A 72,089-nucleotide genomic window follows, 5' to 3' on the forward strand; every position below is an offset into this window, starting at 1 on the left:
AGCTATTCCGTTCCAGGGTTCGGCAGGTGGAAACAGCATTTCCTCGGATATCTTGCCTAATCTTTTCCCCCTAGACGCGAGGTTGCTGCAGCCCTGTATCCGCCACTGCATTAGGGTAAGTATCATTTTAAACTATTGCTGTTGTTTTCTTTACATGGTATTTTTGTTTGTGCTTGTATTCAGGCGTGCTTGGTAAGGCAATCTAATTATCATCGTTGATGGCAATGACGTCGCATTCTGTGCTCGTTGACCAATAGGAATGCAAGTAGCTACTTTAGCCATGGGTGATGGCAGGTGCTGCTCTTTATCAGGTTATAAAAGTAAATGTACTTCTGGGGGTGGGATGGTGAACACATCTCTCCTCTAAACGGTCCAAATAAGATTTGCATTATTTTCACTTCCTTATAATGTTACAAACTTTGGGTAGCACAGTGTCAACTTTTACCGACCTTTCAATTTACAGTGAAAATTTCAGTTGTTAATGAGAAAAACGGGGAGTGAATTTGCTTAATTTAACATTGTTGGTGTAGGGCCTACCATCTTATCTTAAATTCAGTTACTGTAACTCTTACCCCGCATGCCATTTCCAAAATCTTTATTCTAATACGGTATCTTAGTGACTTATTGGATATCCACCATTTTGTTTGTCCTGCATGAATTGCAGGAAAAAGCCTATAAGAGTCATTACATTTTCCTAACTTTGCTCCTCTTAATAGTTTTCTTGATGTGTTGGCATCGTCATACCCAGGAACAACTTTAGGGAGGGTTTGCAAGAACGTATGTATTGCGATGGTAAAATCCAGCCACGGTATCATATGCCTGTCGTACGAGGCGACTAAACCAGGGACCGAATCTGGCATGGCTTCTACTTACTTGTGTAAGTCTCCTCACTTTTATCGTTTCTATCTGACCACACTTGGTTGGCACTTGTTCTCTTCTGACCCTGACTTCATTAGATTTCCAAGGCTCAGGGAGTCTTTAATTTTTATTCCTCCATGTCCTCTCCCTTTCTTATGCCGAAGCCTTTGTTCTTCGAAGGTCGGGTATCTTCCACATTGCCTCTGATTAGCCTAGTGTTAATGGAGGCTGGTTGCCCAATTAAAAAAATAAGAAACCTCTTGTCCTCATCCCGAGGTGGTGCAACTCTTTTCAGGCACACTCCTGATGGAGGTGAGCTGTATGTACCATTTTTAACCACACACCAGCCCTCCCGCCATTCTTAAATTTCTGGCAGTACTGGGAATCGAACCTGCCCCCCCTCCCCCTCCGAGGACGGCAGCTAATATTACTAACCGTTACGCTACGGAGGCGGAAAATAATAATATGAAATAGATTTAAAAACTGCTAGCCCGCCTGGTGGCCATGATCGTTAAGGCGTTGAAGTGTAAACAGTCTGACACCGTGGTTGGCCGGTTTGAGTCCCGTTGGTCGAAAAAAATTTCACCATCAGGATGTTGGTCGGCAGGGTAGGAGAGGTGGTGTTATACAATTTCTGATCACTAGATTGCGTGCCAAAAGCCTGGATTAAATTCCAAACCTCTCCGCAGTGCTCATATGGAGTGAGGGCATATGACGCTGTTGATGGTGATTCGTCCATCGGATGGAGACGTTAAGCCTTGAGCAGACCACTTTTTGCTGTTCGACAGGAGTAGGCTAACAAATTATTAAATTATTATTAAGAAATTATTATTAAGTGGACAGCTTGCAATAGGAGTAGGCTATGCGCTGGCACCGGGTTTCACCCTCTTAACTTCCTACTATCATATATCACGTCATTCATTTCATCTCCTTAACTCTTCTAATGAGGTTGACGTCAGGAAGGGTATCCAATTCCTTAACCTTGTGATCACATCCATCAGTCCAGCTCCGTCTCCCAGTCAGACAGACTGTTCAAGTTGAGTTTGTTTCGAGTCATTTCTAGTCATTTCTTTTCATTCTTTCCTTTTGCCTAATTCGGCTTTTAATTTCTTCTTCAGCTTCCAAACCACATATTGAAGTGGGAATCATTTTTTGGTTCAAACTAAGATCATCACATGACCGTTTATTTTTCGGAACCACCTAAAGCACAGTTAAAACAAGTGTTAACCTCTTATGACAATATAAAATTCTGCAGCTTATATTCAACAGAACTAAAGACAAACACCAGCTGGACTATCCACTATGTGTAACATCAAAGTCATCATCATTTTAAAAAGGATTTTGTATTAGAGTGCAACATCATCTTGTATCATAATTTTATTTAATATTCTTTTATGCAGGTGTTATAATGTGTTTTTAAATTGTTTTAAGATTGTTTGTGATCACCTAATTTGACTCTATGGCTGATGATGGCACGGCGTAAGTGCCGAAACTAGTACCTTATGTAAACGACATGTGATCAATCACACTAATAAATGTGGAATAGGTGGACCTTTAATAATTTCAATTTATTGTACCAGGAAGTAGCCAGGGCATTTCAACCTTCAGCCCAGCCATTTTTAAAAGTCCTTGCCTGCCAGTCCTGCCTTCTGCACTGTGGAACAAAAATATTTACTACTCCTATATTATACTTTGAAATACTGTGAAAATAAGAACATACCTGGGGAAGGAATTCTAGTATGATTTTAAGGTGTGATATCTGGTGTCACATGCTCCAGGGTGCAGAGCGACGCTACACTTCCTGCAGTACCACCTTGTGTCACATATGTTTTTCTTCTTGAGACAAACTCTACATCCTTTTGTTGGGTAAGGGTCAGTTTTCAGTGATGGAAACTTGAGCAGAACATTTTCATTCACTTCTCCATCCAGACATGATGGGGGATCTTTATCTGGTGCTCTTTATGGTGGGGGCTTGGTGAATGGAATGTAGTGGGGTGGATGCTAGTGATGACATGTCGGAGAGAGCTGGAGAGGCTGTTCTGACTTGGGTCAGGGCTGAGACTGGGACAGTGGCAGGAGGATTATGACCATCAAGACAGTATCTGGAAACTGTCTGTATGACCTGTAGATTAGGTAATTTTTGTCTGAGTATTGGACTTCTGGAAGAGACAGAAAGAATTGCAGAGTGTGCACTGTAGAAAATAGAAGAAAACCTTTTTTGGCCATTTACAAGGTTTTCAAATGAAGGGATATAGAGCAAGGTATTGGTCATCTGTGTCTGATCAATGCATATGCTGATCGTAATCTGCAATGGATACTGGCTTCATTTGTTTTTATGCCAAACTTTGAAGTGACTTCAACCATGTCAGCAGAATGCATGGATGAAATCTGTTACAGTCGTGAAGATGGGTATTTGGAATCTCCTTTATAAATAAAGAAACACGTACGTCTTCGTTTTCGGAAAATCCACTTGGGGATGGGGATGGGAAGGGTGAAAGAAAGTGGAAACATTATTTATGAATTATTTTTTATGAGGATACTTATGTGTCAAAAATGGAAGGTTACAGACGTGAAAATCAATATTTTTGAATCTCCTTTAAACATAAAGAAACACATATTCTTTTGTTTTCAGAACATCCAAATAAGGAGGTGGGTAAAATGAAGTGACAAATGAGTTGAATTCTTTTCATGATGAGAGGCCTACTTAAATCTCTAAAAATGAAGATGTTACAGAGGTGAAAATTCATATTTGGAGTCTTCTTAGAAATATAGAAAAACGTATTTCTTTGTTTTTGGAAAATCCATTTCAGGGGGTTGAAAGGATGGAAAAATTAGTTGAATTTTTTGTATGTGGATACTTATATCTCAAAAACTAATGATGTTGCAGATGTGAAAACTGATATATGGAACCTCCTTTTTGTAAAGAAACACGCATTTTGGGGGGAAAGTCAACTTGGGGGTGGGGGTGAAAAAAGGAGTTTAATTCTTTTTATGAGGACACATATGTGTCAAAAACTGAAGATGTTACGGTCATGATAATTGGTATTTGGAAGCTGCTTTATAAATACAGAAACACACATTTGGGGAGGGGGAGGAGTTCAACTTAACGGGCTGTGAAAAAGGAGTTTAATTCCTTTGATGAGTATACTTAGATCTCAAAAGATGAAGATGTTACAGACATAAACATTTGTATTTGGAATCTTCTTTCAAAGTAAAGAAACACGTACATACATATATTATCATTATAGACTGTTATGCCTTTCAGCGTTCAGTCTGCAAGCCTCTGTGAATTTACTAAACGTCGCCACAATTCTTGATCTGCAACTAGTGTTATGGCCTCATTTAGTTCTATACCTCTTATCTTTAAATCATTAGAAACCGAGTCTGACAATCGTCGTCTTGGTCTACCTCTACTTCTCTTACCTTCTATAGCAGAGTCCATTATTCTCCTAGGTAACCTATCCTCCTCCATTCGCCTCACATGACCCCACCACCGAAGCCAGTTTATGCATACAGCTTCATCCATCAAGTTCATTCCTAAATTCTCCTTTATCTCCTCATTCCGAGTACCCTCCTGCCATTGTTGCCACCTGTTTGTACCAGCAATCATTCTTGCTACTTTCATGTCTGTTACTTCTAACTTATGAATAAGATATCCTGAGTCCACCCAGCTTTCACTCCCATAAAGCAAAGTTGGTCTGAAACAGACCGATGTAAAGATAGTTTCGTCTGGGAACTGAATTCCTTCTTACAGAATACTGCTGATCGCAACTGCGAGCTCACTGCATTAGATTTACTACACCTTGATTCAATCTCACTTACTATATTACCATCCTGGGAGAACACACAACCTAAATACTTGAAATTATCGACCTGTTCTAGCTTTGTATCAACAATCTGACATTCAATTCTGTTGAATTTCTTACCTACTGACATCAATTTAGTCTTCGAGAGGCTAATTTTCATACCATACTCATTGTACCTATTTTCAAGTCCCAAGATATTACACTGCAGGCTTTCAGCACAATCTGCCATTAAGACTAAGTCGTCAGCATAGGCTAGACTCCTTACTACATTTCCACCTAACTGAATCCCTCCCTGCCATTTTATATCTTTCAGCAGATGATTCATGTAAACTACGAACAGCAAAGGTAAAAGATTACAGCCTTGTCTAACCCCTGTAAGTACCCTGAACCAAGAACTCATTCTACCATCAATTCTCACTGAAGCCCAATTGTCAACATAAAGGCCTTTGATTGATTTTAATAATCTACCTTTAATTCCATAATCCCCCAGTATGGCGAACATCTTTTCCCTCAGTACCCTGTCATATGCTTTCTCTAGATCTACAAAACATAAACACAACTGCTTATTCCTCACGTAGCATTGTTCAATTACCTGGCGCATACTGAAAATATGATCCTGACAGCCTCTTTGTGGTCTGAAACCACACGGGTTTTCATCCAACTTCCTCTCAACGACTGATCGCACCCTCCCTTCCAAGATGCCAGTGAATACTTTGCCTGGTATACTAATCAATGAGATGCCTCGATAGTTGTTGCAATCCTTCCTGTTCCCTTGCTTATAGATAGGTGCAATTACTGCTTTTGTCCAATCTGAAGGTACCTTACCAACACGCCATGCTAATCTTACTACTCTCTGAAGCCATTTCATCCCTGCCTTCCCACTATACTTCACCATTCCAGGTCTAATTTCATCTATTCCTGGTGCCTTATGACAATGGAGTTGATTTACCATCCTTTCCACTTCCTCAAGCATAATTTCACTAACATCATTTTCCTAATCCCCATGAGCTTGGCTGTTTGCAACACCACCAGGATGATTTCCTTTTACATTGAGGAGATGTTCAAAATATTCCCTCCACCTCTCCAGTGATTCCCTGGGATCTATTATGAGTTCACCTGAATTACTCAAAACACTGTTCATTTCCCTTTTCCCTCCCTTCCTAAGATTCTTTATTACTGCCCAGAAAGGTTTCCCTGCTGCTTGACCTAGCCTTTCCAGATTGTTACCAAAAACTTCCTATGACTTCTTTTTGGATTCAACAACTACTGTATTTGTTTCGCTCTGTTTCTTTCATCTACGTACAAATCCCTGTCTGCCTCTGTCCTTGTTTGGAGCCATTTCTGATAAAGCTTCTTTTTATGTTTACAAGCTGCTCTCACTTCATCATTCCACCAAGATGTTCACCTTTTGCCATCTTTATACACAGTTGTTCCTAGGCATTCCCTTGCTGTTTCTACTACAGCATCCCTGTATGCCACCCATTCACTTTCTATATCCTGAACCTGCTTACAGTCTACTGTTCGAAACTTCTCATTAATCATATCCATGTACTTCTGTCTAATTTCCTCGTCCTGGAGATTTTCTACCCTTATTCATTTGCAGACAGATTTCACTTTCTCTACCCGAGGCCTAGAGATACTTAGTTCACTACAGATCAGATAGTGGTCTGTATCATCGAAAAATCTGTGGAAAATTCTTACATTCCTAACAGATTTCCTGAATTTGAAGTCTCTTAAGGTATAGTCTATTATGGATCTGGTACCCTTAGCCTCCCATGTGTAGCGGTGAATAGCCTTATGCTTGAAGAATGTATTCATAACAGCTAAACCCATACTAGCACAGAAGTCCAGCAAAATGCTTCCCATTCCCATTAGCTTCCATATCTTCCCCACATTTACCAATCACCCTTTCGTATCCTTCAGTTCTATTCCCAACTCTCGCATTGAAATCGCCCATTAGCACTATTCTGTCCTTGCTGTTGACCCTGGCCACGATGTCACTCAATGCTTCATAAAACTTGTCAACTTCATCCTCATCTGCATCCTCACATGGTAAATACACGGACACCATGCTAGTCCTAATTCCTCCAATTGACATATCTACCCACATCATTCGCTCATTTACGTGCCTAACGGAAACTATGTTGCGTGCAATGGTATTCCTGATAAAGAGCCCTACCCCAGACTCTGCCCTTCCCTTTCTAATACCCGTCAAGTACACTTTATAATCTCCTATCTCTTCCTTGTTATCTCCCCTTACCCGAATATCACTTACTCCTAGCACATCCAGATGCATCCTCTTTGCTGACTCAGCCAGTTCTACTTTCTTTCTTCCATATGCCCCATTAATATTGATAGCTCCCCATCGAATTCCATTTGGGACTCCGTTACTCCCATAGGTCCGAGGCTTGCTTAAAATGTTCTGAGCTCGGTAAATTCATGAAGCAGGATGCTACCCTACTTGCACATAGTCCAAGTGAGGATCTCTCCTCTAACGGGTTATGGACCACTGGTCAATTGTATAGTCCTAGCCGCCTGAGCACAAGGAGGGCCATGACTCAGAATATGTCCGAGATGCCCACTCCCATTCCATTGCAACTGGTATCCCGACTCTCCGGTCTACTTACTAGGCCACTCAGCCGTAGGCCATGGTTCATGAACTAGGACGTGACTACAGTAACCCACAAACATGAGCAATAAGAAACACGTATTCTTTTTTTTTTTTTTAACCCACTGAATGGGATGAATGAATTGAAAAATTTCTTGAATTCATTGTATGAGGATACTTTTATCTAAAAAGCTAAAGATGTTATAGATGTGAAAATTGGTATTTGGAATCTCATTTAAAATTAAAGGAACATATATTTTTTGTTTTTCTAAAATCGACTTAGGTGGAGGGTGAAAATAAATAAAGAAAGAGTTGAATTCTGTTTTTGAGGATACTTATATCTCAGAAACTGAAGATGTTACAGACGTGAAAATTGGTATTTTGAATCTCCTATAAAAATAAAGAAACACTTATTTTTTTCTGGAAACTCCATTTAAGAGGGGAGAGGTGTGTAAAGAAGTGAAGAAATAGTTGAATTCTGTTTTTGGGGATACTTACATTTCAAAAACTGAAGATGTTACAGACGTGAAAACTGGTTTTGGGGATCTCCTTTAAAAATAAAGGAAGTGTATTTTTGTTTATTTTCAAGAACTTAAAAAGCTGGTGAATTTTTAAAATGAGTACCAGTATATGCACAGTATGTCAAAAAGCTAACATCTTAGTGACGAGAAACTTGCTATGTGTACGAAGGCTGATCAACGAAGACTGAGATTGATTTTTTTCACAGATGTTGATTACTCCATTTCAGTGCTTACATGATATTTTTCAAAGTAGTCCCCTCCTACTTAAATGCACTTTTTATAATGTCTCTGCCAGTCCTTGAACACATGCTGTAGATCATTCTTTGTCAGGTCCTTGAGAATTGCCTCACTTTTCTTGAGCACTGCTTCAGAGTGCTCAAATCAAATGCCCCTAAGCTTTGCCTTTAGTGATGGGAATGTAAAAATCACAGGGTGCAAGATCAGGGATTCGTCGCCATAAGACCTATCTGTGTCGGTGCGACGTAAAGCCCCTAGCAAAAAAAAAAAAAAAAAAAGATCAGGGCTATAGGCTGGATGTGGTACACAGGTAATGTTAAATGCAGCCAGAAACTGCATGACTTGATTTGCGACATGAGGCCGTGCATTGTCATGATGAAGTGGCCACCCAATTTGAGAAAGCTCTGGTCAATTCTTTGCAGTGTACTTCCTCAGTGTAGCCAATACTGATGTGTAGTAACAGTAGTCTGAAGAGGAACTGCATGCTGGTAAATCATTCCATTACGGTCAAAAAATGTGATCACCATCACTTTCCCTGCAGATGGGACAACTTTTGCCCGTGTTGGCGATTTCCACACTGTGCTGGCTTGTTTTCCTTCAGGATCATAATGATGCTTCAGCTTTTCGTTTCAGTGGCTGTGTGGTTTAAACGAAAACAGAATTTGATTGCGCTGTACTGCTCCTCTCGTATCACCTCCATTGTCTGGTATGCGAAATGCACATAGCGTCTACAAAATAGAGCATTACTACTAATCTACCAACACGAGAGTGGCCTATGGGCATTATACATAAAGACCCGCTATTTTCAAATATATATGTTACAGATAGGAAACTATCATGGAAGCTACAGGAAGAAATCAGTCTCAGTCTTTGTTGATTAGCCCTCGTAAAGTCCTTTAAAAATACAGGAACATGTTTTATTTTTGTTTTTCAGAAAAGGCACTTAATGGGAGTGAAAAGAAGTGAAAGAAGAGTTGAATTTTTTTGTGAGGGTACTTATATCTCAAAAACTGAAGATGTTACAGACGTGAAGATCGGTATTTTGAATCTCCTTTAAAAATAAACTAGTATTTTTTATTTTTGCAAAAATCCACTTAGGTTGGGGTGGGGGAAGGACTGCAAATTGGGTTGAATTCTTTTTATGGGGATACTTATATCTCAAAAACTGAAGATGTTACAGACACGGAAATAGGTATTTGGAATCTCTTTTAAAAATAAAGAAACATAGATCATTTGTTTGCGGAAAATCAACCTAAGTGGAACTGAAAAAGGGGGTGAATTTTTAAAAATGAGCCTATCTACAGTATATCTCAAATACAGATGTGAAAACTGGTATTTTAAATCTCTTTTAAAAGTAAGAAAGCATGCATTTTTTATATTCGGAAAAACCACTTGAGGTAGGGTTTAAAAGGACTGAAGAGGGGCTTGAATTCTTTTTATTAGGATACTGATATCTCAAAAACCGACGATATTACAGATGTGAAAAATTGGTATTTTTAGTCTCCTTTAAAAATAAAGAAATTCTTATTTTTTTGTTTTTTTGAAAATCCACTTATGGGGGAGGGTGAAAGAATGGAAAAACTAGTTGAATTCTTTGTATGAGAATACTTAAATATCAAAAAACTAAACGTGAAAACGTGAAAATTGGTACTTGGAATCTCTTTTAAAAATAAAGGAACACATATTCTTTTGTTTCCGGGTAATCCACTTAAGGGGGGTGAAATATTTGAAAAATTAGTTGATTTATTTGTATGAGCATATTTATATAAAAAACTAAAGATGTTGCAGACAAGAAACTTGGTATTTGGAAAGTCCTTTAAAAATACAGGAACATGTTTTTTATCAGAAAAGACACTTATCGGGAGTGAAAAGAAGTGAAAATGTGTTGAATTATTTTTTATGAGGATACTGTACTTATATCCCCAAAACTGAAGATGTTACAGACGTGAAGATTGGTATTTGAAATCTCCTTTAAAAATAAAGAAACAAATATTCTTTTGATTTTGGAAAATCCACTTAGGTTGGGGTGGGAGAAAGATTGATAAAGGGGTTGAATTCTTTTTGTTCGTTAAATGTCTCAGTACAGTACCAAGGAATAATTACTTTTATCAAATTATGAAATCCACGTGAGCGGAGCCGCGGGTAACTGCTAGTGTTTACATTATATAAGTTACATGGAGTGAAATAAATACTTTAGTAACCAAAATTTTCTTTCTCTCTCTCTCTCTCTCTATATATATATATTGTAACTGTTCCCTCTCTCAAAACACTTAGGGAGATGAAAGTTATTATCTTGGGACACATGAATATTAAATAAACTATTTGTGGCTTGCCCGCAAATTGCCACGCAAATAGAAACAATTAACATTCCATGGTTCCCCATTTCTCTATGTAATCTTTGGGCGCCATGGTTACAGTTTTTAATAAAACTGTAAACCAAAATTTATATTTACTAGCATAGAGACTTATACTTAAATCACAGGGGTAGGATTTTAAATAATTAACCATTAAGTATCGCTTAAGAAAGAAAATTAATGCAATATAAAATACAAATGAATTTAATATACAAAAAAAATGAGATGAATCGGAAAAGTTTCCTTAAAGCGTGGAGGAATTTATAATTTAATTTACTGAATTTACTTTTGCTTGCTTTATCTAATTGAAGCTCACCAATTGCAGCTTCCGTTGAAGTCATCTGGTTTCCGTGGTTACTCGTTCTCTTCTTCTCGATGTAGACTTTGCTCCATGGACATCCTTCCTTCCTTCTCTGATATGGTACGGGTTATCTAGACTAGCACTCCCTGTTTGCCTAGTCTTTAAAATAGACATTGGCCCTATACTTGTAAAAACTGATCAGAGTTGATCGTATGAGGAGAAAATTCAGAGATATGAATTTTTCCATATTAGTAGAAATCTCAATCCAACTGAGCTATACTATTTATACGGTACAGACTTGTACCAAAATTCCGTAGACTTGAACTAAACATAGTTCTTCGTCCACAATATTTACTGAATATAACACAAGCCGTAAGCTTGTTTCGTGTCACGCAGATCCGATAACATTACCGCACGTAAGTACTGTATCGAAGCGATAACACATTGTACAAAAATACTTATGTCGCGGAGCGACCACATACCGTTTCAAAATCAAATCGGTAGAATAGTGCTAATGGGCGATTTCAATGCGAGAGTTGGGAATAGAACTGAAGGATACGAAAGGGTGATTGGTAAATGTGGGGAAGATATGGAAGCTAATGGGAATGGGAAGCGTTTGCTGGATTTCTGTGCTAGTATGGGTTTAGCTGCTACGAATACATTCTTCAAGCATAAGGCTATTCACCGCTACACATGGGAGGCTAGGGGTACCAGATCCATAATAGACTATATCTTAACAGACTTTGAATTCAGAAAATATTTTAGGAATGTACGAGTTTTTCGGGGATTTTTCGATGATACAGACCATTATCTGATCTGTAGTGAACTAAGTATCTCTAGGCCTAGGGTAGAGAAAGTGAAATCTGTCTGCAAACGAATAAGGGTAGAAAATCTCCAGGACGAGGAAATTAGACAGAAGTACATGGATACGATTAGTGAGAAGTTTCGAACAGTAGACAGTAAGCAGGTTCAGGATATAGAAAGGGAATGGGTGGCATACATGGATGCTGTAGTAGAAACAGCAAGGGAATGTCTAGGAACAACTGTGTGTAAAGATGGGAAAAGGCGAACATCATGGTGGAATGATGAAGTGAGAGCAGCCTGTAAACGTAAAAAGAAGGCTTATCAGAAATGGCTCCAAACAAGGGCCGAGGCAGACAGGGATTTGTACGTAGATGAAAGAAACAGAGCGAAACAAATAGTTGTTGAATCCAAAAAGAAGTCGTGGGAAGATTTTGGTAATAACCTGGAAAGGCTAGGTCAAGCAGCAGGGAAACCTTTCTGGACAGTAATAAAGAATCTTAGGAAGGGAGGGAAAAAGGAATTGAACAGTGTTTTGAGTAATTCAGGTGAACTCATAATAGATCCCAGGGAATCACTGGAGAGGTGGAGGGAATATTTTGAACATCTTCTCAATGTAAAAGGAAATCATCATGGTGGTGTTGCAAACAGCCAAGCTCATGGGGAGGAGGAAAATGCTGGTGAAATTATGATTGAGGAAGTGGAAAGGATAGTAAATAAACTCCATTGTCATAAGGCAGCAGGAATAGATGAAATTAGACCTGAAATGGTGAAGTATAGTGGGAAGGCAGGGATGAAATGGCTTCATAGAGTAGTAAAATTAGCGTCGAGTGTTGGTAAGGTACCTTCAGATTGGACAAAAGCAGTAATTGCACCTATCTATAAGCAAGGGAACAGGAAGGATTGCAATAACTATCGAGGTATCTCATTGATTAGTATACCAGGCAAAGTATTCACTGGCATCTTGGAAGGGAGGGTGCGATCAGTCGTTGAGAGGAAGTTGGATGAAAACCAGTGTGGTTTCAGACCACAGAGAGGCTGTCAGGATCAGATTTTCAGTATGCGCCAGGTAATTGAAAAATGCTACGAGAGGAATAGGCAGTTGTGTTTATGTTTCGTAGATCTAGAGAAAGCATATGACAGGGTACCGAGGGAAAAGATGTTCGCTATACTGTAGGACTATGGAATTAAAGGTAGATTATTAAAATCAATCAAAGGCATTTATGTTGACAATTGGGCTTCAGTGAGAATTGATGGTAGAATGAGTTCTTGGTTCAGGGTACTTACAGGAGTTAGACAAGGCTGTAATCTTTCACCTTTGCTGTTTGTAGTTTACATGGATCATCTGGTGAAAGGTATAAAATGGCAGGGAGGGATTCAGTTAGGTGGAAATGTAGTAAATAGTTTGGCCTATGCTGACGACTTGATCTTAATGGCAGACTGTGCCGAAAGCCTGCAGTTTAACATCTTAGATCTTGAAAATAGGTGCAATGAGTATGGTATGAAAATTAGCCTCTCGAAGACTAAATTGATGTCAGTAGGTAAGAAATTCAACAGAATTGAATGTCAGATTGGTGATACAAAGCTAGGAACATGTCGATAATTTCAAGTATTTAGGTTGTGTTTTTTCCCAGGATGGTAATATAGTACGCGAGATTGAATCAAGGTGTAGTAAAGCGAATGCAGTGAGCTCGCAGTTGCGATCAACAGTATTCTGTAAGAAGGAAGTCAGCTCCCAGACGAAACTATCTTTACATCGGTCTGTTTTCAGACCAACTTTGCTTTACGGGAGCGAAAGCTGGGTGAACTCAGGATATCTTATTCATAAGTTAGAAGTAACAGACATGAAAGTAGCAAGAATGATTGCTGGTGCAAACAGGTGGGAACAATGGCAGGAGGGTACTCGGAATGAGGAGATAAAGGCTAATTTAGGAATGAACTCGATGGATGAAGCTGTACGCATAAACCGGCTTCGGTGGTGGGGTCATGTGAGGCGAATGGAGGGGGATAGGTTACCTAGGAGAATAATGGACTCTGTTATGGAGGGTAAGAGAAGTAGAGGGAGACCAAGACGACGATGGTTAGACTCTGTCTCTAACGATTTAAAGATAAGAGGTATAGAACTAAATGAGGCTACAACACTAGTTGCAAATCGAGGATTGTGGCGACGTTTAGTAAATTCTCAGAGGCTTGCAGACTGAACGCTGAAAGTCATAACAGTCTATAATGATAATGTATGTATGTATGTATGTATGTAGTAGGGCTGGAGAAGCCTGGACGGTTACATATGCCCTCCTGTTATTTACAGATATAACATATTTGAAAATAACACACTACACCAAAACGGTTGATATATACACCATTACATCTGACAAACACTTAATAAAAATCATACATAATCAAATCTTGTATCTCACTGTAGAGTGTCTGTTTCATCGATACCAGATAACATTAGTAATAATTCCTGCCAATTTTCTTGCGAAAGTTCGTCAGCAACACTCATAATATTTACAACAACAACAGGTAAATAACACTATCTTTGCACTTCACCATCAAAGTGTTCGGCAGTTCCAAGTTATAATAATATATACTCCACACACACACACGTAATCACACGTGGCTTACCTCTCATAGATGGCCGCAAGCAATTTCTTGTTTTCATTGCAAAAAATATATATACTTAGAAAATTATTGCATTAATTTCCTTCTGCAGTTTCCAAAAAAAAAATCCCAAGTTACTCATGGCTTCTACAATGGTGTCAGGTCTAGGTTCACAACCTATACATGAATTCACGTTTTCCAACTCATGTACATTTAATGTTATCAAAACAACACCTGGGAGACATTACACTTAATTCGCAGAAATATATCTTCTGAGAGAGCGAATATTAGAAGTGCCCAACATGACACGATTACCATCTTTCAATCTGGATGCACAAGGACCAACCCGACAATGAATCTGGAATGGACCCTGATACAACAAAAATTATTTCTTCGTCACCTTCTCTTCACTGAACGAGAGCATGGGAACACGTAACAGAACAGAATCTCCTACCTGAAATTCGTCTAACACCTGACGTTTCTGCTGTCTGCTATGCTTCTCAGCCGCTTTAATCAAATTCACTCTCGCTAATCTGACATATATCGTAGAATCCCGCTGAGGTTCCTGTGTAATACCTAGTACTTTTGCCAGCTCATTCCTTGGATTGCTGCCAAAATGAACCTCTAATGGGGTGAATTTCATACTATCATGCTGAACCATATTAATCCATTTCTCAATCAACGCTAGAGAACCTACCCACGCAGTGTGCTTGTCATGAACTAAAGATCGAAACATCCTACCTAATTCCTTCATCGTGCGTTCACACATATTCCCTTGTGGGTTCCTAATTGAGGAAAAAACATGTGTGATACCTAACTCTGTCATCACAGCCTTCCACTTCTTCGATGTGAATTGAGATCCGCTATCAGATAATAACCTACTAGGCGTACCTAATTCCTGAACATGCATGTCACTAATAATCTTACTACAACTAAGACCTGTCGCTTTACTCATTAAAAGATTGACTCACTGACTATTCGAAACTTCAATAACACCATCCTCTAACATAGTTTCAATTTGATTATCTACCGCTTTAGCATATTTATGTGGTATCGGATATCTCAGTCCAGCGAATATACTTTTATCCAGCACTGAAAATGAGTGTTCATACACATGTGTTTTGCCAGGTTTCGATGAAAATACTTCCTTGTGTTCTCTCAACACATACAACAATCGGTCCCTCTGACCTTCTTCCAAATTGCTACTATCTACCGCTTCTCTCAAAGCATCATCGTGGTTCTCCTCTAACCACACTTCACATAACTTAAAATCCTCTCTCTCTTCTTCATCTTTTGAAACCTCATTAACACACCACATGTTACAAACCTCCACTTTCGTCTGAACTTCGGCATCCCACGTGACTTTAACATCCTCATTATCCCACCTTAAATATACTATCGCCTCATTGTAATCTATTAAAAATAGGAGAGGATTTCCACCAATCAATACTTATTTATTGTATATATTAAACTACAGGACCGGTTTCGACCTCATATTCAAGGTCATCTTCAGCTGAACCATACATGCATATTTATATAATGAAGCTTTGATTAATATTGTGGTGTTAAAGGAATGCCATATGATGATGATGTCACATACAAATGGGGCACGTCTTAGCGTGAACTGGCGTGTATGTCATTCTGTACAATATTGCAACTGTATGTCTAAAATGTTGAAGGTCTTAAAACTAGTGTATAAAACACGCCTTTACCTAAACTAACTTATATATATGTACAAGATAAAAACAATATATAAAAACACTTCATACATATGAACATTCGTTCTTGCTTGGTGGTCAATACATCAACTAACTTCGACTAACGGACGCAAAAAGACAACATGAATTGGTTCTAATAAAAGGGCAACAAACAGCAGAGCTGAACATATTTTAGTTGAATTTCATCCATACATTTGGCACGTTTTTAAAATTGAAAGTGTTTTATCTCACATACGCACAGGAAGACAAAAACTTTTATCCATGCAATTTTACAAACTCCAAGAATAGCAGCTGAAGTGTACAACTGTGAATAAGACTTAAATACGGAAGTTAGTCGATGTATTGACCACCAAGCAAGAACGAATGTTCATATGCATGAAGTGTTTTTATATATTGTTTTTATCTTGTACATATAATAGAAGTTAGTTTAGGTAAAGACGTGTTTTATACACTAGTTTTAAGACCTTCAACATTTTAGACATACAGTTGCAATATTAAGAAACCTGGACTGGGACACAGTGTTGGAGGGGGAGTGGTGGAAAGACCGAAGAAAGTGGAGAGGAACCATATTTGCCCCTACCCGGCTACAGCTGGATAAAGGGAAATGATGATGATGATGAGTTGCAATATTGTACAGAATGACATACACGCCAGTTCACGCTAAGACGTGCCCCATTTGTATGTGACATCATCATCATATGGCATTCCTTTAACACCACAATCTTAATCAAAGCTTCATTATATAAATATGCATGTATGGTTCAGCTGAAGATGACCTTGAATATGAGGTCGAAACCGGTCCTATAGTTTAATATATACAATAAATAAGTATTGATTGGTGGAAATCCTCTCCTATTTTTAATTGTGCAATTGTCAATACGGAAATGCAGATTATAAATTACGATATCATTGTAATCTAGCCGAGCTGAGTATAAACTTAGCCAGTTAGATCCCAAGATAACATCAAATATAAGATTCGGAATAATAAGACAGATCTGAATTTTCGACTTCCCGTTAATACAAATAGGTATGGCAACTTGTTTACATATTTGCTTGGATCGTTTACCTACAGCAGTGATGATATATGTGGATTTCACAGGCATTTCTTCAATCTCAATATTCTCCTTCTTTCTGTCCTCATACCACTTCAAACTTACACATGATCTTTGACTGCCTGAATCCAATAAAGGCTGATACTGCGCCCTCCATACAACGATCGTAACAATGGGGTTCTCACTTTTACTACCAACTTCGACTTGATTCACTTCCACCTCCCGTAATAACTCATCTCTAACATCGAGATCATAATTCATGTGCGTCATTACACAATTTCTCGCAACATGTTCTGAAGACTGATAATCTGATCTCTCATTACCGTCTACTATCAGTTTAAATTACTTTGTCTCCTTGTATCCTGATTTCGGCTTGTACCTTCCTCTACATTGCGTTCCCTCTGAACATTCCTATTTTGCTGGTGTGACTGATTACCTACAGGTTGTTGTCTCAGTTGAAACTGACCACGGTGATTGTGTTCTTGTCTTCTGGGTGGTGGTTGATAGTTTGTGTGCTCTCGTGTACTATTACTATTTAAAGCATCCATCTTAGTATTAACTTCTCTGCTAATTTCGGTTTTAGTCTGTTCTATCTCCTTTCTATTTTCTTTAATCCCTTTCGTTTCCTTCCTAATTTCATCTATCACTTTCCTAATTTCATTTAACCCTTTTGTTTCCTTCCTAATTTCATCTATCCCTTTCGTTTGCTCTAATATCCCTTGCATCATCACAAACAGTTGTTGAATATTCTTATCACTATTCGTATTATCTTTCTCGCCCTCCATCCTAGCTACATCAGATTCTGTACTATTTTCCATGTTCCCACCACTCTCTACCATTTTATCTACTTCAATACTTTCATCTACAACATTCCTAGAATTCAGTGTCTCGCCTCCCTTTACTAAGTTTCCACTACGTAATTTCATGTCCTTTTCACCTTGTGCAGCCATGATTCCCCCAAAATCACACATACAAATTATATGGACACTCACTTAACCCCCACAAACACAGACTCTACTTTACTGCTTTCTTTCCACGAATACTTAATGGTTTTTGAGCTCCACGTTGGTGCGACAAATGTAACTGTTCCCTCTCTCAAAACACTTAGGGAGATGAAAGTTATTATCTTGGGACACATGAATATTAAATAAACTATTTGTGGCTTGCCCGCAAATTGCCACGCAAATAGAAACAATTAACATTCCATGGTTCCCCATTTCTCTATGTAATGTTTGGGCGCCATGGTTACAGTTTTAAATAAAACTGTAAACCAAAATTTATATTTACTAGCATAGAGACTTATACTTAAATCACAGGGGTAGGATTTTAAATAATTAACCATTAAGTATCGCTTAAGAAAGAAAATTAACGCAATATAAAATACAAATGAATTTATTATACAAAAAAAAAAAAGAGATGAATCGGAAAAGTTTCCTTAAAGCGTGGAAGAATTTATAATTTAATTTACTGAATTTACTATTGCTTGCTTTATCTAATTGAAGCTCACCAATTGCAGCTTCCGTTGAAGTCATCTGGTTTCCGTGGTTACTCGTTCTCTTCTTCTCGATGTAGACTTTGCTCCATGGACATCCTTCCTTCCTTCTCTGATATGGTACGGGTTATCTAGACTAGCACTCCCTGTTTGCCTAGTCTTTAAAATAGACATTGGCCCTATACTTGTAAAAACTGATCAGAGTTGATCGTATGAGGAGAAAATTCAGAGATATGAATTTTTCCATATTAGTAGAAATCTCAATCCAACTGAGCTATACTATTTATACGGTACAGACTTGTACCAAAATTCCGTAGACTTGAACTAAACATAGTTCTTCGTCCACAATATTTACTGAATATAACACAAGCCGTAAGCTTGTTTCGTGTCACGCAGATCCGATAACATTACCGCACGTAAGTACTGTATCGAAGCGATAACACATTGTACAAAAATACTTATGTCGCGGAGCGACCACATACCGTTTCAAAATCAAATCACGTCGTTCAAAGTAGATGTTCACAGTAGAAGTACTAGTGATGGAGTATCCGTAGTTAGGTTGTAAGGTCGTAAGGTTGTTAGGTCCCGTTCTCGTGTTGAGAATCAGTATATATCCGGGCTCTCCCCCACTCTTGGTAACAGTTCAATCTCAAAACTCATATACAACGAAGTATCTGATTCGATAGATCGAAGCATCAACTCCCTTTCCCTTCTTCCTCGACAAGTCCAGAAGGCGTGGCGATGATATAGCTGACCAGCTTGCAAGCCTCGCGCACGGGTCGCTGTTTACTAGCCTTGGTCATAAAATAAACCCATGACTCACGCAAAATCCCAAGCTTCAAGAATAACCCTCCATATACACAAACATGAGATGAAATGAAAACAACTATGTCTCAACATATTGACCGTATTTACAACATAATGAATTCTTATCCTACATAATATAATAATTTAAATAATAAAACGATGTTATCATATATACAATATGATTCCAAAATGCCTTGATTTCAAATTATTGACGTTGAATAAATATGTTATTACAAATAATTGCCGATGGCGGATAAACTTGATATCAAATGATATCGCGTAAAATGATATTATATTAAATTAGTAGGGCTGGAGAAGCCTGGACGGTTACAATATATGTACATACCCTATGTATATAAGAAACAGTGCCTCGCTATGATAATGAAATGTTCAAGGAGCATTAGCAAGCAGAGGAGAACAAGAACTGTTTATTTATCCTCAAACATGCTGATCACAAATCTCCCGCGTAATCGTCAACGCATGCGCATTGTAGTTTTTCTTGACAATTCATGAACCATCCCAACAGACTGCTGTTTAGCGATGGTTCCCAATGAGTACATAGCTTGCACATGCGCTTACGTCCATCCATGAATTGGTACGAATCCATACGCAAACTGCTTGTTGGAACAAACCTATTAAATTCACATAGTGGTGACATCATTTTAAAATTTAAGAACAGGTTCACTTAATTGCTTCTGCATAGCCCTTAATTTTGCAGTTGCCTGTGGCCTTAGGTTAAAAGTTCTACCACATTTTTTACCTTTACAGTCAAGTCGTTGATGGGATCAGTTACAGAGTCCATAATTAAATTTAGGTTGTGAGCAACGACACGTACCTCCAACCAGTTAGATGTCCCTTGGCCACGTGGTTCGCTGCATTCTCGCTAACTACCCCAACTTTTTCTTTGCAGTTCCCCATTCTCTAGTTGCTTGTTTTAATTCTTGGCAGAGATTTTTTGGCATCATGTCTTTTATCATACTTGAAACACTCCACAAGAAGTACTGAGCTCAGAGTCGTCTCCAAGTCATTGTAATGATCTGAATTCTTTAATTGTTCCCTGATGCCCAGCCATCCGTTGTAATGGTAACAGCTTCTGCGTCAGTTATCTTTTGCCTAATCTGTCCTGTAACAGTGTTACATAATTGCTGTAACTTAATAATTCCCGACATTTTTGTTCTTGGAAGGCATGTGTCATATTTAGTAACCTGGAAAACTTTTGAAAGGTGGGACTTTGAACTCTTTGGAAGGGTATATTATTTTTCACAATTGCTTCCTAAAGAGCAAAATGTATTTCTTCAATTTTTCTACTATGTATGTATGTAGCTTGAAACTGATGGTAGAGACTGGCACATTCTAGATGTCAGTGTCAGGGTTGCTGCAAAGGGAGGTGGTGCAGTTGATGATGTAACAGATGCTGTAAGTGGAACTGATTGAGCTGTAACAAGAGCTGAAGTTTCTAATTGTTTATCAAGACCTGGGCTGAGTGGCTCAGACAGTTGAGGTGCTGGCCTTCTGACCCTAACTTGGCAGATTCGATCCTGGCTCAGTCCAGTGTATTTGAAGATGCTCAAATACGTCAGCCTCATGTGGGAAGATTCACTGGCACGTAAAAGAACTCCTGCGAGACTAAATTCTTGCACCTCAGCATCTCTGAAAACCGTAAAAGTAGTTTGTAGGGCATAATACCAATAACATTCTTATTCTTATTATTATTGATCAAGCTCATCTCAAATGTCTTCATTTTCAGGTGTTAACCGATAACTTGGTAGAACTATTGCTGGTTGTGCGCCATGTATATACCGCGTCAAATGGAATGCACTCCCACCTCCATACAAAATTTGCTTCAAGCAAAAATTATATTTGCCCTTGTCATCTCCTAAATCTGTGAAATAGTCCCAAACCTGACTTGATTTCTTACTTCTAGCAGCCATTCCTGCCAAATGAAATTTTCCAGAAAGGAAGAAAATATTGAAACTACTTAACTTATTGAATGTGAAAATTTATCGCTAGAGCAATGAACAAAGTGACACCAATTGACAGATGACCTCAATGTTCTTTCCTTTAATCTCCAACAGCACAACTAAAACGAAACAAGGTTGAAATTAAATTCCAGTCGTCCGGTAACCAGCGACACAAATACACCACGACAGACTAGAAAGCACTAATCTGGGTCGGAGGGTAGCATTAATGTGCTTTAGGTGGGCTTGCAAATTCTCAAACACGTATCAAATGTTGACAAATATTTGAGTAAAAATGACAACATTATACATAACATCCAGTTTTAATAGTTCATAGGGTGAATTACTATAGTTTTGAATTGAAATGAAGGAAAATCAACTGCAGAATCATCATAGCAAGGATACGGTTTGAGACAGGAACACAAAATCTTTTCCAGGTATATGTTCCACAAGCTGGAAATAAAGAATAGGATATACAACAATTCCTTGAAGGAATGGAGAAATACATTGAAGACAAGGAAGTCATTATAATGGGATATCTGAACACTCAAGTGGGAAGAGATTCTGGGGCCATATTTATATGATAACAATAATCAAAAGGGGATATGTTAGTGGACTTTTACGAGAGGAACCAACTAATAATAGGAAAAACATGGTTTAGGAAAAAAATAGCCAGAGGATTGCCAGGTATTGATGGATGAGACAAAAGAATAAAAACGTTGATTTATTACATATTAGAAAAAGGATAAAAAAAAGATCTTACAGATGTTACAGCTGTTCCTGAGGAAGCCCGTGGTGGGTGACCATAGATCAGTGAGAGCAAAGTGAAAAGGGTCAGATATTAGTCATGTTGAATGAGAATGGAATAATTTAAAGAGTGCATTTGTAAGGTGTACAGTGGCAGAATGAGGAAAGGTAAGAGAGAAAGAGACAAAATGGTGGAATAATAGATTGAATGATAAGGGAAAGGAAAACTTGGAAGGGATGAAAAACACAGAAGACTGAAGAGAGTAGCTAAAGATACATAGAAGCAAGAGAGAGTTTGCAAACAAGCTGTAGCCAAAGAAAAGTTGGGAAACATTCACCCAGGAAGTAAAGGAAAATTTGAACTATGGGAATTATTTGAATTATATGAAACTGTAAGAATGAAACTGTGAACACAGGGTTTGTGAAGAATAAAGGAGGAGTAATAGCGACAAAACTAGAAGAGATCATGAACAGATGAAAATAACATTTCAGTGAACTGCTGAACATGAGAAACTAGGCGTGTGGATAATGTGTCCAGGCAGCAGGAATAGAAGTAACAGAGAAGGAATCAGACATTTCGATGACAAAAGTAGAATGGGCAGTTAAAAATATGAAGGTCGGAAAAGCTGTGGGAATAGATGACGTAGCCATAGAAATTATCAAGTTTTCAAGACAAGAGGGACTCCAGTGTACTAATAAATCACTCAAGTGTGTATGGAGAGAGAAAAATGTGTGCGAGGATTGGGAAAAGGGGTTTATAATACAAATAATCAAGTAACAAGAGGAACAATTTGAACAGTAGAACCTATTTTCATTCTGAGACAAATCATGGAAAGGAGGTGGGAATAGTGGAAGGATACAGAAATGACTTTTATTAGAAAAAGCATACAACAGCATCCCCAGAACAAAAGCTGGGGAAAGCCCCCAACACACATGGGCATTGACAAAGAGCTAATAACGATGATAAAAGCAATATGATAACTAGAGCCTGGATTTCCATGCAAATGCATGTTTTTAAATAAGCTAGTTACACTTCTCAAACTTTACAGATATTCGTTTTATGGCTTAAGGATTCCAAATAACCGTTCTTTTCCCATGTATGTTTGCATGTTTTGGCCTTTCTAAGAGAAAATGAATGAATAATGCATATTTTGAAGATTTTGGATTTAATAGCGAATATATCTACGTTTATATTGCATAACATGAATTTTCTTCTGACTTTGGCGCATATATAATGTTAACTTGCATGATAATGACTTTTATGAATGTTGGTGTGTAGAATTTGGGACTGTTTTTTCACGTTATACAGTATGTCTATTACTGAGAGACGGAGAGAATGTATTCCTGGCATCCTATGTGACAAAGTTACTACATAAGGCTGAGGTCCTATAATCCAGTTAACCAACCACTTTCTTATCTGTTGCTTGAGTAAACATTGACGTAAGCCGAAGTCCCCACGTCGATCTTTGTAATTCTTAGGAAAAAAGGTGTCCCAGTTATATGAAAATGAAAATCCACAGCCTGTTTCCAGTCATTCGACCGGGTCACGAATGGAATGAATGAAACTCCCGTCTAGCGGCAAGGATAGGAATTGTGCTCGCTGCCGAAGCCTGTCGCACTCCTCTGGGGCAATGATTAATGAATGCCAGATGAAATTAAATGATACTGGAGAGAGTTGTAGGAATGAAAGATGACAGGGAAAACTGGAGTACCTGGAGAAAAACCTGTCCTGCCTCCACTTTGTCCAGCACAAATCTCACATGGAGTGACCGGGATTTGAACCACGGAACCCAGCGGTGAGAAGCCGGTGCGCTGCCACCTGAGCCACGGAGGCCCACGCCAATAAGGAAGACTGCTAGGCAATATCAAACTTAGGTGAGTGACATTTAGCGCGCAGTTCGCTGGTAAATGTTTTCAAGTTGAAGGTAAGGCACTGACCCTTTAGCTTCCGTCCCAGGATATAGCAGTATACAGTGAGGGTTAGGGGAGAGAGATGTAAGGGGGTGGATGGTTTCGGGACGAAGGGTGCGGGAAGAGGCTTTAAGCTCGGCAGAGTCCGCAGGTGTAAAGGCATCTTCACAAACCTCTCTACAAACATGCGCCAGACATGGCTGCATATAGTGACATTAGATAATAATTTATGACCTTGTTTGCCCTATTTGTTATTCGATTTGAAGACGAAAATAATCTTAAATGGTAATAAAATTTAACATTTGAGACCAGGAATGTTAATTCAAATTGCAAAGCTGAAGAAGTAACACAGGCCTCTGGCTTGCATCCCGCGTTTCATGAGGGTTGGCAGCAATGAGCGAGTTCGTTTTTGCGCAGAAGGCTTGAATGAATGCAGTGATACTGGTCTGTAGCTGTATTCTTTGTTTGTAATCCTCCTTTATGTTCGTGCTTCGTGGTGATTATTCTGTACGCTATTAAGCTTTGAAAATAGTGTGATAATTTACTGGTGCGATTGTGATTTGGAAACACTTGTGGTGATAGTGATATCCTCGCGATTTCTTTATCTGTGTTTATTGATGATGACGATAATACTACTAATAATAACATACATATATTCCATACATTATCATTATAGACTGTTATGCCTTTCAGCGTTCAGTCTGCAAGCCTCTGTGAATTTACTAAACGTCGCCACAATCCTCGATTTGCAACTAGTGTTGTGGCCTCATCTAGTTCTATACCTCTTATCTTTAAATCGTTAGAAACCGAGTCTAACCATCGTCGTCTTGGACTACCTCTACTTCTCTTACCCTCCATAGCAGAGCCCATTATTCTCCTAGGTAACCTATCCTCCATTCGCCTCACATGACCCCACCACCGAAACCGGTTTATGCGTACAGCTTCATCCATTGAGTTCATTCCTAAATTAGCCTTTATCTCCTCATTCCGAGTACTTTCTGGCTAAAGTTTAAGGACTGTAATTTGGAAAGAAGCAACCTAGGATCGACAGTATCAAATGCGCTACTGAAATCTAAAAGAGTAAGTACTGTCACTTGTTTGTTGTCCATTGCATATCTAATGTCATCTGTCACTTTCAGCAGAGCTGTCATGGTACTATGTTTTTTCTTAAAGCCTGATTGGTAAGAGTCGAGTAAAGCATATTTATGTAAGTACGTAAGGATTTGTTCATGTACCAGGCGTTCCAGCACTTTGGACAAGGGTGGTAGGATAGAAACTGGTCGGTAATCTGAAGGAATACTGGGTCCATCCTTTTTTGGGATTGGGATGACGAGGGCAACTTTCCACGCTGTAGGGAAAATTCCTTGGGTTAAACAGTAGTTAATAATGTGTGTTACGATCGGCAGAATGGCGCCAATGATGTATTTGTAGAAAGACAGAGGTATGCCATCGTGTCCAGCAGCATTTGATCTGAGAGAATACATAACTCGTTTTACGTCATTTATACCAACCTCGTTAAACACAAATGTATCTTGAATTGGCATAAAATGAATATTATTATTATTATTATTATTATTGTTGTTATAAAAATTATTATTATTATTACAGTTATGAAAATTATTATTATTATTATTATTATTATTATTATTATTATTATTATTATTATTATTATTATTATTATTTGCTCTTACAGTGGATTCGGCCGACGTGAAGTGTAAATTTAAGTCATCAAGGGATACATTCGGCGCCTGCTTTAGTAACTTTCGACCTATACCCATCGTTCGTAATTGTTTCCATATTTCTGTCGAGTTCTTGCATTTCGATACTTGACATATGTGTTTATATTTACTGTTTCTGATTAACTGTTTAACCCTGTTGCGGAGAACGCGGTAATTTTCAAAGTCATTAGCATTACCCGTTCGTTTAAACCTTCTGTACCATGAGTCACGCTTTGCCATTTCGGATTTAATCTCACTAGTCAGCCACGGAGAAGGTGGTCGAGTCACCCGGATCTCTTTCTTGGGAGCAAATCTGTCATACAGTTCTAACACCAGAGCAGATAGTTTATTTATTTTTACGTCAATATCATCCATGTGTAAAATATCGTTCCACGGCAGATAATATGCTTCGTGTCGTATTCTTTCCTTGTCCAGATTTTTTATATCCCTGCGTGTTATATATTTAGTTTCATATTTTGGCATCTTTAATGAATAGCAGACATATATTAGATCATGGGTAGAAATACCTGGCACTGCAAGCTGTCCGTGATTTAAAACTTTCTGAGTATTGTTAGTTATGATCAAGTCAATCAAAGTATGAGTCGTCCGGTTTACTGTATGTAGATGGTTAGTAGCATTTAGAGGTAGGATGTTCAGGTCTAAGCTAAAGAACATATTTTGTAAATGCAATGAGTCGTTTGTCTCAGTCAGCAGATTTGTATTAAAATCTCCAAGTATAATTATATTTTCGTACAGTGGAATTAACTTGGCTAAGCAAATTTCAAGGTCCGATATATGTCTTACGTCTGGGGGTTTATAAACTACTCCGATCAGTACTTTTTGATTGTTAGCCAAAACTTCTATAAACATAAACTCAGGTCGACTGGGAATTGTCTGGTCTGAAGTAGCCACTATTTTACTTTTGAGGTCATTACGACAGTATATAGCACACCCTCCCCCTATACGTTTTCTTCGGTCTAGACGGTGTAAAGTCATGTTATTTAATTCAACCAGGCCTGAGTTTAGTGAGGGTTGTAACCAAGTCTCAGTTACACATATGCAGTGCAAGGTATTACTATCATGAAAGAGGGACTGTATTTCGTCAATGTGAGCCATTAACGATTGCGCGTTAATATGACAACACTGTAGGGCTCGCCGATATCTTGAAAGACTTTGCCTGAGAATGTTTCCCACTGACGTTGTTGAAGGGTAGGGTGAAGGGGGCGACTGGGGAGGGGGTGGGAGCGGGTCACTGACATCAAGGTCACCACAATCGGTAGAAATAGCACTTGTATTGTGACTAGCCATTATCTAGAAAATATTTCTGCTTACTCACCTTGTTCTCACCGCAAGTACTTCCAGGGGCACAATCACATTCACTCACACACATACACGCACATTTACTTAAAACTACAACATTATCCATTATTGCCATCTCAATAATGTGTCCGTATCAATGCTCACTCGTGTTTTACATTAAACTAACAAGTTGTACCATTGTAGTAATTAACACCTTCGTCCATTGTCACATAGCACAACAATGCGACCGTCCTGGCTCCAGACACGATTTAAGCCAAAGTGATCTCGTGCACGATTTAAAATGTTTTTCCTGGTACCCGTGAGCGATTCCGTCAGGAGAAGGTGCGTGCTTTTTAGCCGACGTTTAGCCCTCCAAATGCGGTCACGATCCTGGTACCGCAGGAACTTAATAACGAAAGGGCGTTTACCCGTGGCAACCACATCAGCCGTTGTTCGCTTCGGAACACCTAGGCGATGGCAACGGTCAATGTCTGACATATTAAGCTCGATATCCAGTTTTTCTTTAATAGTTGATAATACTTTAGCGTACACGTTTTCACCTGGTGCTTCCGGGACATCATGCAGAATTAGACAGTTTCGGCGGCTGTATTGTTCCGCTTCGTCCATCCGTTCTCTTTGCTTGTCCAGCTTTCCCTCTATTTTTAAAATATTGTTTTTTATGTTTTTCAGTTCACCAGACACTTTCTCTTGAAACGCACAGAACTCCTCCTCCAGCCGCTGTAGTTTCTCCTCCCGGTTGGCGCTGCTGGTCGCCTCCTTGAGTTGGGCGCGAAAATGCTGCATCGCATCTTCAATTGCCGATACCTTTTGAACTACATCCCGCAGCGTCATGATTTTTGTCAGTATTGGACGGCGATTATTAAAACTATGGAGATTAGGTCGCGAATGGCACTTAGTTGCTGTTTATCTTGCAGATTTACGAGTTAGCCTTGACACACACTTTACACTATGACTGAGCTCTCCGCCATAATGATATATTATTGCACAATAAATTAAATATTGGTTTAATATGATTATGGAATAATAACAATATGTGTGTGGTTAAGTGTAAGAAAGGGCCAAGAGCCCTAACTTTGCCACAGAAAATAAAGGCTTGATCTATCTATCTATCCTGCCATTGTTCCCACCTGTTTGTACCAGCAATCATTCTTGCTACCTTCATGTCTGTTACTTCTAACTTATGAATAAGATATCCTGAGTCCACCCAGCTTTCGCTCCCGTAAAGCAAAGTTGGTCTGAAAACAGACCGATGTAAAGATAGTTTCGTCTGGGAGCTTACTTCCTTCTTACAGAATACTGTTGATCGCAACTGCGAGCTCACTGCATTAGCTTTACGACACCTTGATTCAATCTCACTTACCATATCACCATCCTGGGAGAACACACAACCTAACTAATTGAAATTATCGACCTGTTCTAGCTTTGAATTATCAATCTGACTTTCAATTCTGTTGAATTTCTTACCTACTGACATCAGTTTAGTCTTCGAGAGGCTAATTTTTATACCATACTCATTGCACCTATTTTCAAGTTCCAAGATATCACACTGCAGGCTTTCGGCACAATCTCCCATTAAGACCAAGTCGTCAGCATAGGCCAGACTGCTTACTACATTTCCACCTAACTGAATCCCTCCCTGCCATTTTATACCTTTCAGCAGATGATCCATGTAAACTACGAACAGCAAAGGTGAAAGATTACAGCCTTGTCTAACCCCTGTAAGTACCCTGAACCATAGACTCATTCTACCATCAATTCTCACTGAAGCCCAATTGTCAACATAAATGCCTTTGATTGATTTTAATAATCTACCTTTAATTCCATAGTCCCCCAGTATGACGAACATCTTTTCCCTCGGCACCCTGTCATATGCTTTCTCCAGATCTACGAAACATAAACACAACTGCCTATTCCGCTCGTAGCATTTTTCAATTACCTGGCGCATACTGAAAATCTGATCCTGACAGCCTCTCTGTGGTCTGAAACCACACGGGTTTTCATCCAATTTCCTCTCAACAACTGATCGCACCCTCCCTTCCAAGATGCCAGTGACTACTTTGCCTGGTATACTAATCAACAAGATACCTCGATAGTTGTTGCAATCCTTCCTGTTCCCTTGCTTATAGATAGGTGCAATTACTGCTTTTGTCCAATCTGAAGGTACCTTACCAACACTCCATGCTAATATACTACTCTATGAAGCCATTTCATCCCTGCCTTCCCACTATACTTCACCATTTCAGGTCTAATTTCATCTATTCCTGCTGCCTTAAGACAATGGAGTTTATTTGCCATCCTTTCCACTTCCTCAAACATAATTTCACCAACATCATTTTCCTCCTCGCCATGAGCTTGGCTGTTCGCAACACCACCAGGATGATTTCCTTTTACATTGAATGATGTTCAAAATATGCCCTCCACCTCTCCAGTGATTCCCTGGGATCTATTAGGAGTTCACCTGAATTACTCAAAACACTGTTCATTTCCTTTTTCCCTCCCTTCCTAAGATTCTTTATTACTGTCCAGAAAGGTTTCCCTGCCGCTTGACCTAGCCTTTCCAGGTTGTTACCAAAATCTTCCCATGACTTCTTTTTGGATTCAACAACTATTTGTTTCGCTCTGTTTCTTTCACCTACGTACAAATCCCTGTCTGCGTCTGTCCTTGTTTGGAGCCATTTCTGATAAGGCTTCTTTTTATGTTTACAAGCTGCTCTCACTTCATTATTCCACCATGATGTTCACCTTTTGCCATCTTTATACACAGTTGTTCCTAGGCATTCCCTTGCTGTTTCTACTACAGCATCCCTGTATGCCACCCATTCACTTTCTATATCCTGAACCTGCTTACAGTCTGCTGTTCGAAACTTCTCACTAATCATATCCATGTACTTCTGTCTAATTTCCTCGTGCTGGAGATTTTCTACCCTTATTTATTTGCAGACAGATTTCACTTTCTCTACCCTAGGCCTAGAGATACTTAGTTCACTACAGATCAGATAGTGGTCTGTATAATCGAAAAATCTGTGGAAAATTCTTACATTCCTAACAGATTTCCTGAATTCGAAGTCTCTTAAGGTATAGTCTATTATGGATCTGGTACCCTTAGCCTCCCATGTGTAGCGGTGAATAGCCTTATGCTTGAAGAATGTATTCATAACAGCTAAACCCATAGTAGCACAGAAGTCCAGCAAATGCTTCCCATTCCCATTAGCTTCCATATCTTCCCCACATTTACCAATCACCCTTTCGTATCCTTCAGTTCTATTCCCAACTCTCGCTTTGAAATCACCCATTAGCACTATTCTATCCTTGCTGTTGACCCTGACCACGATGTCACTCAATGCTTCATAAAACTTATCAACTTCATCCTCATCTGCACCCTCACATGGTGAATACATGGACACCGTGCTAGTCCTAATTCCTCCAACTGACAAATCTACCCACATCATTCGCTCATTTACGTGCCTAACGGAAACTATGTTGCGTGCAATGGTATTCCTGATAAACAGCCCTACCCCAGACTCTGCCCTTCCCTTTCTAACACCCGCAAGTACACTTTATAATCTCCTATCTCTTCCTCGTTATCTCCCCTTACCCGAATATCACTTACTCCTTGCACATCCAGATGCATCCTCTTTGCTGACTCAGCCAGTTCTACTTTCTTTCTTCCATAAGCCCCATTAATATTGATAGCTCCCCATCGAATTCCATTTTGTTCGCCAAGTTGTTTCCAAGGAGTCCCTCGCCTGTCAAATGGGAGTGGGACTCTGTTACTCCCATAGGTCCGAGGCTTGCTGAAAATGTTCTGAGCTCGGTAAATTCATGAAGCAGGATGCTACGCTACTTACACATAGTCCAAGTGAGGATCTCTCCTCTAACGGGTTATGGACCACCGGTGAATTACATAGTCCTAGCAGCCTGAGCACAAGGAGGGCCATAACTCAGAATATGTCCGAGATGCCCACTCCCATTCCATAGCAACTGGTATCCCGACTCTCAGGACCACTTACTAGGCCACTCGGCCATTGCCCATGGTTCACAAACTAGGACGTGACTACTGTAACCCACAAACATGAACCATAAATAATAATAATAATAGTAATAATAATAATATTGCTGCTGTGCTGTAGAGTTGAAACTGGTGATGTGATGAATATAAGAACAAGTGTGAGGACTCCTCAAGTTCAAGCGCGCGCCGCCAGGCAAGTTCCACATTGCCGATCACCTGGTCTTAGGAATGATGCCAGAGGAAACGTATTACTTTGTAAATGATAAGCATATATAGTGTATTTTAAAAATGAATGAGAAATTACAGTTAAAATACCATGGCAGAGTGCAATGGAAAGAAAATCATACATGGAAATAAGAGTTACGGCCTTAATCACACGTTGCGGAAAGCACGTGTTACTGAATTGTACATATTCAGATAAGTAGCACGTAACACCCACCATATTAAAACAAACACCCATGAAGTATTTAAAGACTGTAATACTCTACTTACCAACTCAATTTGTCGGTTACTGGACTTTTGAATGCTTGCGTCAAGATTTGGTGGATGTTCGAGTTTGTTAAACTCGCCAGATTTCCTTCGTCCTGAAGAAAAATTGGCCCTTCAGATGATAATAAACAAGTCTGGGGATTATATCCACAACATGTTGAAGACAACAGCCAGCTCCTGAAGGATTAACTGAATTTTTTTCTATGATATCGATATAATCAAAAAATATTTTGTCACACATCGATTTTGAATTCAGTTTTCCATTAATTACTTTCTCGGCCTTGAAAGGATGTCAGATACACTTTTTGAAGGACGTGTTAAAAACACTTCACTGTTGCTTGAACCATAATCTTTTATTTCGGTGGGAATTGAAAATTTACTTTGATTATTCTCACGTAGAGAATGGGCACAGGGCAAACACCTAATAAATTTGGAAGGGTGATTAACAGCATACCCAGCCAAATGGTACACTAAACACTTCTCAATTGAAGAGTTTCGAACTACGATACATAAATTCAGGTACAAAGCTTTCCTAGTCTTACTGCATCTTGAACTACAATTTTTTGCTTAATGGAAGTTTCACACTCTGGGCTAACATACGAGGTCAAGATCAGCTCCCGTTTAGGTTTGCAATTTTCTCCAACATTTAAAGCCTGCTTTATAGGGACGTAGACACATTGAAGTGGATGCAAATGAAGGAAATGTATTGTCGATGGATGATCATCTGAACTGAAAGAACGCATAATTCCGAAGTTAAAAAATAATAAAGTACTTAAATACTATAATTAAAGTATTGAATAGGTGGATTAAAGTACACCTTTATTATTTCTGAACTGTAAATTTTCAATACGGACCAAAAATGAGATTTATAACATGTAATTCCGAAGTGCCTTTGCGAGGGATCCTGGGTGATCTTTCCTGTTAACACATACTTATAAACTCTTTCTCAAAGCCATTCACATATTTCCAAAGTACTCCGTAAGGTTACCATCAGTGATTCCCAGGTTCTATTGGAGGCAAAGTTGTTGTTAGTAGATCTCATAATCTGAAGAAAATTAACAAGAGCTGTATGAGAAGGTGAACCTTTACGAAGAGCCTGAGAAGGGATGAATGCATTTAGTGCATTGGCAACAATATTTATATCACTTGTAAATGTCTCAGTGTCCTCACTACCTTGTAATCCTGCCAGTCCTATTTATCGATAAATGCTCATACCTTTGGCAACACTGCCATTAAAAAGTTGGAAGGCAAGCTAGCATTAATTCTCTGGAACAATGAAGGGTCTAAATGAGCAACTGTCAGCTTGGGGCAGGCTCTAAGCCCATCATATCCTGAGAGATCTTCTGTGAACAGTTCCCTTTTCTCTTAATATCTGCGGGATTAAGGATGTGAGGTTGTAGAGAACTTGTCTTGCCACCGACTCCTAACGATTTCGAGACCATTTTTTGTCTGACTACCATCACAAGTAAAGCCAACCACCTGCGCCCCTGCCTCTTCTAACTGCAAAATCACCTGTGTTAGAATTTTTGCAAGAATATCTCCTGGAGTAGCATTTCTGCTTGCATAAACAGCAACTGCATAAAAGGTACAAACATGAACACTAGTGCGTGATTTGCAAGCAAGTTCTTATGGAGGTCTGGTGAGTGTTCACCTAAATCAACTAATCCATCTACTTTTTGGGAAAAACTATTGAACTGGATTTCTTCTCTTAGCTTAACTTTATAAAAAATAACAGCACCATAACGTGAATTATCGCTCTTTTCATCCTTAAGATAATCTGAAGTAGCATTTATGCTATGCATATAAACTCCATAAAGGCACTTAAGCCCTTTACAAAGTTTTCTCAAGTGAATTTCTGAGGGCAGTAGTGTGAGGTTATGTCACCAAATGACCAAATTTTGATAAACATTAGACTGACCTTTTAATTCCCCATTTGCTGCTGCAGACCCATCTTCAATCTTCTTTCTTTTTTCTTTTATCCTGTTAGTGTCTTGGTTCTTTCTCCTCTTGGGAGTTTCACGGGACTTCATCTCACTTGAAAGGTTTTTCAGAAAATTTAGGAAATAGTGAGGCACTGCTCCTGGACGTAATTTCCATCTCACACGAGAGATATCCACTTTTTCACCATTCACTATAAAATTATCTGACCGAGCTCGATAGCTGCAGTCGCTTAATTGCGGCCAGTATCCAGTAATTGGGAGATAGTGGGTTTGAGCCCCACTGTCGGCAGCCCTGAAGATGGTTTTCCGTGGTTTCCCATTTTCACACCAGGCAAATTCCGGGGCTGTACCTTAATTAAGGCCACGGCCGCTTCCTTCCACTTCCTAGGCCTTTCCTATCCCATCGTCACCATAAGACATATCTGTGTCGGTGCGACGTAAAGCAAATAGAAAAATAAATCTGATTTTACTATCAAATCATCAAAGTAATGAACATGACAAATTCTGCTATTACGCGTTAACTGACTATCCTTCCGTGGAATAGATCTGGCCCATTTTTCAAATTGATTTCTATTCTTCGGTGGCGAAAAACAATTGCATATCAACTACTCTACCGTAGCTTGACTTACAGCCAGGCACAAAACAGTACTGCATGCTGAACTATTAAATTAATCAAGCCACATAAAATACATTCCTGAAGTACACAACACACAATGAACTTAGTTTACGAACTGAAAGCAAAGAAAATTCAACTTATTCACTGATATATTTCGCATAGCAGCGACTCCCGCGCTTTTCTATACCCAGCTTGCCGGAACATCTGGAGCACTTGTTGGATACTGTAGGATATAATCGCATGCAGTGCTTGCAGTGGGACCGAGCTCGATAGCTGGAGTCGCTTAAGTGCGGCCAGTATCCATTATTCGGGAGATAGTTGGTTCAAACCCCACTGTTGGCAGCCCTGAAGGTGGTTTTCCGTGGTTTCCCGTTTTCACACCAGGCAAATGCCTAGGCTGTACCCAAATTAAGGCCACGGCCACTTCCTTCCCATTCCTAGCCGTTTCCTCTCCCATTGTCGCCATAAGACCTATCTGTGTCGGTGCGACGTAAATCAGCTTGCTTGCTTGCAGTGGAGTGACCACAAACTACCATGCTATAATGGCCGAGTCCTCACACTTGGTCATATATTCGTCATGCTGGTGAGTTGTGCTCACAGTGCTTAAATCTTAAATGTCTTTCCTTTTTTAAAAAAATTTTGCAAACTTATTCTAACAATGCTTACATCTTAGGGTGATTAATTATTCCTGCTTTTGAAAATGAATTCGGTGGACGCTATTTTCAAGAGCGAACATCTGTCTTTTGGCAGTAGATTAGAACTGAAAAGGCTAGGGCCTCCGAAACCTGTTTTAAATATTACACAGATTCAGAATCTTTGCAGAAGTAAATAGCACATCGTACAAGCATGCAGACTTCTTGTGTGGATACATTGCTATAAATTTAATCCTAAATTGTGTATTATTCATTACGGCTCATTCGTTGTATCTCTTGTATCACACTTTTGTGACGCCGCGTTACTGAGATAGCAGTCCGGCTTTGTGCCTAAAAGGTTAGCGTGCTGGCCTTTGGTCAGAGGCTCCCGGTTTCGATTCCCGGCAGGATCTGAAATTATAACCATCATTGGTTAATTTTGCTGGCACGGGGGATGGGTGTATGTGTCGTCTTCATTATTTCATCCTCATCACGATGCGCAGGTCGCCTACGGGCATCAAATCAAAAGACCTGCACCTGGTGAGCCGAACATGTCCTCGGACATTCCCAGCCTTAATAGCCATACGCCATTTCATTTACTGAGATAACAGCTTACAAACCTTGGTTTTGCACTGAACCCTCTTCCGTTCTTATCCTGGAATTTCCTACCCGGAATTCTCACTCGTCACACGTCTTTGTTACGCAGCAGGCAATCGTTACCAGTCATTGAGGACATTCAAAAGTGTCTGCAGTCATCGCACGGAGAAGTAACTGCAGCAGCTAGAGATACTGTAGGTCGAACAAAGTGATCCGTTCAAATCCAGACTTTGAATTCTTCAAACTTATATAATGTATAATGTATCAATACAGTAAACTTATATAAGACGTATTGTGGTGAAAATGAAAGCCCAAAGCCTGCTTCCAGACATTCGACTGGGTCAGGAATGGAATGAATGAAGCCCCCATCTAGTGGCGAGAATATGAATTGTGCCGGCTACCGAAGCCTGTCGCACTCCTCTGTGGCAGTGATTAATGAATGGCAGATGAAATGAAATGATATTGGAGAGTGTTGCTGGAATGAAATATGACAGGGAAAACCGGAGTACCTGGAGAAAAACCTGTCCCTCCTCTGCTTTGTCCAGCACAAATCTCACATGGGGTGACCAGGATTTGAATCTCAGAATGCAGCGGTGAGAGGTTGGCGCACTGCCGCCTGAGCCACGGAAGCTCTATATATTGTCGCAAAAATGCAAAAGACATACAATTTGACGTCAATTTGTCACAAATGTCTCCATTTAAGTGTGCAACTGTCACTTCTTGTGACGTAGAAAGATCATTTTCTGTGTTTAAGAATATGCTAACAGATAAACAGATGAGCTTAAATTAAGATGATTTGGAGAAATTATGGTAGATGTACAATGTTTCAAACAAAACTGAATTTTGATAGTGCATACTTTTCAGTTTATTTTGCATGTTTTGCCATATTATAGTGCATGAATGAATGCATATTTTGAGATTTGATAGTGCTTAGAAATTCAGGCTCTAATGATAACTATTGCTGCTGTGTGAAAACAACAGTGGGTAGATCAGAATGGTTTAGAATCGACAATAGACTAAAACAAGGCAGTGTGTTGTCACCTTTACTGTTCATAGTGGTGAAGGATGACATCATAAAGGCAGCAAAGGAAGTTTATAGAGGGGAAAGAATGATTGTGATGATGTTTGATGATGATGTGATCTGATGAGAAGATGAGGAGTTACAACAACAGTTGAGTGTACTGAATAGAAGGATTGAACAATGGGGATTGAGGATCAACGTGGAGAAAAGCAAGACAATGGTGATGAGTAGACTGAGTAAAAAAAAAAAAATAGAAGGCAAAGCAGCTGTCATAGTTGGAGACAAGGAACTGTGAATAGTAGAACATTTGATATAGTTGGGAGGTGAACTGAAGAAAATGGAAGACTGGATGCGGAAATTACTTGAAGTGTAGAACTGGGGAGTACGGAGATACAGGGGTACAGAGATTAGTATGGGATAAAGATGCACCGGTGAAGGCTAAAGAAGTAATGTGCGGGAATAATGACATATGCTGCAGAAATCTGGACAATGACTCAGAGAGGTGGGAGTAGAGTACACACGGGATACAATGAGAAGCAAAGACATGCAAAGAGAGTTCAGTCATAAAGTGGAACAGAACAGAGGACATGGAAGACCAAGATTATAGTGGACGGACTCTGTGAAGAACAGCATAGGACAACGGAACCTGAACTGGATAACATTGTTGGATGAGGAATGGTGGAGAGTCAGAACGAAGAGGAGAGGAACCATATTTGCCCTCAGCCAGTGTCAGCTGGAAAAGGGTGAAATTATGGTGGTGGTGATGATAATGGAGGCTAAGTGCAGGGTAGCCACCAGAAGGCAGTAATGCTGACACAGCAGTGACATTGTAAACAAGGATGGTTGCAAGCAGAATAATAGCACCGGCAAATTGTTGAGGCTCGCGATGAGGAAAGTCCTTGATTAGTAATGGACCCGGCACCTAGAATGATATGGAATGTGAACTACTAGATTGTTCTGTGGACATATATAATAAATAGCGCATCTGGCATACACTAGTCAGTCTTGAGTGTGGTGATCACAATGAAGATTAACAGACCATTGCGAGTCTGTGATCAGAGGTGAGTATTGTAAACGGGGTTGATTTGGATTGTTTGTCAACAATAGTATATGTTGGTGCATTACCGCAACAAGAGTCCTGTAGCCTATTCTGTCTTGAGTTCTGGATGAACTGGTCTACAGTAATGGTATGTTGTAGTGCACAGTACCAACAATTGCTATTGTCAACAGATGTTTCTTATGTGTGCTGCACTAATAAAGTAAAGGCTTCTGTTGCTGACAAGTACTTCCTTTGTAGAATGGTTATGTTATGATATTTGTACTCTGACGTGAACATCTTAAATATTACTTTTCATTTTAACATCACTGGGCTGAGTGGCTTAGACATTTGAGGCGCTGGCCTTCAAACCTGAACTTGGCAGGTTTAATCCTGACTCAGTCCGGTGATATTTGAGTGATCAGATACGTCAGAATTGTATTGGTAGATTTACTGACACATAAAAGAACTCCTGTGAGACATTCCGGCACACAAGTATGCCTGAAAACTGTTTAAAGTAGTGGGTGGGATTTAAAAACATTTATTATTACTTTTATTGTTATTCATTTTCACATCCATATTTGTCACCATTTCCTTATCAATCCACTATCCTTATCAATTATGTTGTAATTTTCCAGGGTGAATCCAATCATATGACTATAAGGTGGTTCTAGGACAAACTCAAAAAAATCAATATCCTCCTAGCACAATCTTTTGAACAATTTGTACTTTTTCTGCCTCAGGTGCATGTTTATTTCCCAGAAAGACTAAGTAAATGTTCTATCAGAAACTTCCTTTCTCAAAATTGTTATTTTGTATGTATCATCCTCAATGTTGCCAACAAAATAAAAATATAAGAATGCATATTGGTCTAATAAGTAACGGGGCAATACAATAAATGTTGGCTTATGATGAATGTTAAGCAAAATATTTTTTGACCTTCCCTTCCGGACTTGTGGCGAGTGCGAATTGTTAACAATTTTTGAGGATGCTGAAGGTGAGGTGGGTAGATCAGCCTACATGTGATGAGATACTGAATCGAGTTGGTGAGAAGAGATTGATTGATTGATTGATTTTAGCAGTGGTGAAGTTAGGGCTCGTTGCCCTCTCTTACACTTAACCACGTAATTAATTTACAGATAATACATATATAAAAGAAATGTACTATTCTATTATAAAATCAAAGATAAGCTAAAAATGACAATGTTTGGACAACATATAATGAAGAAAGAAAGCAGAGTTCAACAAATAAAATAGAATGCAGTTCGGAGCGTAATGATAATAAGAAAGAGACAAAGTCATAATGAAAAAGTAAGATGCAAACTGCAAAAATAAGCAATGCATAAAGAGAAAACAATAAGTAGTAAAGTAAATGGAAATATAAGTATGGCCATGAAAGTGATCTATGTACATGAGTAAGAAGCTAAATATTATGTACATTACACTATAATAATAATAATAATAATAATAATAATAATAATAATAATAATAATAATAATAATAATAATAATAATGTAATATGTACATTTACAGTAACATGATAATAATAATAATAATAATAATAATAATAATAATAATAATAATAATAATAATAATAATAATAATAACAATAATAATCATAATAATAATTTGATTAATTCATTCAACTTCGCTAATCGGCCAACTAGGGACCACGATAAGCCTCACTTTACATTCTGGCATTTGTTCATTTTTCGCTTGATCCGCATCATCTTCATTAGCTTACTGTGTTTAGCACGACGTTCTTCTGTCAGTTTAGCTCCAGTTGCCCGTTTTTTGTCCCGGAAAGTCCCAAAAGTCTTGATGGCTGCTCTGAAAAGATTTCGGTCTTGTGCATTTTCTGCTTGTAGGCCCAGTTCTTTAAGATCTTTCTTGACATTAACGTACCATGGCATTGCCATTTTTGGTTTTGAGTCAAATATACTGAAGATACGTTTCATCCATCGAGAGTCGATCAACCGTCGTATATGACTGTAGAAGCGAACTCTGCCTTTACGCATTGTGTCCGTGATCTTCTCAATCTTAGAGTATACTTCTTGCCTGGATTTTCTAATGTAGATGCCATTTTTGTAGTTTGGACCAAGTATGGTGTGTAGGATCTTTCTTTCTTTCCTCTCTAAATCTGCAAGCAAACATTTCTCGGACAGGATAAGGCATTCAGATGCGTTCAGCGATACTGGTTTGATGACAGTGTTGTAGTGACAAATTTTTGTGTTCAGGGAAAAGCACTTTTTGTTGTATATGTTGCGGGTGGTTTGGAAAGTGACTTCCATTTTCTTGATTCTTGCTGCTATGGCCTCTTTGTCAAGTCCATTTTGCTGAATCCATTCCCCAAGGTATTTAAATTTACTGTAACCTTTACTACAGCGGTTACACAAAACAAAGCACTAAACACAGTAAAGGGGGGAAGGTAAGAGCGACTACACAACATCAGAAACCACAACACACTCTGAAACATTAACTGAAATTACGCGGATCTCCGCCGACCAAAACATACGTAAATATCAGTAGGGCCAACTAGTGGACAACAAACCAGGAAAGTGGAAGGAACTACGACCTACTGAATGTATGGACATGGCTTAGGTTGCAGATTCCAAAATAATTCGCCGTGATCCTTAAATTTGAAAAATATTATTTACGAGTGAAATTTTACAAATACATTCCGAAACAAAATCCACCAACTTGCAACTTACGAACTATAAGCTCTGTGATACACATAACTTAGAGGTTAATGCTTTTCTGCAAATTCAAAATTTCAAATCAACTATACATCTAGTTACCAAAGCAGTTGTACAATGCAATTTACAGTGAAGTAAACGTACTCTCCAAAACTCTAGCATACATCAAGTGACTCTGAACCACCAGAGGCAAACCCCAAGGTAAATATATTAAACTACAATCTACATATTTAGTGAAACAAGAAATGGGAATGCCTCAAAAACAAACAGGCAAGCCCAGCTGAAAAGCTAAGGCGTCATAAATAATTAATTTGACGAATCTAGGTTAGGCTAGGGCAGACTACTATACGAAATAGCAACCGAACATTACGGAAATTTTAGCTGGAACGGAATTCAAGAGTGCTTACCCGAAGGTGGGCCATCCCGGTAGCGAGGCGTCGCACATGACGCAAAACTTCAGACAGACCAACACAGACTAAGGCAGATCAGGCCAAGACAAGACCGAATTATCACGAACGCTGCCTCGCTCTCTATATATAGGTAAACCCTGGCCTTGGAGTAGCCAATCAGAATGCATGAGTTCGCCCATCCCCTCCTAAGTTCACCAATCACAATTCCTACTCCCGTCGTGAACTTTAACTAACATTCTCGAATACACACGTTTGCGAATCTCGCCTTTCCAGAATAGTTAGAAAATTCCTTCTAGAACACATAACCCACAAAAGGCAACACACCCTGTTCAACAATTTTCTAGATACTTCCAGTAAGTACAGAACTGGAAATCTACTATTTACAAATACATATGTTACAAATATTACACAGTACAGGTTAGGTCATTACAAATAAAACATTATATGATACTTTACAAACAAAGTCTTCAAAAAACACTTTCCACTTCCACTACATGTTCACCTATGACATCTTCCTCTCCCCAAAAGTCGAGCCACGCTCAACCATTACCATAGTTTCCCTGGGGAGAAAGCGATAAAACGTTCTCACACAGTACAGATAGTAAAGATACCTTACTCTAACACACACAATTTCTTGAAGTAGACTTTCTGATAACAAACAAAACAAACTGTCAGCACACCACAGGTCCTTTTAGTAGCCAAGATTTTACGCTTCACCAATAATTTTCAAAAATAAAAAGGTGTTCATAGATCCACCTATTTAATAAATATCACAAAATCTACATGGATAGTCACATTACACTCCAAAATGCCTTCTGACCCTTTCACAGTTGTTTAGACAATTAGTACTCTGTCCACCAAAGGATGTACACACTTTCCTTCTGCCAAATGTTAGTCATCCAGAAACTTCTCACTTTGTTGCCAAACAGCGTTCAAGGTCTCCTATTAGGCGAGTTATGGACTAAGTATCTTACACCACTTTTCCACACCAGACACAGCACAGCTAGGCCACAGGTTCTCACTGATGATGCGGCTGCCGACACGGCCGTTTGCCGCCAGCCTCCATGCAATTTCAGTCCGACCCAGGTAGCCATGTAATTGCAGTCCAGTGGTATCTTGCACCATATAAGCAGCAGAGTGAGACACCATCCAGGCAGACTGCCACCGTTAGGACGTTCGTCACAGGATCGTGGTATGGCATGGTAGCGCCCAAGGCACAGTGTGTGCCTCCCAACTTGGCACTTCAGGTTGCTGTCCGAAGAAGCTGGTCACTGCAGCCACTGTAACAAACAAACCGCAGCAGACAGGGGAATACTTAAGGAAAGTATGCTGCTGGGCTCAAAGATCTTGCGTAGTCACCTCAAAGGGTGGCTTATTGAGTATGCAGTAGGGACTCTCCCTCGCACACCAGGGATATTAGGGCACTAGCCCCGGGGTAAGCACTGCTATCTATAATTCATCTGACAAGATTATGGTGGGGGTGAAAGGAAACTATAGGAGTTTACCCTAAACCTGAAAGTGAGGGGAACAAATTCCAAGGAGTGACCCTAAACTAAAACCTACCTAACTTATAATACTAAATCCATTATACAAGATGGTCCCTAAGGTATTCACCTACACAGTTACTTACAACTAACTTACAGCAAAACTTATTATTACCTTATAACTAAAACCTTATAAATACCTTACAATAAAATTATTTTATAACTAAATTCTTACAAATAACTTACAACTAAATCCACATGGTCACCAACAATGGTATTTACCCTTCCCTACCAGACTTAAGGTACTTTGATCTGGGAGAGATGGACTCTGCTGATCCTTTTCCTTTCAGGATCGCTCACCAATAATGTCACCGGGGTAAGGAACTTTAAGATGGTGCAGGGACCTCGAAATCTGGGGCCAACTTACTGATAACATGGTCCGCAGCACTACTGACGGGATGTGTTTTAATAAACACCTGGTCACCCACAGAGAGCTCGTGCGGTCTTCGCCCGTGGTTGTAATTACGCTGGACCTTAGCGTAATAAACCTTCAAGTTCTTTCGTGCACGGTGCCAGTTAGCTTGGATCTTTTCTGGGCTGGCATCATCGGGCAGAAGATCATTAATTGACCATAGATTAGATAGAGGAGAATTCGGAGTAAAAGCCAACATTAACGAAGCAGGGGTTTGCTTGTGGCTTTCATGGACAGCAGTGTTAAATGCAAATGACAACCAATTTAATGAGGAATCCCACTTGGAGTGGTCTGAGGAGTGATAAGCGATGAGGGCAGATCGCAGATTACTATTCACTCTCTCAGTATAATTGGTCTTCAGGTAATATGGGGTAGTGGTTACATGAGCAATGGATAGATCAAAACAGAAATTCCAGAACTGGGCAGAAGTAAAGGCTCTTGCGTTATCACTTACCAAAAATTGAGAGGGTCCAAATGAGGCGAATATCCGTTTCAAGCACGAGATGGTGTTGGCGTTAGCCATCCGCGTGGGGACAGCCACGTAAAACGCGAAAAGGCGTCAACACATACAAGTATGAAACGATGACCATTCCGAGATCTCGGGAAGAGCCCGATATAGTCTATGAACAGTCTTTCCATTGGGCGAGAAGCTTGCTCAGAAGACAAGAGACCTAGACGAGTATTCGGGGCGGGATTGCTGATGTTACAAATCTTACAGGACTTGACAAGGGTACGGATCTCACTGTGCATGGATTTCCAAATGAAATGGTTACGAATCTTCTCTCTTGTTTTGAAAACGCCCAGATGACCGCCCACTGGGGATTCATGAAAATATTTGAAGAGAGTCGGGACCAGGTTAGTTGGGACTACAATTTTGTCTTGCTGCTATGGCCTCTTTGTCAAGTCCATTTTGCTGAATCCATTCCCCAGGGTATTTAAATTTACTAACATGGTTTATCGTTCCATATTTGGTGTTTAGTTGTGCCGTATCATCTTTGATATTTGACATTACTTCTCTTTTGAAAGGAAATTTGTAAACCTTTTTGTTCTGCTACTTCCTTCAACACATTGATCTGTTCTGTTGCACTTTCAAAATTTTCTGTCATAAGGGCTATATCTTCAGCGAACGCTAAGCAATCTATTTCCATTCCATTTATCTTTGTCCCAATCCTTACGGGTTTGTAAAGGTTTCTTTCTTTTAACGTCCTTCGCCACTCCTGTATTACCTTCTCAAGTATGCAGTTGAACAAATGAGGTGACAGCCCATCTCCCTGTCGAACGCCTGTCTTGATCTCAAAGGGTTCAGAGAGACATCCTTGGAATTTTACTTTGGATTTGGCACTAGTTAGTGTTGCCCTTATTATCGCCAGCAGTTTCTCATCGACTCCCATTTCTGCAAGGATGTTAAGCAACACATCACGGTCGATGGAGTCGTATGCTTTCCTGAAGTCTACAAATGTAGATACATAGGTTCGACCTCTCGGCATATGGTATCTTATTATGGTTTTTAGGTTTAGTATTTGTTCTGCACTTGATCGGCCTTTCCGATACCTGCGTGGTATTCCCCGAGTTTGTGTTCAACTTGCTGTTCTAGTCTTTCAAGGATGGATAGTAACAGGATCTTGTAGGCTACTGACAGAAGAGAAATTCCACGGTAATTGTTCACATATATTTCCTTTCTTGTGTAAAGGATGGATCAAGGCTATCTTCCAGTCCTTTGGTAGTTGTTCTTTTTCCCATATATCTACAGTGGTTTGGTGTAGGATGTTAGTTGCTTCTTCCGGGGCATGTTTCCACAGTTCCGCAATCATGGAGTCTTCACCAGGAGCCTTGTTATTTTTCAGTCTCTTTATGTGGCATTTGATTTCATCGCGATTTGGTGGAGAAGATGGCAGGTTTTGGCTCACTGGTTTGTTTGTTTTGATGGGGTTGGCTGGTTTTTCACAGATTAGAAGGTCGTTAAAATACTTAGCTAAGATTTAGCAATTTTCTTCATTTGATGTTGCAAGAGTTCCATCTTTCCTTAGAAAGCAAAGGGAAGGTGCCTTGTATCCTTGTACCTTCTTTTTAAAATTTCTGAAGTATTCATGGGTCTCACCTCTATGAAAGTCTTGCTCAATCTTGTCCAGTAGTTCCTTTTCATACTTGCGTTTCTCATTGCATATTATTTTTGCTGTTTGTGCTTGTTGTGTTTTGTACATCTTCCAATCTTCTTCTTTTTTTTCGAAGTATAATACTTTTTCCAGGCATTCAGACGATCCCCTAAGGTCTTCTCGCAGTTATCGTTCCACCACGTGTGCTTCTTCTTCTTCTTCTTTTTCTTGATTTTGGCCACTCCTTTTGCAGCTTGTATCATCTGCTTTCTCATGCTGTTGAAGTCTTTTTCCACTGGTTGGGCAAGTTCTTTGAATTCTTCTCTCTCTGAGATTCTTTGTGTCAAAGCGAATTATGGTAGGTTCGTTCTTATTTTTGGTGAGAGGGATTGGCCGAAACTTGATTACTGATACGTTGTGATCTGAGTCTATGTTTATTCCCTTTTTTACGGTAACGTTCATGATTTCCGGACTGTATCTTCAAGATATAGCAACATGGTCTGGAATTCTCCTATTGTTTTGTTTGGGCATCTCCATGTCATCTGTTTTCTTGGTAAGTGATGAAAGTGTGTTGACATCAGTTGGTGGTTGTGGTTATCACATAGTTCAACGAGGCGTTCTCCATTCTTGTTGGTTCTTTTGTGTGCTGGGTAGAGCCCAACAACTTGTGTTTCCGTTCGCGTCCTACCTGTGCATTAAAATCCCCCTTTAGGATCTTGACGTGGTGTTTCGGGATTTTTGCTAATCTGGCATCCAGGACGTTCCAGAATCTATCTGTGCCTTCCAGGTCTTTTTTGTTTTGTTCATTAGTTGGAGCATGTGCATTGACTTGCGTATATGTTTTGTTTGCACAACGTAGGGATAGTAGGCATAACTTATCAATAACAGCTTCAAAATTTGAGACTGACTTAAGGATTCTGCTGTTGACAGCAAAAGCTGTACCGAAGAGAGGGGTGTTTTTCATTACTCCCTTATGGGATCTGCTCTTAAAGAACTGATACCCTTCAGACTCAAACGTATCTTCGTCAGTGAAGCTAGTTTCTTGCAGAGCCATTACTGCGATTTTATTTTCGTGGAGGGCATTGGTCAGCTGTTTCATCTTACCAGTTTGTATTAGACTGTTTATGCTGAACGTTGCCAAAAAAGTCTTAGATATGGGTTTCAGCTTTCGTGACTGTTTAGGATTTCCAAGACGCTCCGACTCGTCTTCAGCATGATGTTGCACCCCCCACCCCCCCAGAATCTGAACGGGATGCATGCGTCGCTTGTCGGCTACGGTGGATTTCTTTGAAAAGTTGCAACCTGGGGTATTAATTTCATGTCTTTGTTTTACCATCATGCTTGAGAAGCTTTAGCTTAGCTTGGAGCAAATTGCTCATTCTGAATACAACCAAGGTTGTTAGCCCTGGAGGGCCTTAAGATGTTCTCCGGCTGCGGCCAGGCATTTCCTCCTTAAGTAATAATAATAATAACTTAAATGTTTCCACCTTTTCAATACAATATATTCACAAGATTACCCTTCAGCCCCACCTTAAGCCCTCTTCCTAAGCCATATTTCATTTCAATACAAGAACTTACTGATTTCCATGATTATAATTTTTACAACACCCCATTTATACTTTATTCTTTGTTAAAAACCTCTTATTATGTATATTCCTTGTATTATTAACTATTACCATAACATCTCATTTCACTTGTTATTCTTTAAAATAATATTGTCTTAGGATTTCGCCACAAATGATCTTTGCTCCAATACGGCTGATGATGACCCCTAGATGGGTCGAAACTAGTACCGTATAATTTTGTAATCTTGTGAATATATTGTATTGAAAAGGTGGAAACATTTAAGTTATTATTATTATTACTTATATATTGTTCAATACGGACCAAAAACATGAAATTCATAACCATCAATTTCCTCCTTACCCGAATAGTTATGGTTTTCCCGCCAATACTCGGGTGGCTGATTGCAGTGGTTTCCCACTGGGCGATGGGTTCGCCACATCCCTATGCCAAATAATAATAATAATAATAATAATAATAATAATAATAATAATAATAATAATAATAACCACAATCACACAACCTATTATACGTCATCATACACACAAAACAGTCAGCGGTATTCAACAGGTAGTCTCTACTTCCAGTCTTAAATTTGGATATGGAGTCCCTGACAGCAGCTAGGAGTGAATTCCAAAGTCGTAACCCAGCCACAATGAAGGATCTGTTATATATTGAAGAGTGGTTGACGGAAATAGCGAGGGACGTGCCAGATCTTGTGTTACAATTATGGAATGAGGATAAAAAATGGAATTTTGAAGAGGTGTATTTGGGTAGATTTTCATTCTGAGTTCGATATATCAACGTAAGTACGTGTAATTTCCTTCGGCTCTCGGGTTTCAGCCAGGAAAGAAATGTGTAGCTAGGGGTTATGTGAGCATCGTAACTCAAGTTAAAAACAAATCGAAGACCAGAGTTCAAGTTCAATGCTCGTTGAAGTTTCATAGTTTGCTCACGGGTTGCATCAATGAGGACAATGTCGCAGTAGTCAAGTATTGGTAGTATCAAAGTTTAGAGTAGTTTTATCTTTACGTCTTGTGACAAAATGTCCTTATGTCGTTTTAGAGGGTGTAACATCGCGTACATCTTTCTACATGTATTTCTTACATGTGCAGACCAGTCAAGAGATTCAGTTAGGGTCATACCTAGGTTCTTCACTTCCTTACTGAACGGGATTACGGTGGCATTTAATGTCACCGGAGGAATAGCATAATTTTTATACATGATGTTTAATCATTTCTGAGAACCGATAATAATTGTTTGAGTTTTTTGGGGGTTGAGGAGGAGAGAGTTTTCACTGGCGTACACACTGAGTTGTTGAAGGTCAGAGTTAATATCTCTTATTGCATTCGATATATCATTTATATTAACGTGGCAGTAAATCTGGAGGTCGTCGGCAAAGAGGTGATACCTATTATACTTTATTTTAGAGGAGATATCATTAATATAGAAGACAAACAAAAGGGGACCAAGAACAGAACCTTGGGGCGGTTCCCGCCTTCCGGAGTCACCACTGAAATGCAGTATCTTGTCCTATAACACATTGCATACGATCTGTAAGACATGCTGTGAAAAATTTTAAAGCAATATTACCGAAAAACGATGTGAGCTTCATCAGCAATGTCTGGATGTTTATCGTATCAAAAGCACTGCTGACGTCAAGGAGTGTGAGTATTGTCACTTGTCTTTCATCCATTGCTTGTCTGATGTCCTCAGTCACTTTGAGTAAGGCAGTTGTTGTGCTATGATCCTTCTTGAAGCCAGATTGAAGCGGGTCAAGAAGAGAGTGAGCCTGAAGGTATTCCAGTATTTGCTCATGTACCAACCGTTCTAATGCTTTGGAGAGAGCAGGGAGAATCAAAATGGGACGGTAATCAGATAGGGGTTTCGAACCTGGTTTTTAGGAAGTGAATTACATGGGTGTATCTTAGAAGTGAAGCTTCCACGGTGTGAAGACCAAGATCCTAGCAGCTATCCCTTGGAATCTGGAAAGGAAAATCCGCGAGGCTATCGAAATCAAGAAACATCCTAATAACATAAATTTAGAAGAAGGATACAAAATCAGTAATTCTTGGATGCCCATCATTCATAGTTTAAGACATACAGACCACAACATAAACACACGGGCCGCAACCCCATTACATAACAGCGTGGGCAAGCCCCCACTACCTGGCTGTGACATAAACTTTCCAGAAGCCTCGCGAGACAGCCAGGGCTTACGTCAGCCAGATAGGCTAGGATATAAAAGGCCAAGACCAAGGCCACTCTAGTAGTGTAATTTCTGCCTGCGAGACTGATTACCTCGGATCGAGTAGGGGTATTTCAGTCGCCTTGACAAAGAATACTGCAATGTATTCGAAACGTCGGCAAACTGTACGTGATATGCGTACAAGTACAACACGGTTTAACCCGGAAAATAAATTAAATAATTCTTCACACCGTGGAAGCTTCACTTCTAAGATACGAAACCTTTACGGGGAGGATATTCTCAAAGCTACTAGGCAGTTCGACAACCTTCGGAAGAAAATGAGTAACTACCTGGCTCGACTCGCCTTTCTGAAACGCTGCAGGGACAACAGCATTATACCAGCATGTGTAAGACTGAAATATCACACCAAGAACCGACGGACTGACCGTATTCTTCACGAAACCAGCATAAAACTCCTCAGAGAACGGATCAGTGACACAAGACAGACTCTGGACTACCTCAACAATAAATTATTTCATCTCCACCTGCAACTTGCCAGCACTCTGTCGCTCAATGATTGGACCACGTTAGACAGCATTAGCAACACACAATCCCAGCGGACACTGGAACTAGCCACTGCCAAGCAAAACAAGAAATTCAACCGCCTCTTACAAAAACAGAAACCGAAACCACCTGCTCCACTGAAGAAGAATGTAATAGTAAACCTCACAGACAAGCCACTCAGTGAACCCACTACCTCCGTCTTGAGAAAAGGACTCAACTACGCAGTAGCTCCGAATAGTATACCAGTAGAAGAAATAATTAGCAAAGTAGAATTTGCAATCCGGCACCTTCCTACCGAATCTGCAGAGGAGATCAGACAGGATATATCATGTCTACTGAGATCCGCAAAGCCGCCGCCATCCAATTTGACTAAAGAAGAAATTCATGCCCTAAAAACACTATGTCAAGATACGGAAACAATTATCCTACCCGCAGATAAAGGCAACGCTACGGTGATAATGACACGCACAGACTACACTCGGAAAATAGAACAATTACTCACCGATTCTACATACAGGAAAATTAGGAACCCTACCAACCGCATTAAGAACAAACTCCACACACTAGTAAAAAATTCCAGTATCCCAGCCGAAATACAGAAGAAACTGATATCCTCGGACCCGATACCTCCAAAATTGTATGGCCTGCCTAAAATCCACAAAGAAGGCATACCTCTGCGACCTATCGTGAGCGCTATAGGCTCTCCCACGCACGAGATCGCCCGTTACCTAGCTGGACTACTTCAGCCACATACAGGAAACACTGAAACCTACGTGAAGGACTCCCGACATTTCATCCAGCTCCTTAAGGACCAATCAATTGAAAGTACGGACCTATTAGTAAGCTTTGACGTCACGTCACTTTTCACCAAGGTGCCGCTAACAGAAGTATTTCCGCTATTAGATCAGAAACTTCCAGAAGACCTGTCAACACTAGCTAAAGAATGCCTTAGCGCCACTTATTTCTATTTCAACGGGGAGTTCTATGAACAGACAGAAGGGGCCGCGATGGGGTCGCCACTCTCTCCAATAATAGCAAACATGTATATGGAACACTTCGAACAGAAAGCCTTAGCTACATCTGCCCTGAAACCGAAATGTTTTCTCCGTTTTGTAGACGACACTTTTGTAATTTGGCCTCACGGGAGCAACAACCTACAGCTATTTCTCGACCATCTCAACTCCATACACGTAAATATTCAGTTCACCATGGAAATAGAAGTAGATGGAAAACTACCGTTCCTGGATGTGCTAGTAATACGTAACCCCAATGGGACGCTGAGTCGCGCAGTATACAGGAAACCCACTCACACAGACAGGTACCTACACGCCTCGTCTCATCATCACCCATCACAAAAGCAGGCTGTCCTAACATCACTAGTGAACAGGGCCATAGCGATATCTGACCCAGAGCACCTTGAGGAAGAAAAAGAACACCTCACGGAAACCCTTAGGAAAAATGGCTACTCGCTCAATAACATCCGACGAGTCCTTAAAAAATCAGAAGAGAAGAAAGAAAAGACCGCCGCAGGAGAAAACAATGGAAAAGAAGAACTGACCCGCCAGAAAACAGCGATACTGCCATACATTAAAAACACTACAGACAGGATCGGCAAGATACTGGACAAATACAACATAAAAACTATCTATAAACCTCACCGTAAGCTAGCCCGTTATCTACCACCAGTAAAAGACACAATAGAATTACAGGCCCCTGGAGTGTATCACATTGAATGTAGCTGCGGAGCTTGTTATGTAGGTGAGACAAAACGTCTGATCTCCACCCGCCTAAAAGAACACATCCGTCAGACCAAGAACCAAAACACAGATATTTCAGCAGTAGCCAAGCATTCCTACGAAACTAGGCACGGAATATCATTTGACAAGACCAAGATCCTAGCAGCTATCCCTTGGAATCTGGAAAGGAAAATCCGCGAGGCTATCGAAATCAAGAAACATCCTAATAACATAAATTTAGAAGAAGGATACAAAATCAGTAATTCTTGGATGCCCATCATTCATAGTTTAAGACATACAGACCACAACATAAACACACGGGCCGCAACCCCATTACATAACAGCGCGGGCAAGCCCCCACTACCTGGCTGTGACATAAACTTTCCAGAAGCCTCGCGAGACAGCCAGGGCTTACGTCAGCCAGATAGGCTAGGATATAAAAGGCCAAGACCAAGGCCACTCTAGTAGTGTAATTTCTGCCTGCAAGACTGATTACCTCGGATCGAGTAGGGGTATTTCAGTCGCCTTGACAAAGAATACTGCAATGTATTCGAAACGTCGGCAAACTGTACGTGATATGCGTACAAGTACAACACGGTTCAACCCGGAAAATAAATTAAATAATACATGGGTGTACTTCCAAATTGTTGGTAATGTGCCGTTTTTGAGACAGTAATTAAAAATATGGATGAGAATGGGTAGAATAGCGCCAATAATATTATGTATGAAAGTAATAGGTATTTCATTGACACCACTTGCTTTGGATTCAATAGAATACAAGACTTTCTTAACTTCATTAGTGCTGATGATACGAAAGGCAAAGCAGGGGCGATTTTGTGGGACAGAGATTTTGGGGAGAAGAGAGGACACTTTCTGAGGGAAGTGTAGTGGACAAGAGTGGTAGGATTAGAGTAGATGTGGGATGCACTTGTTATGTAGAAATGAATGGTGGTATGGAAAGGTGCATCAAACCCGTCTATGGACTGATGGTTTAAACATCTTCATTTACATATTAATATATACTTAAATTTTACATTCAATTTCAGTTTCAGTTTTAAAGAGGCAATAAGAAAATTTCCTTCTGTGGCCATGATCATTAAGGCATTAAGTTCTCTATGGCCTGACATCATGGTTAGCTGGTTCAAGTCCTGTTAGTTGTAAAAATTTCACTGTCAGAATGTAGGCCGACAGGGTAGAAGAGGGGGGTAGTATACAATTTCTGATCACTAGATTGCATGCCAAAAGTCTGGATTCAATTCCAAACATCTCTGCTGTTTTCATATGGAGTGAGGGTATATAACGCTGGTGATTCGTTCATCAGATGGACACATTAAAATTTGAGCAGACACTTTGATGCTATTCAACAGTTGTAGGCTATGTGCAGGCACCAGGCTTCATCATCTTCCTTCCTACTATCATATGTGATTCATATAATCTCATTAACTCCTCTGAGTTTTACGTCTCGAAGGGCATCCAGTCGTAAAGAACTTGCTACAAATAATCATCTTGCTTCCTACCCGACCCCATACAGAAACTGGTCAAGGGTTGGACACAAAATATGAATTGAAATTTGTACAGAAGAACGTTTTGCTTTGCTTCACTGATAGTTGAAATGTTCTCTTAAATTAATTCTACCATTTCCCAATGTTACCAAGGATAGATATGTACACGGATGTCCCTGTATTTTTTAACACACAGTTTTTGTTAGTTTGATATAATCTGTCCTACATAAATAAAATATTTTTCTGTTTTCATGAATACCTGTAGGTATTGCCATTAGGAGTAAACTGCATGATAAACATGTCCATTACTTATGTTGCAGTTAAGATGCGGACCATTTGGCATAAGCATAATATCACTAAGCCGGATGCTGATAAAAAGGCAGTGCAGACTTGAACTGCAGTCTTCATTAAGGAGCTTAAAAGTTGTAATTTTTCAAGGTAGGCTTACTTTTTGATTAAGCCTTTTTGTTTTGTTTTTTGTTTGTTTTTTAAACTAGTGAAGAATCCTTGCATCGTTTTTTCATGAAATGTGGATCTTTGGAATTCTTCTTGTACCTCTAATGGTAGTATTTAAGGCGACACTCGGAGATAAAAAGATATTTTTACTTAATGCATGGATTTTCACGAAACTTTGTAGGAATGTCACCTACATAAAAGTAGAGATACGAACATTTCTTTCATATAAAATTAATAGTTTTTCCAAAATACATTTTTTGGACATTTTTAATTCCATTTTCTCATGAAATTTAATTAACATGCTAATGTAAATTCGTAATTAGGTAGATAATACTTCTTTTAAAAGCACTACTGTACATATCGATTTTTCTGTACATAATGTATATAAGGAGATATATCATACTAAAGTTTGTGTAATTTTTACGTTCTAAAATTTTACTTGCGAGAAATCTGCAATCAGAAATTCCATGTGCAGGTTTCGTAATATAGCTGTATTACATATATCACACAAAATTTTGTTACATTTGGCATAATATTATGAGAGTAAACTGGGATTAAAATGTAAAATTACAATTGGCAAACAAAGCATTATTACAGTGATAAATTGTTTGAATTCAGCAGAATCACTTTGTGACAAGAAAAATGAAACTCAATCCTTTCAATTTCAGTCATAAAAAAATTTCACCAAAATGACCAAAATATCGATTTTTATCTCCAGAGCGTTGCCTTAAGATGTTAACTATTGAAAAGTATGCCTAAGTGAGAAGCCAAACAGATGTTTGGCATGCCTTCGTGCAAAAAAAACATATGTCACAGAATTGCCAAGTTTTAGTAATATATTTCTCTCTCCTTGTGGCACTAACACATGAAAATATGATGAAGGAATATGGAATTTATGGTGTGTAATATATTCAAACTTGTTTTGTTTGTCAAGCTGGTGACAGAGGTGTTCATTCTAAGCTCAATATTTTACCAGTTTAAAATTTGGCTAGAGGAAATCAATGTTGGCATGTAAATAGTACACCCTCACAATTCTTATACAGCTGGGTCTGCCCATTGTTTCATCTCATGTTATGTATGTAAACAGGATACAAAACAATGAATTGGATTGTACAGGATCCACCTTTTCAATACAAGATATGTTACTGGATTAAAATTACAAGCTCATTTATTTATGGTACCAGTTTCAACATCCATGGACGCCATCATCAGCCAAATTGGTTAGTAATACAAAGATACATCATAAAATTTAAACACACAAAATTGGCCCTCATAATTAAAACTGTCTATAACAAGTTAAAATACAGAGCATATTAACGCTAAATGTCCAGGTTTGAATACATAATTTGTACAAGTGACAAATTGTTAGTCACAAATAAAAAACTCAGCTTCAGTTTTTTGCACAATCTAGTTTTTGTATTGTTTTTGGCAGAGATATATATAGATTACCTAGTACATTCGGTAATTAACAACAACACCTTTGAGAACATATGCTTTGGGCCAGGTATGTGGATGATACATTAGTTATTCTAGATAACAGAATTGTTAACGCAACCTCCACTTTAAATAACTTAAATAGCATTGATCCTCATATCAAATTCACTTTGGAATTTGAATCTAACGGAACAATAAATTTCCTAGACCTTACGATAAATAGACTAACATCTTCATTAGAATATGAAGTTTACAGAAAACCTACGCAAACATTAACCGCTATTAGAAATGACTCCACGAACCTGCTACGCGAGCGTAGCAGGGGGAGAGGTGATACTCCCACGTGGCGCGTCCCAGGTGGCGGATAGGGGGGTCCTAACCGGCTTGCCGGCGGACTTGAGGGAAATAAAATACCTCTCGCGGACCAAACACACTACCCCCTGCGGGTGGGGGACGCACATGTAGAATACACCCGTGGTATCCCCTGCCTGTCTAAAGAGGCGACTAAAAGGGGCGACCAAGGGCTGACTGAATTAGAACCATGAAACTAATTTTGAATCGTACCATCACGCGGGGAACACCATAGGTTGCCTGTACTTGTGAGTAGTACCACTAAATTCGGTACGAAATCGGTTTGTGATTAGTAGCAGTTAAAGCCTGGCCTGGTGGATTCCAGTACCCGTGCGTCGTACCCATGTGTGCAACACCGCGGGTCTGGGCGTAGCCTGTGAGTTGTACCACTATATGAGCAGCACCGTGGGTCTGCGTTGCCTGTGATTAGTACCCACTATGTGAGGAACACCACGGGAATACCGGCGCCCGTGATTAGTACACCTAGGTGGGGAACCTTCTCGGTTTGCGTTGACTCTGAGTTGGGCCATTGTGTGAGACACACCATAGGTCTGCGTTACTTGTACGTATTGCAATACTTGTGAGTAGTACCATCTTTTGTGGAACACCGTGAGTGTCCGCTACTTCTGATTAATACCCCAACATGACACATACCATGGTTCTATTTTACTCGCGACATGTACCATTCTGTGGGGCCTTAGACGTGGATTTTGCACCCCCTTTAGACACCAAGCATCATTGTGCTTTATAAGTGGTTCCTTGGTCGGTAATAATAGTATTTTCGATCTGTATTTAGTCCGATCCACTGGCTTTTGTTTGTTTGTTTTGTGTTTTGTTGAGTTCCTGTCCATCCATTCATTCTTCATGCCATATTTTATTTTTATTTTGGTCAGTGGATGCCTTTGCAATTTTTGTTCTTTCATTTCGTACCATTAGGGGCCGATGACCTTCGATGTTAGGCCCCTTGAAACAACAAGCATCATCATCATCATAGAAATGACTCATCACACCTGCACGCACGTAAGTGAGCCACATACAATAGCATGGTCAACAGAGCTTTCAAAATACCCCTTTATAAAGAAAGGCTAAATAAAGAATTGTACATCATCCGTGCCATAGCCAAAGCCAATGGATACAACAACTCGTTCATAGAATGAATTATCAATAAATTCAAACATCGTTCAAAGTCAACACTACAAAGTCCGGCTCCATTGCTAAATGGTTAGCGTGCTGGCCTTTGGTCACAGGGGTCGCGGGTTCGATCCCAGCAGAGTCGGGAATTTCAACCATCATTGGTTAATTTCGCCGGCGCGGAGGCTGGGTGTATGTGTTGTCTTCATCATCATTTCATCCTCATCATGATGTGCAGGTCGCCTACGGGAGTCAAATCAAAAGACCTGCACCTGGCGCGCCGAACATGTCCTCGAACACTCCTGGCACTAAAAGCCATACGCCATTTCATTTCAACACTACAAAAAGAAAGACTTAAACTAACTACTTATTCCACCTTCACATTTAATGAGGACATATACAGTATTTAATGTTCATATTCTGATGTCCAATACGGTCTACAATGAGATTTATTACTTGTGACATATACAGTGTCGTAAATATCTTCAAGAAGCATAACATCAGGATTTCTTACAAAACCAACAACAGGAACTTTGAAATTATGCACAATTCAAAGTCACAATTGAAATGTCAAAGAGGTTCAACCTTTTCAATACAAAACGTGTTGTATAAGAAGTTCACAACATAATATTTATTGAACTTCTTATACAACACGTTTTGTATTGAAAAGGTTGAACCTCTGACATTTCAATTGTGAATCTCAGTTCAATACGGGAAAATGAAGTTTTTAACTTATAATAACAATTCAAAGTCAGTTAACAAATCCAACATCTTCTCAAGGTCAGGTGTTTACCGTTTTAAATGCAACGGCTGTGAATCCTCATACATCAGACAGGCTGGACGCAACTTTAAAATTATATACATAATGTGTCAATGCCATTAAACATTACAGGTTTTCAACATAACTTTTGTACTATAGAACAGGATATGGAAATTCTTAGGAACATAAGCAAAGGCCCCCTCCTTTACACTACAGAAAAATGTTTTATTCACTTGGACCAGTATTTCAACCCTAATTAATGAAATTTCGGAACAAACTAACATCCTCTTTGATTTCTTAATCAGAGTCTTTAAAAGCATTAAGCTTTCAAATAGGCTTACAATCTTTCAGGCTATGAACAATATCCTCTTGCGTATCACGTCCCTTCCTCACCGCCCTCCAGACCCGCCTTAAACACTTTTCCCTCCTAACCTTTACTCTTCCCACTTTCCTCAACATATCCGACCAGTTTGTGCTAACACACATGCTCCTGTTCACTCCTCCTCTCAACATGACAAGTTGCAAGGCACGCTGCACAAGGTGAGCCCTATATATATATATCTTCACACATTCGTCTTGGCCCGTCTTAAACTTACATTCATCTAAATAAGCTTCTCTTTCTTAAAGGATTTGTAATTCCTATTGGACTGGGAACAACAGCGGCCTACTTGTATAATCTCATTATCTCACAATTGTGCCAGTAATACTAAGATTTTGAAGAACATGCTTATAACAGCAACTGTTCTTCCTAATGTTCACTTGAAGAACACGATTTTAACATGCTCATCAAGATTTTAATTTGTACATCTGAATTTAACTTCATATTTAACCACATCTTGGTTCCATTGCCAGTGATTTTAATTGCACAAAACCACACAAGACTATTACGCTATAACGCATTGTAGAAGCAGAAGTGCTACATATTTCATATTATTTAACCTAGTATGTGATTTTGTAACATGTGTTGAGTCATTTGCATACATTGTAAAGACAATTCCAGTATGTTCTTTTGCTTGGTTGTAACTTTAGGCTGAAGATGACACTATATATAGGTGTCGAAACCGGTATCTTAAATTAAATATGTTGTAAATAATATTCCTGTACAACACGCATTGTATTGAAAAGGTTGTACTTTTACCAACAATTTTAACATTGTGATCTCAGTTCAATACGGAACAAAATGAAGTTTTTAACTTTAAATTTTTAACACTGGGTATGAAATCTTCTGCATGCCTGAAGAGGAAGAAATAGAAATGGGCTTATTCCTTCTTCCCAGCTTCATTAGAGGGCCACCTCTTGCGAGAGGAAAAGTAATAACATTTCTTTCTTTCTCATGGATTTTTTGTAGATTTTTTTTTTTTTACAAGTTGTTTTACGTCGCACCGACACAGATACATCTTATGGCGACGTAGGACAGGAAAGGGTTACGAGTGGGAAGGAATCGGCCGTGGCCTTAATAAGGTACAGCCCCAGCATTTGCCTGGTGTGAAAATTGGAAACCACGGAAAACCATCTTCAGGGCTGCTGACAGTGGGGTTCGAACCTACTATCTCCCGAATACTGGATACTGGCCTCACTTAAGCGACTGCAGCTATTGAGCTCAGTAATTTGTTTGTTTAAATGTTTCAGTATCATGTAGTTAATTCAATAGATTGATGCTTATTACAATTTCCATATTTTCTATTAGTACTATATTATTTTAAAAAGATTTATTGTATTTAAATATTATACTGTATGTATGTTAATTATTTTAAATATTGTGGTTAAGTGTAAGAGAGGGCCTTGAGCCCTAACTTCGCCACGAATAAAGACGAATTACTTACTTACTTACTTACTTACTTACTTACTTACTTACTTACTTACTTACTTACTTACTTACTTACTTACTTACTTACTTACTTACTCACTTATGATGATTTGCATAACAGAAATAGTTCTGTATAATTTTGCATATGTACAATAGCCTTCCCTGTGAAACATGTTGACCTTGCCGCAGTGGGGAGGCTTGCGCGTCCCATTGAAGTAGATAGCCGAACTGTAGGTGCAACCATATCAGAGGGGTATGTATTGGGAGACCAGGCTAACAAATAGTTCATCGAGGTGGGTAGCAGCCTTACAGAAGTTGCAAGAGTGGCTGTCTAGATGATTGACTGATATGGCCTTATAATAATATTTAACATGGCTTTGCTGTGGTGGTACTGCTACATGGCTGAAAGCAATGGGAAACTACAGCCGGAACTAACTCCCGAAGACATGCAACTCTCTCTTCATTTGGCAGGAAGAACAGGATTTTTGGTCAGGCAGCTACAGAATTATCAACACAAAATCAAACAGGGGAAATGCAGGATTAGGTTTAATAATGAATAAGTATATAGGGCAGTGGTTAAGCTACTATGACCAGCATAGTGAATTAATTATTGTTGTTCAGATGGACACCAAGCCAATGCCCACACAATAGTGCAGGTCTATATGCCTACTAGTTCAGCATATGTTGATGAAATTGAAAGAATAAATGAAGAGAGAGAGAAGATTTAATGCAATATGTAAAAGGAGAGAATATAATTGTGATAGGAGACTGGAATGCTCTGTAGGTCAACAAAGAGAAGGTAATGCTGTAGGAGAACTCGGACTGGGGCAGAGGAATGAAAGAGAAAGTTGGCTAGTTGAATTGTATACAGATTATAATTTTGTCCTTGCTAATACTTGATTTAAACACCACAAATGATGGGTGTGCGCATGGACGAGACCTGGAGACACTGGAAGGTATCAAATAGAATTCATTATGATTAGGCAGAGATTCAGAAACCAGGTGCTGGATTGCAAGATGTTCCCGGGAGCAGATGTGGACTCTGACCACAGCATGGTGGTCATGAAGTTGAAGAAATTGAACAAAGGAAGGAATGCAAGAAGATGGGATCTAGATAAGTTGAAAGAAAAGTGTGTGAGGGATTGTTTCGAGGAACATGTAGCACAAGGACTAAATGAAAAGGCTGAACAGAACTCAATAGATGAAGAGTGGGATGTCTTGAAGAATGAGATTAGTAGGGCTGCTGAAGAAACATTAGGAAGAAAGGTTAAATTAAGTAAGAATCAGTGGATAACTTACAAGATATTAGACCTGATTGTAAAATGGCGAAAGTAGAAGAATTAAAAAAATGAGGAGGGCAGAAAAGAATACAGGTGATTGAAGAATGAAGTGGATAGAAAGTGCAAGGTAGCTAAGGAATAATGGCTGAAGGAGAAGTAAAAGGATGTTGATGGTTGTATGGTTGTAGGAAAGGTAGATGCTGCATAAAGGAAAATTAAGGAAACCTTTGAAGAAAGGAAAACAGTTGTGGCTGTCCATCACTTCTGGCTGCTGCTCTCGACTGACCACCCGTCCAGGGAGCGCACCCATGTTTATAGCAAGTCTGGGTGCGCGTGTAGGGAAGCTAGCACTTCCCTGGACGGGACGTCGGCCAGGTTGGCTGCCGAGGAGGTGGACTGCCACGAGAGGGTAACTCTCCTCTCCAATGCTTTGTTGATCATAGTAATATACAGGGCTAACAGGTGGGCGTGAAGAGCCGGTCCACATCTGGTCCTCAGCTGCTTTGCAGCCTTTCATAAGCAATGAAATGAATGTGAATTGTTATGAAACATTTCATTGTCAGTAACATGTGAACTAAATATGAATATTTGTAAATAATTATCTGTAAAAAATGAAAATATCTCAAAAATAAATAATTTCAGTTACAGCTCTGTAGTAATGTATGTCTTACTATTTAATACAGTAGAAACATTGTATACCTACTAATCCTGTCCTAAGAAGGTTACCATCCCAAGGTAAAAGTTAAGGATTCAGCAACGCTTGAGACCAAATGTACAGTATACTGCACATGATATATTTTTGTAATGGGAGGTCTCACATCAACTAAATTTCATAAGTACATCCCCAGTATGGCCTAAAATCAAAATCAAGTCAAAAAAAAGTTTTCTTTCTAATCAGAAAAATTCGGGACTGAAGGGGTTAAATAGCTTAGGAGAAGTTAAAGATAAAAGGAACAAAATTAGGATGTTGTATATTCATGCTCAGAGTGTATGTAACAAATGGATAGCATTATCAACTCTCATTGTGTAAGCTCACATGCCGGATGTTATAGTTATTACAGTAACTTGGCTGAATCCAGATGAAGAAATATATTTTAACTTACCAAATTATGATCGTTATTTTTGTTCAAGACCATTAAAAAAGGGTGGTGGGATTGTCATATATGTCAAGCAGTGCTATGAAACTAAGGTCCTAACAATTGTAAAAATCTACGGATGTGCCGTCTAATGTGTTATTAGTTGAAATTTCTGGTTCTGATAGAGAGTTTCTTGTTCTAGCTTGCTGAAGTTAATATGGGAAGGACAGCTGATTCAGAAAGTGATGGAACCAACCAGAGGGAAAAATATCCTGGATGTGGTGCTGATAAAACCAGATGAGCTCTATAGAGAAACTGAAGTAATAGATGGTATTAGTGATCATGAAACTGTTTTTGTCGTAGTTAAAAATAAATGTGATAGAAAGGAAGGTCTTAAAAGTAGGACTATTAGGCAGTACCATACGGCTGATAAAGCAGGCATGAGGCAGTTTCTAAAATGTAACTATGATCGGTGGAAAACAGTAAATAAAAATGTAAACAGAATCTGGGGTGGGTTTAAAGAAATTGTTGAGGAATGCAAAAGCAGGTTTGTACATTTAAGGGTGGTAAGGAATGGTAAAAACCCACCTTATTATAATAGAGAAATAAAGAGACTTAGAAGGAGCTGCAGACTGGAAAGAAATAGAGTTAGAAATGGCTGTGGAAGGAAGGAGAAATTTATTTATTTTGTTTATTTATTCCTGACTTACATGTGTGATGAAGTTAGGGCTCCAGCCCTCTCTTACACTTAACCACTATAAACAAAACAATTTAAAATATAATCATAAAAGTGAGACATAGAAATTCTAAAAAGAAATAATACTATGGACAGAAAATTTTAAGACTAACTTAGGCCTACATATCAGTACAGCAATTAATGTAACAATACTAATAATAATAATAATAATAATAATAAATGAAAAAAAACCCATTCACACAACATACACACAATGACTCACACAACTCAGTTTTATGTTCCCAGGAAAAACTTTCTGCAGGCAGATTTGAATTTATGAGACGAAGTAAGGTGCCGAATGTCCATTGGGAGTGTATTCTAGAGTCTTGATGCAGTAACTAAAAAGGAATAATTGTAGGAATTCGTTCGACTTAGTGGAATTTCAAGTAGGGAACCAGAAGGGGTACCTACTAATTTCATGGAGTGAGGAAAGGAAACGAAAATTAGAAGAGAGGTAAGTAGGAGTGTTCGTCGAGAGCACTTGGTAAACAAGTGTCATTAGGTGAAAATTCCTTCATTCATTTATGCGTAGCCATCCCAATGTTTTGAAATATGGTGTAACATGAGCGTCATGTCGCAGTTGGAAGGCATATTGTATGCATGAGTTTTGTGCTCGCTGAAGTCTCAAAGCTTGTTCAGCATTTAGATTGACTAGTACCGTATCACAGTAGTCTAAAATTGGGAATAGTAGTGCTTAGATTAATTTTAATTTTAGTTTTTGAGGAAAAGAATTCTTGTGACGTTTTAGGGGATATAGAGCTGCATGAACCTTTCTACATACATTTGTTACATGTTCAATCAATAAATCAATACTGATCTGCATTAAGGGCAGTCGCCCTGATGGCAGATTCCCTATCTGTTGTTTTCCTAGCCTTTTCCTAAATGATTTCAAGGAAATTGGAAATTTATTGAACATCTCCCTTGGTAAGTCATTCCAATCCCTAACTCCCCTTCCTATAAATGAATATTTGCCCCAGTTCGTCCTCTTGAATTCCAACTTTATCTGCATATTGTGATCTTTCCTACTTTCATAAACGCCACTCAAACTTATTCGTCTACTAATGTCATTCCACGCCATCTCTCCGTTGACAGCTCGGAACATACCACTTACAAGTCATTAACCTCATTTTTGGTCCATATTGACGACAGTGATTACATACAATTTACAAAATATTCGTTTAATGTTAACCTAGTCAATACTTATAATACCACATTTTGTGGTTGAATAATTATACAAAATAGAAAGATCGTGAACACGTTTCGCCCTTCGTATTTGGCATCATCAGCACAATGGTTACCTTAAAACAAATAATTACAATTAAGATTGTTTACAATTATTGGTCATATAAAATTGGAATGAGATGTTGTGATGTTAAAAGTTATTTTTGATATCATGATTAAAAAGTTTGATGTGAATGTTACAAACACAAGTTAAAACTATTGTATTACAATTTTACAATATTGTCTAAAAATTATATATGTATATTGGTGAGAAGTTTTTTAATCGGCATTCGTCTGGCATTGAAATGGATCGTTTTCTTTTAACTTTTTGGTGAAAGTCAATATTATTGTCATGTTCACCACCAAGTAGATTTGAAGAATAAAATATGTATAAAACATATGTTCCTATTGTAGAAAATTAGGTCAGGAATGAACATTTGGTGTTTCTTCTTGAGTTAAATTGGTTAAAACACATTCAGGTGAGAATATGTAAAAATGGAACATACGTTGAAAATTTTATCCGATGTACTAGTTGGAATAATTATCACTATAACAGTAGTCTTCCGAGTTGTTGTGTAAATCTCAATGGTTAGAATGTTGATAAACTGTAAAGAAATATAAAAAGGCATTTAATGTGTATGTATAAATAATGGATGTGATTGTGTATAATATTGACTTTCACCAAAAAGTTAAAAGAAGAGGATCCATTTAAATTCCAGACAAATGCCGATTAAAAAACTTCTCACCAATATAAACATATATATTTTTAGACAATATTGTAAAATTGTACTACAATAGTTTTAAATTGTGTTTGTAACATTCACGTCAAACTTTTTAATCATGCTATCGAAAATAACTTTTAACATCACAACATCTCATTCCAATTTTATATGACCAATAATTGTAAACAATCTTAATTGTAATTATTTGTTTTAAGGTTATCCATTGTGCTGATGATGCCCAATAAGAAGGGCGAAACATGTTCATGATCATTCTATTTTGTATAATAATTTAACCATAAAATGTGGTATTGTAAGTATTGACTAGGTTAACATTAACGAATATTTTGTAAATTGTATGTAAACATACCACTTAGTCGAGCAGCTCTCCTTTCTACCAGTTCTTCCCAGCCCAAACTTTGCAACATTTTAGTAACGCTACTCTTTTGTTGGAAATCACCCAGAACAAATTGAGCTGCTTTTCTTTGGATTTTTTCCAGTCCTTGAATCAGGTAATCCTGGTGAGGGTCCCATACACTGGCGCCATACTCTAGTTGGGGCCTTACCAGAGAATTATATGCCCTCTCCTTTACATCCTTACTACAACCCCTAAACACCCTCATAACCATGTGCAGAGATCTGTACCCTTTATTTACAATCCCATTTATGTGATTACCCCAATGAAGATCTTTCCTTATATTAACACCTAGATACTTACAATGATCTCCAAAAGGAACTTTCACCCCATCAACGCAGTAATTAAAACTGAGAGGACTTTTCCTATTTGTGAAACTCACAACCTAACTTTTAACCCCGTTTATCAACATACCATTGCCTGGTGTCCATCTCACGACATCATCGAGGTCACGTTGCAGTTGCTCACAATCTTGTAACTTACTTATTACTCTATAGAGAATAACAACATCCACGAAAAGCCTTACCTCTGATTCCACTTCTTTACTCATATCATTTATATATATAAGAAAATATAAAGATCCGATAATACTGCCTTGAGGAATTCCCCTCTTAATTATTACAGGGTCAGATAAAGCTTTACCTTCTCTAATTCTCTGAGATCTATTTTCTAGACATATAGCAACCCATTCAGTCACTCTTTTCTTTAGTCCAATTGCACTCATTTTTGCCAGTAGTCTCCCATCAAATGCTTTAGACAGGTCAATCACGATACAGTCCATTTTACCTCCTGAATCCAAGATGTCCGCTATATCTTGCTGGAATCCTACAAGTTGAGCTTCAGTGGAATAACCTTTCCTAAAACCTAACTGCCTTCTATCGAACCAGTTATTAATTTCGCAAACATGTCTAATATAATCAGAAAGTATGCTTTCCCAAAGCTTACATACAATGCATGTCAAACTTACTGGCCTGTAATTTTCAGCTTTATGTCTATCACCCTTCTCTTTATACACAGGGGCTACGATAGCAACTCTCCATTCATCTGGTTTAGCTCCTCCGACCAAACAATAATCAAATAAGTACTTCAGATATGGTACTATATCCCAACCCATTGTCTTTAGTATATCCCCAGAAATCTTATCAATTCCAGCCATTTTTCTAGTTTTCAGTTTTGTATCTTATTGTAAATGTAATTGTTATCGTATGTAAATTTTAATACTACTTTAGCCTTAGTCTCCTCCTCTATCTGGACATTATCCTTGGAACAAACAATCTTTGCGTACTGCTGACTGAATACTTGTGCCTTTTGAAGATCCTCACATACACACTCCCCTTGTTCATTAATTATTCCTGGAATGTCCTTTTGGAACCTGTTTCTGCCTGAAAGTACCTAAACATACCCTTCCATTTTTCACTAAAATTTGTATGACTGCTAATTATGCTTGCCATTGTGCTATCCTTAGCTGCCTTCTTTCCTAGATTCAATTTTCTAGTAAGTTCCTTCGATTTCTCCTTACTTCCACAGCCATTTCTAACTCTGTTTCTTTCCAGTCTGCACCTCCTTCTTAGTCTCTCTATTTCTGTGTTATAATAAGGTGGGTTTGTACCATTCCTTACCACCCTTAAAGCTACAAACTTGTTGTCGCATTCCTCAACAATTTCTTTAAACCCATCCCAGAGTCTGTTTGCATTTTTATTTACCGTTTTCCACCGATCATAGTTACTTTTTAGAAACTGCCTCATGCTTGCTTTATCAGCCATATGGTACTGCCTAATAGTCCTACTTTTAAGACCTTCCTTTCTATCACATTTATTTTTAACTACGACAAAAACAGCTTCATGATCACTAATACCATCTATTACTTCAGTTTCTCTATAGAGGTCATTTGGTTTTATCAGCACCACATCCATGATATTTTTCCCTCTGGTTGGTTCCATCACTTTCTGAATCATCTGTCCTTCCCATATTAACATATTTGCCATTTGTTGGTCATGCATCTTGTCGTTCGGATTTCCTTCCCAATTGACATCTGGTCAGTTCATATCTCCTGCTACAATCACATTTCTTTCCTTGTCGTTTCCTACATAGCTGATTATCTTATCAAATAATTCTGAATCCGTGTCAGTGCTACCCTTTCTCCGTCTGTACACTCCAAATATATCAAGTTGCCTATTATCTTGAGAAATGAGCCTTACACGTAAAATTTCATGTGTCTCATCTTTAACTTTTTCGTAGCTTACAAATTCTTCTTTCACCAGAATGAATACTCCCCCTCCCACCATTCCTATCCTATCTCTGTGATACACACTCCAGTTACGTGAGAAAATTTCAGCATCCGTTATATCATTTCTCAGCCATGATTCAACCCCTATTACAATATGTGGTAAATATATATCTATTAAGTTACTTAATTCTATTCCTTTCCTTACAATACTTCTACAGTTCAACACTAACAATTTTATGTCATCCCTACTTGATTTCCAGTTGCCTGTTCCCTTATCACCACTCCCTAGGCCACCCTGTTTCCCTGAATGTACTTCCCTATTACCCTTCCAAACAAATTTCCTAACTTATACATACCAGTGCGGTTTAAGTGAAGGCCATCTGAGCGCAGATCCCTATCTCCTACCCACCCATTTGGATCTAGAAATTTCACTCCCAGTTTCCCACCTACCCAGTCCATAGTCTCATTTAAATCCCCAATCAGCCTCTAGTCAGTATCCCTCCTACACAATATTCCACTGATAACAATATCCGCTTTCTTAAATTTCACCCGTGCTGCATTTACCAGATCCCACACATCTCCAACTATGTTGGTACTTATATCAGCTTGCCTTACATTGTTGGTACCAACATGAAACACTACCACCTTCTCCTTCCCCTCCTTCCTCTCTTCTACTTTCCTCAACATCTGCCTCAACCTAATTCCTGGATAGCACTCTACCCTGGTTCCCTTTCCTCCACACACTTTCCCCACGTGTCTAACGATGGAATCCCCCATGACCAGAGCCTCAACCCTACCCACCTCATTTGATCCCTTCCCCTCCTGGTCAGCCCTATCTTTCCTGATAGCTGCAGAAGCTACTTCCTCCTCCATTCATTCATTCATCCTCCTTCATTCCAGGTCAGATTCTCATTGATGGAGATTCCAAGATTAGTTACATTTTTAAGGTACGGTACAGCAATGTCATTGATTATGATTGGAGGAGGATTGATGTTGCTTATTACATGTAATAATTTAGAGTTTCCTATGATTACTTTGTGTTTTACGAAGATTTAGGAGTAAGTGGTTGTTTTTAGCCTTTCAATATCCAAATTAATATGCTGTACTGTTTCATGTAAATTGTTTGTAGTGGTGTGTTTGTATATCTGCATATCATCAGCATATAAGTGGTAGTTGCAATACTGAAGTGTGGAAGATATGTAATTAACCACTTGATGTACTTTGACGGATCTCTCCGTCTTGGCTCTCAACTGTACTCCGGTACAAAGACTAATCTCTCCGTCCGCACGTAGTGTTTATTTCCGGACCCGCTCCAAGCCGGTTTCCTTTGTGAAAGGATTTGATATTACTAAGGTAACCTTTTCACAGATGGAATCACTGTTTTATTCCATTAATGTATTCGATAAACACGTCTCTGCAGTTATTTCGTGGAAAGAATAAGCAGTATCTTAGCAACCTCATCGTAAGCGAATTCATGGCTGCCTCCATGTTGAGTGACGAAGCGATTATATGGGAATTTTTAGAAGGGAATAACATTGATATAGAAATAAGCGACGAAGAATTTAGTGGATATGGAAAGTAGTGAAAGTAGTTCATGTGATAGAAACTTTAGCTTGCATCCGGGAGATAGTAGGTTCGAATCCCACTATCGGCAGCCCTGAAGATGGTTTTCCGTGGTTTCCCATTTTCACACCAGGCAAATGCTGGGGCTGTACCTTAATTAAGGCCACGGCCGCTTCCTTCCAACTCCTAGGCCTTTCCTATCCCATCGTCGCCATAAGACCTATCTGTGTCAGTGCGATGTAAAGCCGCTAGCAAACAAAAAAAAAAAAGAAACTTTAGCGCTGGTAGTGGTGAACAAAATGCTATTTTGCCGTCAGATCTGTCACTGAATTTTAGGCCTACAACTGATGCTGCACCAGCGGCTTCTAATCATGTTTTACACGATAGGGAATGGATCTGGGAGCACGTAAGTAATACTCCAGAGTATCATTCATGCATCACAAGTGGTGAAATAGTGTTTTCCAAAGGCACCTAGGACAATGCCCGAAAGAACTACAAGTTGTGAATGGATTTCTAACAGCAGACTTTTCGGGAACATCTAACCAATGAGGTAAATGCTTATATAAGTAAATGTCTTGTATCGGCTGCCGAGGATATAAATAGGGTAATGTCATTTGGAAAGGAACACTGGTTTCCTGTATCTGTGGATGAAATGAAGGCCAGATTACCTTGAAGTGGTAATGTATGATGGAAAAAATTCAGACCCTATCTTGTTGTTGACTACAACTGTGGAAAGGGTGGTGTTCATTCCCATGACCAGAGACTCGCATCATTCCCCTTGATGAGGAAGTATGTAAAAGGATACAAAAAATATACTTCTACATGCTAGACATGACACTTCTGAATTCCAACATCATTCATCCCCTCCTCAACCCTGAAAAGAAGCGAGTAGCTTTACCACCTTCCGGATCAGTTGGGTCGAACAGCTGTTTGCAAGTGTGACCTTGCCTGACTATCCAAAATAAGGCACCCAAGCCCTGGGGATACAGCACTGAGACTTCAAGAGAGGCACTGGGGACACTTTTCGACCAAAATACCCCCAACAACGAAGAAGGTTATCCCATCATGGAGATGCAAAGTCTGTGTGAACCGAGGTCTGAGGAAGGAATCTTCATTTGAATGCCACCGGTGCAAGGTGGCGATGCACGAATATGACTGTTTTATGACCTACCATATTCATAAAGACTTCACAAAGTACATCTGACAGTATTTTGGATAATTCCTCTCATTACGTTGCTGTAAAGCATGCTTTTTCAGTGTCGGTGATAATATCATGTAAAGTAATGAAAATAAATGGTTTACCAAGGCATAAATAAGTTCAGTTAAATGGTACGTGAATGGGTTAATATGCAAGACGAACAGTAAGGGCCCTAGAACAGACCCTTAAGGGACACCGGATGATTTTACAGCCCAATGGGATCTTTGATTGTTTACCACTACGCACTGGCGACGATTTGTAAGGTACGACTTAAAAAAATTAAGGGCTATCGGGCCGATATGCAGAGAGCATAGCTTGGATAATAGTATGTCTATATTTACCATGTTGAACGCACTACTAAAGCCAAGGAGTGTCAGTATCGTCACCTGCCATTTGTCCATTGCTAGTCTTATGTCATCTGTTACCCGAAGAAGTGCAGTCGTAGTACTGTGTCCCTTTCTGAAGCCAGATTGCAATGGGTCAAAAAGAGAATGTCTGGTTAAAAATTCTACTAGCTGCTCGTGTACAAGTTGTTCAAGAACTTTTGAGAGAGGGGGAAGAATCGAAATAGACTGGTAATCAGATGGCGCATTTGCTGTGGTACCGGTATGCTTTAATATTGGGGTTACAAGAGCATCCTTCCATGCAGTTGGAAACGCCCCTTTGGTGAGACAATGGTTTACAATGTGGGTAATAATTGGTAGGACCGCGCCAATAATGTTTTTTATAAAGCCTATTGGGATGTTATCTGCTCCTTTAGCTTGTGACTTTACTGAATTCAAAATACGCTTTACATCATTTACACTGACAGGGTGAAAAAGGAAATTGTGTTCGTCTTCTGTAAGGTCACTGATTATTTTATTTAGATTGATATGATTTTGAGGTTGAGATTCCTTTGTTGGGTTAGTTACGAAGTGAGAGTTAAGTGTATCGAGAGATATAGTTGGCATATGTGGCTCTTTGCATTTTCCAACTCCCATACCTCGAAGTTCGTTCCAGGTTTCACGTACATTTAAGTTCCTTGTAACATTTTTAATGTGATTAAATTTGCTATTGCGATTTAATTGCTTTGTTCTGTTACGTAAAATACGATACTGTTAAAAATCTAGTTCATTATTTGTTTCCTTGTATCGGCGGAACATTGTGTCACGGTGAGCCATTGTTGCTTTTATATCGCTTGTTAACCAAGGTGCAGGCGAGTGAGTGACTCTAGCTTGCCTAACTGGAGCATGCTTGTCATATAGTTCTATGAGTAGAGAGTTAAATCTTATCACTTTCATGACTGTGTCCTGCAACTGATTTATATCTTCCCAAGCTAAACTGTTCGCATCATTTTGGAGTTGTTGCAGATCGATATTTTTCAGATCCCTATAACTAATGTATTTAGCTTTGTATTTTGGTACACATAGAGAGTAGCACAGGTAAATTAAGTCATGAGTTGAGATGCCAGGTACAGGAAATTGACCGTACTTAAGAACTTTATGCGGGTTATTTGAAATCAGGAGGTCAATTCCAGTATGGCTTGTATATCTGTGTATGAACATGATTAGTCGCATCTAGCGGTAAGGTCGTCATGTCGATGAAGGTAAGTAGGTTGCTGATTTGTTCTGATTTGCCAGTCGGGGCTAAGATATTTCAGTTAAAGTCACCAAGAAGTACTATATGCTCGTAGGTTGGTACTAGTTTGAGAAGGTCAGATTCAAGGTCAGAGATATTAGTAACATTCGGTGGTTTATAGACAACTCCTATCAATACTTTTTGACGGTTAATTATGGTCTCAGCAAACATATTGTAATGGTCATAGCGTCCGCCATATCAACTGGCAGTGGGCCCAGTCTGGCACCGTAAAGACCCACCCCTTATGCTTCAGCTGCGCCAATCACTAGCAGCTAGGCCAGCCCCACTCGCTTCCATTCGCGGTCCGTAGCAGAGGAGTATGGAGATGACTCCACGATTAATCTGGAGTGTTCCATTTCGTGATGTTCCTGGATTCATCCAGCATCCGGACGATTCTAGAAGAGCCAGCGCAGGTATATAAGAGAGGAACGACCGGCCTGGAGTCAGTGAGAGTCAGTGAGACTAAGTTAGAAGTTGGCGTGTTTCAGTCGTGAGCGACTGCCAGTGTAGTGAAGTATGTGAACTGCCGTGATTATCGGGCTAGTGTGCTACAGTGCGGACTGTCGGCGAAGGAGAGAACGTGTAGCCGTGCGGCGCGGGACCTTGTGTGTGAGTGTAAAACTCTGTAGTGTGAGAACAAGTGAGAAACGAAGGGAGAGAGAGCGCGCGAACTGTGTTAGTTTGTGTTATGAGTAAAAGTTGTGTGTAGTCTTGTATAGTTTAGTACGTAGCTAATAAATCTTAGTATTGAAGCTACCAGTCTAGTGTTAATTGATCATACTACCCCGCCAACTCATTACAATATATTCCGTATGTGGAGTGATGCCAGATGATGATTTGATAATTATTCTACATTTAATATCATCTCTACAATATACTGCTACACCACCACCGCGTCTGGCAGTGCGATCATGCCGATAGAGAGTATATCCTTCTATATTTACAAGGGTAGAGCTAATTTTATCGGATAACCAGGTTTCAGTAATACACATAATATGCATGTTACAGGTTGATATTATCGAACAAACAACATCTATGTGACTGAGGAGTGAGAGAGAATTGATATGGCAACACTGTAGACTTCGCGAGAACTGAGACAGAGATTGTTTCAATAGCAGTTCAGTAGGCTGAGGGTTGGGTGCAGTTGGTGAAGGTACACGAGGATTATTTTCGTCTTGGAATACACTCGGATCAATGACATTCAGGAATGCCTCATCTACTGTAACAGTAGTTTCAAGGACACCAGCTGCTGACATGTTTAAGGGGTAGGTGACACATTCCTGGAACAAACACTGATAACACACACTGACAGACACAGGCAAATAATTACATACACATAGCATATGTTTGAACATTTCAATAGACAAATAAATAATAATAATAATAATAATAATAATAATAATAATAATAATAATAATAATAATAAGGATACTAATAAAAATACACTAATATAGAGTTGAAGAGTTAGTCTAGAATAGGGTTTTGCTAAGGTGTTGTACTCCCAGGCTTTAAATGCAGCTGCTGGCGAGCATTTCAGAAATAAGTAGAAGAGAAAAAGTTTGTAGGTGTGGGTGGAACTTGTGAATGCTATACGACTATTTTACGAATTTGTTACAAATGAAGAAATCACATTGGAAGAAACAGTTGAGGAACTAGAGAGGTATTTCACACTAGAATCTACAGACACAGGGTGAGATACTACACCATGGTACTGTTAATTTGTTTGAGAGAGTTCAGTTCATCCATTGTTGTTATGTTGTGTCTGGTTTCCCCTCTTTTTACAACAATGCGTCCCTGTATGGTCCAGACATTTTTCACTCCAAATTTATCTACAGCCGCCTTTAATATGAGAGTGCGAGCCGCAGTCAGGTCCTCCCTAATAGTGCTTCCAGTGCCTGCTAACCTGCGCTTGTTACGGAAGACTTCCTCCCTTTTCCTATAGCTTACAAATTTCACTATTATAGGGAATTTCACTCCCGGCCCCGGCCTGCCAACACTGGACGAACTATCAGTATCCTGCACAGCAATACCAAGGCCAAGTTTATCTTTAAACAACCTGACTGAAAGTTCGTCCGTATTCTCATTCGGTGATTCGGGAATTCCGAACACACGCACACTTCCTCTACGTTGATATTGCTCCAGAGCATCAGTACTCCTTTTGAGTTCATCCTGCACTGCTTTCAGTTCAATTTCCCTATTTTTAATATCAATTTTAAGTTCATTGATAATCTCAGTGTTGT

Source organism: Anabrus simplex, chromosome 2, assembly GCF_040414725.1.
Source record: "Anabrus simplex isolate iqAnaSimp1 chromosome 2, ASM4041472v1, whole genome shotgun sequence".
Classification (NCBI taxonomy): domain Eukaryota; kingdom Metazoa; phylum Arthropoda; class Insecta; order Orthoptera; family Tettigoniidae; genus Anabrus; species Anabrus simplex.